The 57,200-nt window shown below is 38.5% G+C and overlaps 2 protein-coding genes across 2 annotated transcripts; one reads left to right on the forward strand and one right to left on the reverse strand.

Annotated features, from left to right (window-relative positions):
* Nucleotides 1-751: 751 nt before the first annotated feature.
* On the forward strand, nucleotides 752-2,149 carry Defensin2 (defensin like protein 2). The gene is made up of 2 exons (XM_028172814.2): nucleotides 752-857; nucleotides 1,917-2,149. Exons 1-2 carry the CDS (start codon nucleotides 773-775, stop codon nucleotides 2,081-2,083), a joined length of 252 nt encoding a protein of 83 aa, XP_028028615.2. The 5' UTR covers nucleotides 752-772; the 3' UTR covers nucleotides 2,084-2,149.
* A 34,353-nt stretch (nucleotides 2,150-36,502) lies between these two features.
* LOC114245295 (uncharacterized) lies at nucleotides 36,503-37,967 on the reverse strand. Its single transcript, XM_089732537.1, has 2 exons — nucleotides 36,801-37,967; nucleotides 36,503-36,507 (listed from the first exon to the last, which is right to left on the reverse strand). The coding sequence occupies exons 1-2, from the start codon at nucleotides 37,828-37,830 to the stop codon at nucleotides 36,503-36,505; spliced, it is 1,035 nt and encodes a 344-aa protein (XP_089588663.1). The 5' UTR covers nucleotides 37,831-37,967.
* Between the last annotated feature and the right edge of the window lie 19,233 nt (nucleotides 37,968-57,200).

Below are 57,200 nucleotides of genomic sequence, written 5' to 3' on the forward strand. Positions count from 1 at the left end.
ACAGCTCTAGAGAAATAAGTTCGAGAACAATAAAACTATGATCTATTTTGAAATAATGCCGTTTTAAATTTATGCCGTTGTAACTATATTGAGACCTTAGAACTTATATCTCAAGGTAAATGGCGCATTTACGTTGTAGATGTCTATGGGCTCCAGTAACCACTTAAAACCAGGTGGGCTGTGAGCTCGTCCACCCATATAAGCAATAAAAAAATATATAGGTCAAATTGTCATAGTCATAGTCATATTTATCTTGATTTACGCAATCTAGCTAGCTCATCTAATCTAGCTAGCAATCTAGGTAGCTAATATCTGAAGAGAAAATCCCCTGTTAGAATTTTAAATACTCTTCTATTTAATTTGAAATAAACCTAATTAAACTTTCGAAATCAAGTTAAGTACTAAAAAAAGTAAATCGTCGTGAAATAAGTCTTAGTTGAAATTAAGTAATTATCTATTATATTACTTTAATAATTTCTTTATCATCCCCCGATACGTATACGTCAGCACACTCAATGTGCCAAAGACCTAACCTTATCGGTCGTACAAACTTCAACATGCGTACAATAATTGATAAGATCGATCTTATTTACTACGAGATAAGGATGAAAATATACTTTTTTCATCTGCGTGTTGTTTGCTGTAGATGATTCAAGCTCCCCGATTGAAATAATTACTAATAACCTAGGGATCTTTTAATATGTACATAAGATATATAAGACGAATTAATCTGTAAGATGTCATTGTTAGTTTGAGCCGTGTACGAGTGAACATGAAGGGGGTTTGCTTAATTTTCGCCCTGATTCTAGTATACGTGGCTTCGACCTGGGCTTCACCAGCAGCTTCTGCAGCTGATGGTAAGTTTATATTTTGTACTCTACGTAGGAAAGTACAGCGTTTTCACTTGTTGTAGGATGGGTTGTAAGTTCGCACGGGTAGGTAGCACCACCCCGCCTATTCCTACCATAATGCGTTTCGGTTTGAAAGATTTTTTTTTTATGATTGAAGGATTACTGGTGGCCCGGAGGCCTTTCCAGTTTCACCAGGACAGGTGGGCGAGCAAAGGCTCAGCCAGGAGGGGTGGGATTTGCTAACAGCTACCTGAGCGCCTCCGAAGGAGACCTAACAGCTCAAGAGCAGCTGCTTCGCGAATGAATCTACTACCGGATCGGAATCGCGACCCGCTGAGAAGATCCGGCGAGAAAAAGACAGCGAGCTGATTCATGGGTTAGGTTGCACAGCGAACTCTTTGTCGAGTTCGACGAGTACGGTTACCGGGGTCCCTAAGCTGAAGGCGTCTAATGCAAAGGTTATTGGATCTGATGGATCCGTAAGGACGTGTCTAGGGCGGTTTGAAAGGTAGGGCAGCCGTTGTACTGTAAAAATTGAGATCTTAGAACTCATGTCTCAAAATGGATAATTGCGTTTACGTTGTTGATGTCTATGGGCTTCGGCAACCATTTAAAACCATGTGGGCCGTGAGCTCGTCCACTCATCTAACCAATAAAAAAAAAGCATCACTTATCTGCCTATTTCTGCCCCGAAGGAATCATAAAAACATAATCGAGACTTTTATCTCATCTGTTAAAGTCGCATTTACATTGTTCAGTCTATGAGGTCTTGTGATCATTAATTTTGAAAAGATAGATACATTAGAATTCGTCAAGCATGTGCGCCTTAAAAAAAATTCAGATATATATTATATATGATGTTCTGCCCTTGAAATCCACCCGAACTAGTTAGACTTTGCATTAGAAATAGGTAAGTTACATGTTACCAAAACACAAAGAAATGCCTGTTTTTTTTGTGGATCTAAATTTCACTATAGTGAAATACTACAGTAGTATACGTTTTTCAACTTGAATTGTATTTTGATAAATTTTGCGGAATCAAAATTCGAGATTATTTTATTTTAGAGGTTCGAGTTATGAACATGGAATCCCAAAGGCTGTTTCGATCCAGGAGGGCCTTACCATGTGCAAAGAAGAGCTGTGACAGCTGGTGCCGGAGATTGGATCATCCAGGCGGAGAATGTGTAACAAAGTGGAAATGCTCCTGTAATTGGATGCAGATTGACAAATAATAATATTTCTCTATCTCTCATCAGAACAATACTGTTGGTTATTACTTAAAATGTTTATCTTTTTAATTTGGGTTTTTTTTTTCCTATATATGCTATGCTGCTTTCTATGCTGATAGCCTTAAAAGGCTATATCAGCATTGCCCAAGGGTGTAGTGAGCTCTCGGGGCTCAAACCGGAGGTATTGCTAACACTGGCCCTAGCAAGAGCAGTGCTTCGCTGAATCTACTACCGGATCGGAAACGCGATCCACTGAGAAGATCCGGCGAGAAACTCAGTGGGTTATAATAATATTTACTGGTGGTAGGACCTCTTTTGAGTCCGCACGAGTAGGTACCACCCCCCTGCCTATTTTTGCCGTGAAGCAGTAATGCGTTTCGGTTTGAAGGGTAGGGCAGCCGTTGTAACTGTACTGAGATCTTAGAGCTTATATCTCAAGGTGGGTGGCGCATTTACATTGTAGATGTCTAGCACCAGGTGGGCTGTGAGCTCGTCCCATCCAAGTAATAAAAAAAATTATTAATCAACGGACACGTGGAATATGAGCATTGAGCGATTTTATCGCTGAAAGTTCCTTTTTGATCAACGAAACCGGTACCTTGACGGCAAATGGTATCAGGATTTCTTATACCGCCATGCTCCCGAAGGACCTCCCCTGTCTATACGTGTGTGTATACTTTTATGTGTGCCTTGTATGTATCTGCGTTTTTTTTTTATTGCCTTTGTAGGCAGACGAGCATACGGCCCACCTGATGGTAAGTGGTCACCGTCGCTCGTGGACGTCAGCAATGCCAGGGGCAGAGCCAAGCCGCTGCGTCCCAAACGCAGCGTGTCTTTCTATTCGACTATACTTGAAGAGTTGTTGGTTTCATTTATTTATTCCAACTCCATATTTATTTTTCGGTTTTTCACGTCTGCCATCTTGCGATGGCCATTTATTCAAAAGTGGAAATTTTACTAGAAAGAAAAGAAACCGGGAATAAGAGTCCGCTGACGGATGGGTACTTTAAAAGAAAATCGTATATCGGCTTATTTCGATGAAGAAAAAACGTCTAATCATTATGTTAAAGACGCGTCCCTAGCGGGCGAATAAAAATGACCGTTAGGTATCTCTAATTATATTTATTCAAATTCACAAGTCTGTTTCTTGTATACATTTAGTTGATATTTTACAGTTCGAAATGATAAAACGTTTAAGGTTAATATTGATAGTTTATTTTTTAAACTATCGGTCCAGAGAGAAATTTATAGTTTTATATCTCAAATATATTAAGTGTATAATCTATGGTTTTATACAGTAGCATTAATGCGACATGTTTTGTAAAATTTACAACTGACATCAGCACATTTTGTTCAAATGGTTTCGTGTCTAACCGATAGATGGCGGTGTATTCATAAATTAAATAAACTGACTAAACTTACTCTAATAAATAATATAATATTATGTACTCAATATATAGGTGTTGTTAGTTTCGTAAGATACATACTTGTTGTTAGTTTCGTAAAATCCTTAAAAAAATTATAAATATCAACGATTGTTTCATTACAAACTTGTTGTTTTTATTCAACTTATCGTTAAAAAATCTGTTAGACTCATTAGTCTGGATATTGTAATAGTGAGGATACTACATTAAATTTAGTATCCTCACTATTGCACGGTTAGCCGTGTATTTTGTTAGTTTTGTTAGAAAATAACAATAGGCATAATAAATTGGCAATGAAATAATAACCACTATTCATTCGTTAAGGCAAAAAAAATCATCGATTTACTTAATGTATATAATTTAAAAAGACCACCACGACTCAACTGATGGTTACGGTGCCTATACCACAACCTAAATGCCGCCACCCACCCGAAACACGAGACCGTAGATATTATTGCGGAAAAAACCACCACGATGGTCGTAAATTTCTTTATTCTTGGATGTATCACCCTTGTCAGAGCACAAACACTACATAAGCGTAACGTGTGAATGTGTTGAACGCGAGCTACATGGTAGGCGTGGTGGGGGTGTAGATTTTATTTTTGTTACGGAATTTCTTGATTCGGTCGCCGCGCTCAAAGCCGCGATAAAAGCTATGCAAGAGCTGAACAACCACCAACTGGTCTTAATTAGCTAAGCTGTGCTGAAATACGACGTACCACCACCACGACCGTCGTTTTCACAAATGCAATAAAATAAAGCCGAAAATTGGTTCAATATCTCACTCATCTCAGGCACCGGCCTATAGGTATACAGAGGCAACGTTGTTAATTCAGTGGAAACATTAAAACAAACTGCCGACATATTCCGCTGAGTGCCTACAAAGTTAGACACTGACTCGTACTGAAGTTACGACCGCAGTTTTGATTTACGTTGCGCGCTAAACAATACGTATGTACAGACGGATATACGTGTTGTTATAATCGTGTTATATTTAAAGTTTTTATTGAATTTGTGTGTAAATTGGGTGAGTAGAAACGTGAATCGTCGAGGTATCTATATATTAATACGTGAAGCAAAAACTTTGTATCCCTTTTGACGAAAATTGCGCGGACGGAGGAGTATGAAATTTCCCACACATATAAAGAATATAGAGAAGAAGTGCACAATGCTAATATTTTTTTTAAATAATGCATGAAAGATACATTAAATCAATAAAGAAAATAATACACACACTACATACCATGTATTTGACGCATTTTTTTTTTTTTTTTTTTTCCCTACCTAAGCTGAGAGCCTTGAGAGGCTATGTCAGCGTAACCCTAACTTTAGTAGGTGAGCTCACGGGGCTCAAACCTGACGATGTTGCTAACACGAACCCTAGCAAGAGTCGTGCTTCGCAGAATCTACCACCGGATCGGAAACGCGACCCACTGAGAAGATCCGGCGAGAAACTCAGTGGGCTGTGTCTGAGAGTTAATTTACTCGTCGAGCCCTTCGTCGCAAGCGACGGGTTCGACGAGAACGGTGACCGGTGCTTGAAGTACCTAGAAGCACCGTTAGTGGATCGGGCGGATCCGAGATGACGTGTTTTGGGCGACGTCGACTGCTTTCCATTCTGTCCGCAGGATCGGGAATGTAGTTACCGGCGGCCACGATGAGAGGGTTCTCGTGTCGTGCCGCTTTATCGAAGTGGCGCATGGACGCCGACTGCAGATACTTACTGATGGACTCTAAGTCCAGGTCGTCATGGAGGTCGACGTTCCTGACGAACCACGGGGCTCCGACGGCTATCCTGCAAAAACGGGATTGAATAATTTGGAATGATTTCAAGTGTATGCGGGCCGCGTGAGCGAACACTACACTTGCATAGGTCATGACGGGGCGTATGCAAGTTTTGTAGAGTGTCACCTTATTTCTAAGGGACATTTTACTTCGCCTACATATCATCGGGTAGAGACGTCCTAGAATGAAGGCGGCACGATCGCGTACCGTCTTGATGTGGGGGCGGAATGTCATCCTACTGTCGAGGGTGACGCCTAAATATTTGACCTTCGGGGCCCACGGTATGGGCTGGTCGAACATCGTGATCGGGCGAACGGCGGGGGCGGGGGTATTGACGCGCCTAGTCGGGAGGGGGATGCTCAGCGTGGTGTTCGGAGGGCGACCCCTTTTGAAGAGCACCGCTGTGCTTTTCGTGGGGTTAATGTCGATGCGCCACTTCCGGAACCACTGTCCCATGGTGGTAGCTGCGGTCTGAAGTCGTCGATGAAGCAACGCCTTCTTCCTACACGAGTAGTAGATGGCGGTGTCATCGGCGAAGAGCGCCAGATGGGTCTCCGGAGACCGGGGTATATCGTTGATATACAAACTGAATAGTAACGGGGAGAGGGCGGAGCCTTGCGGGACTCCGGCTGTGACGCGACGGGGCCGGGAACGCGTTCCCTCAACTCGATATCGGAACGAACGGTTCGACAAGTAGTCTCGTATGATGAGCACGAGTCTGTCTGGCACTCCCATGTTATACAGTTTGAATATCAAACCGTTGTGCCAGACTTTGTCGAACGCCTTCGCTATATCGAAGAAGAGGGCTCCTGTCGGAATGGGTTTCCGCCTGTTCAGCCCTAGTAAGATGTGCTCCGTGAGGCGGTGCACTTGATGGACGCACGAGTGTCTGGCGCGGAATCCAAACTGCTCGTCTATAAGAATTTTATTCGCGGATACGAAATCCCAGAGGCGTTTACGAAGGAGCCGTTCGTATAATTTGCCTATCGCCGGGAGGAGACTGATGGGGCGGTAACTCGCGGTTTCGTTATTCGGTTTGCCCGGCTTGTGTATGCCGATAACGTCCGCTTCTTTCCACGCCGCGGGAAAGATGCAGTTCGTCATAGCAGCATTTAATATCGTGGCCAACATCGTTATCAGTTGGGCTGGTAACAGTTTTAGCGCGCGGTTGCGGATGCCGTCGGAGCCGGGAGCTTTCCGTGGTTGTAGGCTATCGATCGCCTCCTTAACCTCGGAAGTGGTAATGGGGGGTAACGCGTCCGAGGGCGGCAGGGAAGCTCTGCGCTCGACCTCCCTGTCGACGAACTCGGTGTGTTCGGGGTCCGCGTGTTGAGTGCTGGTGGTGCACTGTTCTTGCAGTGCATCGGCCAGCAACTCTGCCTTGTCATCGTCATCGTAAGCCGGTGGTTGGCCTGAGGGGCGTACGAGAGGCGGCATAGTGACGATAGTTTCGGACTTGAGGGTCCTAGCTAGTCGCCAGTATGCTTGGTGAGTGGGCGCGAGTTCTTCTAAATAACTATCCCAGTTTTCGTTTCGGGCGTCGCTTAAGCGGGATTTGACCTCCCGCTGTAAGCGACGCATCCGAGTCCGGTTTGAATCCGTGGGATATCGATCGTAGGCCCGGATTGCCGCGTTTCTGATTCTAACGAGGTCCCTAAGATCGGGGGAAAGTCTGATGCGGTGGAAGCAGTCCTCCACATCGACTTGTTTCGAGGATCTTATGATCGCCGTCGAGACGTGATCAGTGAATTTGACGCACACACGCATGCATACTATTTATTGTCAAACTTTTGTACTTGACGTCTGTGGTCAAATTGAGAATAAATTAAATATTGTTTGTCTTTATTAATATTTTTTTATAGTGTACCCTTGGCGAAATTTGTGACTATAGAAGTATAAAATACAACCATAATAGTGTACAAACTTATTATACAATTCCAATTAATTATAGTCGAATTTCGACTACTGCGGGACCTCTAGTTCTATTAAATTTATATTCTTTTTGCTGCTACATTTCGTAACGCGACTCGCGGTACTGGTTGACTAATAAAAATCGTTACGCAAATAAAAAAAGCGTTATGTTCCGTTCACGTGTCTTTCTCTCGCTGTCTCTTTCTATTATCCAAGTGTCTGTGCGTATCGAGATTCTAACAGACGAGATTTATCCACGGCCGGTCATATCACTTTAATATTTATAATTAATAATATATGATATTAGACGAAATTATTAATAAACCAATTTGTAAATGCAATTTTGACTTAGCTCACATATTTTTTTAGGCAGACGATTCCTTATTACTCGTCCAATATATTTTCTTACCGTCCTACCTTTCCTATGCCCTAATTCTAACTTTGTACATAATAATAAAGCTTTTTATATTCCATATATTCCATACTTTTTATATTAAATAATTAATAGTTAATTACAATATTTTCGCAAGTAGACAAGAATATTACATAATTGATAACTTAATTAGAATGGTACATGCAATAAAGAAACATAATTAGAACATACATTAATTGATTAAAATTATTTTCTTATATTAAATATAAATTATTATTTGAAAAAAACATTATTTTTGTACCTCCGAGGTACACCATTTCTTTCTATCCTCGGCGGTGTTCAGCCAAGGATAGAACCTGCCACTGACACGTACACTTATTCTTGGATAAACAAGCCAACATATTACATATGTAACATCCATTTCAGAAGAAAAAGTCAAAAATTAAAATGAGCATTAAATTTAGTCGTATTATATTCATAAACTAGCGACCCGCCCTCGCTTCGCTTCGGAAACATTAAAACACACATGAAACCAAAAAAAAAAAATTAAAAAAAAATTAAATAAGTAGCCTATGTTCATTAGGGACAATGTCGGCTTCTAATGGAAAAAGAATTTTTCAAATCGGTCCAGTAGTTTCGGAGCCTATTCGAAACAAACAAACAAACAAATCTTTCCTCTTTATAATATTAGTATAGAGTATAGATATACATCTGCAAATTATTATCAAAATTTGATGCAAACGGAACATCTTAATCCCGGCCAGATACGCCCTGTTAAATATAAATATCTATATTCCTTTAAAGTAATTGGCAAAGACGTCGATACAAAGCTTTCTCTCGTTATTGCGCGAAATACCACACTAACCTTGTTAGTTGGGATTCTGATATTGAGTGCTCGGGATAGGCAACCGTTACTAAAACACTGTAAATTCGAAGCTTTCACGGTAGCGGAGTGCTTCGTCTGCGGAATATAAGCGTTTACAAATACGTACTACAATCCTAATTGCGTTTCGGTCTGAAGGGTAGGGCAGCCGTTGTAACTATACTGAGATCTTAGAACTTATATCTCAAGGTGGGTGACGCATTTACGTTGTAGATGTCTATGGGCTCCAGTAACCACTTAACACCAGGTGGGCTGTGAGCTCGTTCGCCCATCTAAGCAATAAAAAAAAATAACAATCGATATAATGTGTGCTAAGTTCTCGTTGGTTAGCCTAGGAACATTATGCTATATTTTGATATTAAGCAATCCGGATCAATAGAGAGTAGGTATACTTAGGTTTTTTGATAGTCGATTTGTGGCTAATTATATTTGTAGACTAGCTGACTCGGCAGACTTCGTAGTGCCTCAATCGATAAATAAAAGACCTAAACTTTTGTATAAAATAAACTTAAAACCAACAAAAGGAATCCGTCTGACGGGGGACACATCAAAGAAAAAACAAAATTTATTTTTATTTAATTCCGAGTATTTTCATATTTATCTACCTTTTTAACCTTCCCTGGACTTCCACAAATAATTCAAGATCAAAATTAGCCAAATCGGTCCAGCCGTTCTCGAGTTTTAGCGAGACTAACGAACAGCAATTCATTTTTATAATTATAGTTATATACATGTATAGATAGTTATAATTCATTCATAGGTTTTTGTAACTTTTATAGTTAATAAAAGTTACAAAAAGTACAAAAAGGATACTTTATTTTACTAAAATATTAGTCAGTCAGTATAACAAGTTGAAACACGTCACACAACTTATACAATACCTTGAAAGATTTAAATAAGAATAATTGCATAGAGTTCGATTTTTAGAGAACGTTGACCCCCAGAATCAGTTTTCGTTTATATCGATTCCTGAGAAATCGATATCGACCGCATTGGGAATCCTCGGAATAAAAAAAGTGTTATTAATTAATCTAACATCAAAATAAACGCATTAATTTAATTTCGTAAAGTTAAAAAATTGGCAACAAATTATCTACCTATTTATCTTTCAGACTACAGAGGTCCAATGCTGGACATAGACCTCCTCCAAGCTTCGCCACAACAAAAACAACGCCACAAAAAATTCTCAATCTTCTTAAATTAAATGAACTGAAGCCGTTGCCCTAATTACCTTTGACTGTCCACATAAAGCCGCCCATAAAGATTGACATCAACATTACACATTGGTATTCATAGCTTCAGCCAGAGCGACCCTGTTTTGCGACTTCAAAGTGAACTTTATTTTGAGCCAAACTATTTCATCACAAAAACCAACCAACCGTTTATATGGCGAGCATCGGATCATACAACAATGTATTTATTATGTGACGTGGTTATAAAAACAATGAAGGTGTTTAGACTGGGCATGTTGTTCAACAATAATGTCTTTTAGATTAATAAATACCTTTAGTTTAACAAAAAAATCGGTCCGGTGTTTATAAGTAGAGCATTCGCTTTTCTTCTTGAAAGAGAAGACGTGCATGCTGAGCCGTAATCGGATTTGCAGTTAAGGACGAACAAATTTGTAATTAACGTTATTGAATGAATGAAAATAATTTATTTTAGAAACTAAACCATATGGTGTACATAGTATCATTGAAATACATTTAAAATTATCAAAACAAATAAAAATTATATGATTAAAATATAAACTATCAAAATATATGTTATTAGCTACTCATTCAATTGTTCCATTTTTATTACTTAAATAGGAGGACGACGGCCCACCTGGTGGTAAATGGTTGCCGGACTCATAGACATGAACTTTCTTATAACAGATAAGTACACCGCGTGTAATTCGTTTCCAAATTATTCTTGTTCACCTGATGGTTGTCTCGAAGAGATTGTTCTTAGCGACAAGACCGCCAATTATACTTTTTTTGTATTTTATGTTTCGCATTATTTATTCATTTTGTGTACAATAAAAACTCTCTCTCTCTCTTATTTTTAAGTTGAAGTTTCGAAAGTTTTTTTTAGTTAGTGCTCATGTGTTAGGACTCACAACTATCCCTCTGTTTACGTTCTACAAACTGATTGGTAAGCATTGACCATTGAATTCCTGAAATAAGTACACAGGGTTGTCGGTTTTATCTAAAGAATTTGCTCATAGACAAACTGATTGAAATTTACCGACGCATGTTTTACGTAACGCGCGTTCGCTGAATCTTTCAATAGATAACAAACTTTGAGTTTTAACAATTCAATTATTAAGCCGGCCCTCGGAGTTTGCGAGTTGAATTAAGTTAGGAGTTCCATATTGGAGGCAGGTGATTGGCAGCCCTTAATTGATAAATAGTCTGATGGATCGCGGGATTTAGATATGATAATTCTTGTACGAGAACTTCGTTTTTAATGCAAGTTACATAATGAGTTCCGGTTTGTTTGTTTGTTTTTTTTTATATCAAACGACGTTGTTTACGAAGAAAAACAATTGAAGAATATTTTTTTTTTAAATATGGCCGCAACAACTCACTCTTGTAATTCCTTTTCGGAGACATTCCCGTGATGTTACTCCCTCAGTGAGTGTCACTCAATTGAGAGTTTAAGGAAAAATGTTTCTTGACAGTTTCTTAATAATTGTAATTCGTATACTGAATAAACATAGCCGGTGGCTCTCAGATGGGTCAATAAGAGAAAAAAATAAAATAAAAAAGGAAATCTTTCACCAGAACTTCCTCCATTATTGATCTATTTATTTAATTATGTGTATGGTGTGGAGTGTGAACGTATTTTAAAACCAGCCTATTTGTTCCCATGGGTATCGTAAAATACGACCAAGGTATTAATCGGAGAATGGGCAGCCGTTCTCTGATTATACCGGCGTACTTAAATCGCCATTAGGCATCTACTTGTGAAAAGGCTTATTATGAGCCCGTACTCTATATATTTATTATATTCTTTGATGGGTAAAAGAGATTACAGCTCATTTGATGCAAAGTACTTACTGAGGCTTACCGAGGCTATATCATCATACCCTACATGAGTTCGAAGATTTTTTTAATTTTTTTATTGCTTAGATGGGTGGACGAGCTCACAGCCCATCTGGTGTTAAGAGGTTACTGGAGCCTATGGACGCAACGCAAATGCGCCACCCACCTTGATATATAAGTTCTAAAGTCTCAAGTATAGTTACAAGCCCCACCCTTCAAACCGAAACGTATTACTGCTTCACGGCAGAAATAGGCAGGGCGGTGGTACCTACCCGTGCGGATTCACAAGAGGTCCTACCACCAGTACAAGTAGATATTAATGTCGGTCGATACTTTGAAAGCAGGGCTGGTTGTGATAAGCAAAGATTTGGCAGTCCATGTGGTTAGCTATAATAATAAAAAAGCGATCAAAGCAGTGAACCAAATAATCCGAAGAAATTTTTGGTCCTAAACTAAATTAAGTTATCTGTAGTAATGGATATGACTCCCGTAACCATTTTAAGTATTTGAAAGGAAGACTTAGGACTCGCAGCTTTAACAAAGTTGGTCATTACTTATTCGTCAATTAAAAATGCATAGACTTGTAAAATCAGCAACAACTTCTTAAGCGCCAGGCAAAGGGCACTGAAAATATACAGATAAGAAAATCTTTTGTATTGATCCATTTTTAATAAGGATAATAACAAAGTAAATGATGCGATCTATGAGAGTCCAACGATACCTTCTAAATTAAGCCGGCCCTCGGAGTTTGCGAGTTGAATTAAGTTAGGAGTTCCATATTGGAGGCAGGTGATTGGCAGCCCTTAATTGATAAATAGTCTGATGGATCGCGGGATTTAGATATGATAATTCTTGTACGAGAACTTCGTTTTTAATGCAAGTTACATAATGAGTTCCGGTTTGTTTGTTTGTTTTTTTTTATATCAAACGACGTTGTTTACGAAGAAAAACAATTGAAGAATATTTTTTTTTTAAATATGGCCGCAACAACTCACTCTTGTAATTCCTTTTCGGAGACATTCCCGTGATGTTACTCCCTCAGTGAGTGTCACTCAATTGAGAGTTTAAGGAAAAATGTTTCTTGACAGTTTCTTAATAATTGTAATTCGTATACTGAATAAACATAGCCGGTGGCTCTCAGATGGGTCAATAAGAGAAAAAAATAAAATAAAAAAGGAAATCTTTCACCAGAACTTCCTCCATTATTGATCTATTTATTTAATTATGTGTATGGTGTGGAGTGTGAACGTATTTTAAAACCAGCCTATTTGTTCCCATGGGTATCGTAAAATACGACCAAGGTATTAATCGGAGAATGGGCAGCCGTTCTCTGATTATACCGGCGTACTTAAATCGCCATTAGGCATCTACTTGTGAAAAGGCTTATTATGAGCCCGTACTCTATATATTTATTATATTCTTTGATGGGTAAAAGAGATTACAGCTCATTTGATGCAAAGTACTTACTGAGGCTTACCGAGGCTATATCATCATACCCTACATGAGTTCGAAGATTTTTTTAATTTTTTTATTGCTTAGATGGGTGGACGAGCTCACAGCCCATCTGGTGTTAAGAGGTTACTGGAGCCTATGGACGCAACGCAAATGCGCCACCCACCTTGATATATAAGTTCTAAAGTCTCAAGTATAGTTACAAGCCCCACCCTTCAAACCGAAACGTATTACTGCTTCACGGCAGAAATAGGCAGGGCGGTGGTACCTACCCGTGCGGATTCACAAGAGGTCCTACCACCAGTACAAGTAGATATTAATGTCGGTCGATACTTTGAAAGCAGGGCTGGTTGTGATAAGCAAAGATTTGGCAGTCCATGTGGTTAGCTATAATAATAAAAAAGCGATCAAAGCAGTGAACCAAATAATCCGAAGAAATTTTTGGTCCTAAACTAAATTAAGTTATCTGTAGTAATGGATATGACTCCCGTAACCATTTTAAGTATTTGAAAGGAAGACTTAGGACTCGCAGCTTTAACAAAGTTGGTCATTACTTATTCGTCAATTAAAAATGCATAGACTTGTAAAATCAGCAACAACTTCTTAAGCGCCAGGCAAAGGGCACTGAAAATATACAGATAAGAAAATCTTTTGTATTGATCCATTTTTAATAAGGATAATAACAAAGTAAATGATGCGATCTATGAGAGTCCAACGATACCTTCTAAATTAGTGAGTAGAGTATAATATAAGCCCTATCCGGCTTCAGTAATAATTTGGTGGAGTGATGTATCGAGTGATTAGACCGTATTTTTTTAACCTTTTTCTGTTCTACGTAACCGTTGGTAGCCTAAAGGGCTATTTAAACTCTTCACGGACCGTTAGGCGAGCTCACGAGGTCAAGCTGACAGAATTTGTTAACACTGGGCCTAGCAAGAGCAATGGTTCGATCAATTTACGATCGGATCGGAATCGCGATCTGCTTAGAAGATTCAGCGAGAAACTCAGTGGGTTTTGCCAATGGCTAGTTCGCACATTCGTTCCACGTTCTTCGACGAGGAAAACAGTTGTCAAATCATCGGTTCACATATTATTATATCAAAATATTGTTACGCCGGTCTTACCATCTCTTAACGTCTTAACGCCATCTATCGCCGAATAGTTGAACGAATATCGAAGAACCTAGAATGCTCGAGAAGTACGACACCATCTATTGTCAGATAGCGGAAACTACTACTAGAGATGTGTGGAATATTCTCGATAATTCTTGGGATGAGGTATCGACTATAAAAGCATTGCAGGGATGGCACGCAGTCAGTCAGTAATCGGAACTACTCGAAGCGAAACAGCGAACGGATCACCTGAAGCGAAGCGGAACAAGCGAATTGAGAGTTTTACAGTGTTTGTTGAGTGTTTAAGTGTTTAAGTGTTTTAAGTGTTGAATACAGGTTTTAGTTGTACTTTGGTGAAATTTTGTTTATCCCGAACCCCAGCGCGTAACAATATTATTTTCGCGAAGGCGGTTAATCTGCTTATTAAAGCCAAGTTCCTTAATCTTCATAGTTATCATCTAGTCTGGATTTTCATCTAATTGATCATGCTTTGTGGCCGATTTTTAAAGAGCATGGCATACATTAAATTCGATGACTATATAAAATCCGTAAAACATTTCATAAGATTGACGGTGGTGAACTTTCCCACGGTAAATGTGCGTATTTCAATCGATAGCTCACAACAACGTATAAAAAAGGTTTCTTTAAGAGTCAATCGAAGTCATTTTTAGGTGTTTCATATTAAAATTTTAAAAAGGCTATTCTGGTATGAGTGTACCAGGCCCACCACAAACTGGGAGGAGTGGCGATTGCTCGTGAGGCGCATAACATCTGCCCACGGCAATGATACTGGGTGACGACCACGACCGCTCATGTCAAGTGATACCAGATACGAAATACTGGTTTTTTTTTATTGCCATTGTAGGCAGACGAGCACACCTGATGGTAAGTGGTCACCGTCGCTCATGGACGTCAGCAATGCCAGGGGCAGAGCCAAGCCGCTGCCTACCATAAAGTACTCTCCGCAAGCCTCGTTTAAAGAAGGACATGTCATAGCGTTGCGACTAATGTTCACTTTAGCAATGTATATTCATGTAATAGAGTAAAATCTCTGTTTTTTATTGCCTTTGTGGGCAAACGGGTATACGATTCAACTGATGGCGAACGGTAACTGTCGCTGTGTCAGAAACATAGCCAAGTCATTGTCTACTTACTACTGGGGACTCTCTTAGACCTCGTTTGAAGAAGGACATGTCATATCGCACTGTGGGAGGGAGGCGTTCATTCCATATTTAAGGCAAATCTAAGTTTAACTTTAATACATCAAAAGCAATTACATTAAATAAACATAGATGAGTAGCCCTTTGATTTCGAGATACATCTTTCGAACTTAAGACGGAGTTCCATCATTCTTAGTATTTTCTCAATTGTTGATTAAAATAACTCTGCCATTGCCGGTCCCAAGCCCGGATGAGAAAAGAGGAGGGTTGAGTAGAGCTGGACATTCCTACCGTAAAACGTCAACGCCGAGCACTGGGCGGCGGGAAATAACCCAGCCCCCGGATACAACCAGAGACCCGGAGCGGGACCAGTTTGCCGTGGAGGACTAAATCCCTTCGAAATACTGATGTGGAAGGACGTGGGAACCCACCACAATTACATCCCAAGAGAGTCATGGACAGAGAAACATTTAAACTGTTTCAAGGCCATGACCGCGACCCTCAGTAATGAGGAAACCGACGCAAGGAGGTGATTAAGACAAATCTATGATAAAATATATTTTAAAAAAAACCTGTGTATAGTTTAGATATTTTACGGTAGCGGGTGCGTAATGCTAAACGAAGCGCTGTAAAATAGGATATTAAGCTTAAAGTACAAGTAAAAATCACTCATCGCACTTGCGAATATAGCCGAATTTTCCTTCACCATTTTTGGTACATCCGATCTTTCGGTTCGGTTTAAAAAAAATTAAATCTAAGTGTAACTTTGTAAGTGAACACGAAATAGATTTTTGTGAGTAATGTTTATCGTCCTTTTATGTGTTCGTTCAGGATCAAGAATCGAACCCGTTTACGATGTCTGACCTATAAAGTCAGTGAAACGAACTAGGTGCCGTTAAAATGTATCATGAAACAACATAAAGCTTATCTTTTTATTTTTTTAAACTTTTTTAAATCAAAAGCTTATTGTTTGTATTTAATCACATACGGATTTTATCTTATGCCTTTGAACGAGCAATTCTTGTATATTAATATATATTTTATGTATATAATCTGAATCTCGGAAACGGCTCCAACGATTTTCATAAAATTTAGTATACAGGGATTTTCGGGGGCGATAAATCGATCTAGCTACGATTTGTTTTCAGAAAATGTTTTTTTATTCGTGTTGTCAATAATCAACTTTTCTCGACATCTATTGGCGAATAATAATACTATTTTTACTGCTTTAAAGACACAACAAGATGGCGTTATATAAAAAAAAAAGCCGAGCAAAGCCCGGTCATCATCTGGTTTTGAATGAATGAAACTTATCTTTTTACTTTTGAAACTTTTTAAAATCGAAAGTTTATTGTTTGTATTTAATCGCATAAGGATTTTATTTAAAAATACCATTGTTATCTAAGACAGATTGTGTTTTATGATTCGATTAAAAGGAAAGGTTACTTAAATAAGTTTTTCACCGGATCTTCTCAGTGGATTGCATTTTCGGTCTTGTTGTTTTTTTTTTTTTTATTGGCCTTTGTTGGCAGACGAGCATACGGCTCGTCTGCTCTTTTGGCCTGAGAAGATCAGTAACAAAGAGCTGTGGAGGATCACTAAGCACTAACCAATGGAGAAGGAGATCCTTACGCGGAAGTGGCATTGGATTGGTCACATTTTGAGAAAGCCCGATACCCACCTATCAAAGAGAGCACTGACCTGGAAAGTGTCTGGCAAGAGGAAGAGTGGCCGCCCCAGATCAACTTGGCGTCGCTCGGTGGAGCAGGAGCTAGGGGTCTTGAGCATGACGTGGGAGGACCTAGAACAGACTGCCCAAGACCGATGTAAATGGAAAAATTTGATTCGAGCCCTACACCCCAGCAGAAGGTAATAGGAAAGAATAATGATGATGACTTTACAAAGTTATCAACTTTATTTTATTCACAATAATTTATAAAAATATATATAATAATAATATACAAAGAAACAGCTATTTATATGAATAATAATAACGTCATTACGTAAACTATACATTAGACACTGTATAGCCATCATACTAAGACTATACATAAATAATAAAAATCTTACGTTACGGACGTTTTTCCCAGTTAGGGTACCCCTCCGCATCGTCAAAAGATTTGAATATTATGTGTAATTCAGAAATTGAGAGTCTGTTCTCTTTCTTATTAAATGAAGTCCGTTTAAAAATTTTGGCATCATGACTTCCGTACGTATTATTAGCACTTTAGCAGTAAATAAATCGTGAAGTGCACAAGTCATATGCAAAAGTTAGCGTACTTATTCACAGCTTGCATCGCTGGAAAACAATTAATGGCAAACAGCCGGCAACTTAGTCTCATTGTCATTTTGTAACTTGAACTAATTAATAGCTGTTGTTGAAAATTGTTTATTTTGCGATAGATTCATTGGGTTACTGAAATGCGACTTTTTAATGGTGGTGGTACCTAACTGAGTATGCTCACAACCCACCCCACGACCGGTAAGCTGGTTTTTTATGTCTTTTATTGCTTAGGTGGTTGGACGAACTCAAGGCCGACCTGGTGTTAAGTGGTTACCGGAGCTCATAGACATTAACAACGTAAACGCTGCCACTTACCTTGAGATAAGAGTTCTTAAGTCTCAGTTTTTACAATAAAACCCTTCAAACCGAAACGCATAACTGCTTCACGGCAGAAATAGGCAGGGTGGTGGTACCCTACCCTTGCGGACTCACAAGGCGTCCTACCACCAGGATGGGTGGTGAGAGGTAATGTCTTAAGATCACAGCAGAACAAACCGGTTAAAGAGGTCTTCACAAATTTTAATTTACTGTAAAATTAATCACTTGAATATTTCAATCATAGCTGATTGACTCGGTAGTTAGCGTGACTGGGGTTAGCACTTTTAGTTGCTAGATCTAGGGTCATAGATTTGATTACAACATTAGACAAAGTCAGGTCTTAATTTTTTTCTGTATTAACAATGCACATATATAATAATATCAAAAACAAAGACAGCAGTACTCTGTAAGTATGAATAGTCGATTTACAATTTGAATTCGGTGACCTGAATAATTTGTGTTTACCCGTAAAACAATGAAGTGCACAGTACCTCGTGCCGGCTAATGTCAGTTCCATTTAGTTCGCAGTTTACGAACCGACATTTAAGTTTCATACATCGACCAGCGAACTTATACATGGTACAAGTTTAAGCTAACCTACAGGGCCGCATTCAGTTAATTGTTCCTTCACAATAGAAATCAATTAATACATAGCGTAACTATACTTGAGACCTTAGAAGTTATATCTCAAGGTGGGTGGCGCATTTACGTTGTAGATGTCTATGGGCTCCAGTAACCACTTAACACCAGGTGAGCTGTGAGCTCGTCTAACAATCTAAGCAATAAAAAAAAATAAAAAAAAGTTGTGATATTTTTACTGCGCCCACGGCTCACGGAATCGGATGTTGTTAATAATATGTAGATATAGCAGCGCAGTCTTTTTCAATCCTTAAATTGGAATGGAATTGCTTTACGGTTGCATTAACAACAGAGGTTTGGACTGCTAACACAGCTAACTGCCTAGGTCATATGGGCGTTGCGATGTGATTTGTATTGTCTGATGCTACGCATTATGAACGATGCTGCGAATATGTGTAGTTTTAAGTTCGAAGCTCTTAAATTATTGTATTCTAGTTGTAATATTAACAGGTTAAGCCGGGTTCGCTTTGATGAACGATCTTTGATTTCACTTGAACACGATCGCCGTACATTTCTTAGAATCACCTTTTAAGCCAATCAGATTATTTCCTGAAAACTCTATCGAAATCGGTCTAGCCGTTTCGGAATATACATCGACGACTCTATTATATTCTTCTTCTTCTTCCTAGAATTTTCCCAGTCTAGTGTCAAGATCCGCTTTCCAATTTAAACTCTTCCACTTTTCCCGATCTTCAGCATCCTTCTGGGTGAGGATATTGTCCTCCATATCCGCCTTTACCACGTCGAGGAACAAATCGACGATTCTATACATAGTATGTATGTATGTATAGAAGATTACTGGGTAAAGTGGATACCGATTAACTGAGAATTAAAATAAATAAAAACAACGTAACGCAAGCTTTTTTTTTTTTTTTGGTCAGGAGGAAATCGCAGGACTTCCGCCCTCCACTGGGGACGGCGGGCGGAGCATGTCGGAGTCGAACCGACTAAAACCTCCTGTCGCTCAACAACCAACGTCCAAACCTCGCATGAGACAGAACTCATGAAGAAGCAAAGGGGGGAAAGTGAAGCGTTTAGTGCGGAGCACATCTCTACCATCACCCTCCCCCTCGGGACGCCGGACCGGCGGTCGTCGGCGCCACGACCACCAGCCCTCTCGGTCGGCAGGCTACCAAATATACATAACACGAATTATAACGCAAGCTTAGAGACAAATTAATGACAAATACCTGAATCCGTCACTGTGAAGTATTAGACTTTGGTGAGGTCTTCGTTGGCCCAAAACTGACACCGGACAAGTTATTAACGGTGTTATTGAGACAAATTTCAGGCGAACACCGAAGCTATGTGAAGTCGGTCCCTTGGCTTTGGATGCAGTTTGAGTTTTAAACTTAAACGCTATAAGAGTTTGCTTGTTTTGTCAATTTTATTCTTGTCGAATATTTGTTCTGAAGATTTTGTTTCTACATTTTGTTTTCTTGATCTTTTACTGCTGTATATGGGTAAAAGAACTACAGGCCCGTTGCATGCTAACTGATTACTTTAGCTCGGAAATTTTGGGAGTCGTGAGGTTGAAGATTCAGCTGTTTTTATTACAATAATGACTGTTCTATCTCTTAAAATGAAACGCATTACCCATTCGTAGCCTGTGGGGATATACAACAAGTACTATTAGTGCCCAAAACACGTCATTACGGATGATTATCCTCCCGATCCATTAACAGCGCTTTTAGGTACCACAAGCACCACTCACCGTCCTCGTCGAACCCGTCGCACCCGAGCGCATTAACCCATAGACACAGCCCACTGAGTTTCTCGCCGGATCTTTTTAGTGGGTCGCATCTCCGATCCGGTGGTAGATTCTGCGAAGCGCTGCTCTTGCTAGGGCCAGTGCTAGCAACACACCCGGTTTGAGCCCCGAGAGCTCACCTACACCCTAGGGCAACGCTGATATAGTCTCTCAAGGCTATCAGCATAGGTAGGAAAAAAAATACACATTAAAAAGAAAAACATTTTAAGTAATAACCTACAGTATTGTTCTAATTAAAGATAGAGAAATGTTATTATTTGTCAATCTGCATCCAATTACAGGAGCATTTCCACTTTGTTACACATTCTCCCCCTGGATAATCCATTCTCCGGCACCAGCTGTCGCAACTCTTCTTCGCACATGGTAAGGCCCTCCTGGATCGAAACAGCGTTTGGGATTCCACGTTCATAACTCAAACCTCTAAAATAAAATACTCTCGAATTTTGATTCCACAAAATTTATCAAAATACAATTCAAGTTGTAAAACGTATAGTGAAATTTTGATTTTGAACGTGAGCTAATCACCTACACGTCAAGGAGAAGCTGATATAGCCTCTCAAGGCTATCAGCATAGGTAGGTAAAAAAATACCGTTAGTGATTAAGAAAATATATTAAAACAAAATCACGTGTGATTTTATTAGACGATGATATTCTTCTAATGCGAAAGTTCGACACGTTTAATTACGAATAGTACATAATATCGTGAAAGGTTATGTCGTTTAAGGGAAATTTTTGCAAGCCTACCTGACGTGGGTAAGCCTCCTACAAGATGAACCGATGACTTATTGCGGTTCGCGGGGATTCGCTGGATGTAGGCAGCGCAGGATCGATCTTTGCGCGAGGCTTGGGAGAGACCTATGTCCAGCAGTGGACGTCTGTGGGCTAATAAAATAGACCGTTAAGCCATATAATGTTTAAAATTTGAAAAAAAAAACATAATAAACAACTTTTTCAGCTATTTCAATGGAGTAAATTTAATTAAAAAAATAAATTGCTGTTCGTTAGTCTCGCTAAAGCACGAGAACGGCTGGCTAAAACGATTTGGCTAATTTTGGTCTTGAATTATTTGTGGAAGTTCAGAGGAGGTTTAGAAGGTTTATGAGGCTTAGAAGAGAATACGAAAATGCTCGGAATTAAATAAAAATAACAATTTTGTTTCCCCTTTGATGTGTCTCCCGTCGGACGGATTGCTTTTGTTTGTTTTAAGATTATTTTATATAAAAGTTTAGGTATTTTATTTCTCGATTGAGGCACTACGAAGTCTGCCGGGTCAGCTAGTACTAAATAAAATGCAGTTTTAATTGCAAACATAAATGTCGGGTACTAAGCAAAATGTCACTTATACCAAATAGTTTTTCACCCTTGATATATAATAGTATACTCGTATTATATATACTATAGTCGCAATCGCCATTCGAGCAGCTGAGGACCGGACGAGATGGAAACAGCTCACGAGACAGGCACCGGTCAAGTTTCAGGGACACGACCTTCAGCAATGAAGAAAGCGACGAAGAAGAAGAAGAAGTCGCAGTATCCAACACAAGTACCTACAATAGTGCATTGACTCACTAAAGCCATTTAAAACTTGTTGTTGTTAAAATTAAAAGATTTTGAGAATACTTTAATAAATAAATTTCAGACGGAGTCGAATTAATTAATTAAATACGACAACAGCCCTTTCGAACGAAGCGTTTATTTATTTAACTATTACAATCATTTGTATCGTTCACAACTACGATTTGTTCGAACAAATCCACAGAGCAGCTGTGACGTAATTCAACGTAGCATTTAAAACAATAAATCAAGCAGATTAATTCTAAATTAGTTCCAACGGAGTACCTGTTACGCATTTAAACCGGGAATCGTATTGCATTATTAATAGCGGCCGGATTTTATTGGATTTTGCTCTTTTTCAGGGCGATTCGATAATGTACCTAATTAACGAAATTCAATGGGCGTTCAATTTAAATGCTTTTCAACGCACAGATTAAAGTGTGTGTTGTATTTGCAAGTAGATCGTTTGAATTAAAACAGTTTCGGGTAATTCGAACCAATAATAAAAAAATTGCCGAAGTATGTATTATTATTGTTTTTTTTTGGAACGAAGTATCTTATGGGTCGATGCGGAGGGGTACCCTAAAAACGTCGAAAAAAACGAGGAAAAAACGTCCGTAACGTAAGATTTTTACTAGTAATGCACACAGTGTACGACTTAACTTTGTAATAACGTACAAAAAATAACATATTTTTTTATCATTCATTGACCACGATCTCAGAGCGTTCGTTTGTGTAATACACTAACTCTTATGCAAACAACCGTGAATGAAGTGTACCACAATAAGTTTGCACGTTACCGAATTAACGTGGGTTGTTGCGAAACCTCCAGTTTTATTTTCTTTATACCTCGAATAGAACTTAAAATTAACATTTTTATAATAAGGAATTTCGTTTCTATCCTGTTTCCCACGACACCACACATCTTTTTTTTTATTCCTTAGATTGGTATACGAGCTCACAGCCCACCTGGTGATAAGTAGTTACTGGAATCCATAGACATCTACAATGTAAATACGCCACCCACTTTGAGATATAAGTTCTAAGCTCTCAGTATAGCTACAACGGCTGCCCCACCCTTCAAACCGAAACGCATTACGGCTTCACGGCAGAAATAGGCGGGGTGGTGGTACCTACCCGTGCGGACTCACAAGAGGTCCTACCACTTGGCTTATTTTAGAAACATGACTTAGATACTTTTTATGTTATGAATAATGAATGTGAATATTATTTTCAGCAGTGGACTAAGCGCTACGTCGTCCGTAGTGATGCACGTGCGCGTCAATATCAATTTGTTCCACTAGTAATTGCAGTTATATGATATTAATAATATTACAAGTATTATATATAATATTACCACTAATATTATTCAAATCTCAAGTATGCGTATGGAGACGATGTTGAATATCTGGTTGCGTGTAAGAGTTTGAATTTATATTTAAATTTTATTTGCGTTTGTCAAAATAATGAGAACTTTTAGTACTAACAAATATCTATGCATTTTTGGGGACACGGCAAAGGTAAGATCTTCCGCCGAGCGAATGAAATTGCTTGAAAGACCGACAGTCCGAATGCTTTAGTCCGGAACTTGTTTAATAGCAAACCTATATTGAAAATGTTGTAGCGAGATTTAGGCATCTGTCAAATACCTTGTGTTCCATGACCGCTAGCCGCTACACATTTTTTTTTACGGGATTTTATGACCTGGTAACTAAGACCTTTAGGTCAAGTCTCAATTTAATATACATATATTCATAATTTTTATGAAAAATGATAATAAATATGAAGTGAAATGAAGTTGATTAATATGAAACATGGCCTGAAATTAGGTGAAATGAATTGAGATAAGATGATATGGTATGAAATATAATCTCAGTAAAATGGTGGTCATTTACTGAGACTTTTTCAGTGGACTTTTTGGAGGATCCCGAGAAGTTACGTTCAGCGGCTTTGTTTGATTTTCCCACATTTGTGCACTTTCACAGATAATAAACAGTTAATAAACCACATTTATTACGCATTCAAACGTGGAGAAACACTAAATAGACAAAATAAAACAAATCACACAACTTCACTCCTCGCGTTCCCGCCAAAAACTCATCCGCTACGCATTTAACATCTGATTAATACAGACATATTATACTTATAATTCAAATATTTTGGCAACATTCAACTATTTAATAGATATATAATATATAGTGGCCCGCTCCGGCTCCGCTCGGGTCTTTAACAAAAATTTCAACGATATTTGACGTTGCTTTATTTTTTTAAATAAAAGAACACTTATTGCGGCATAACTACAATAGTTAAAGACATATCCTGTCACGACACTTTTTGTAATTAATAATGTGTTCTACAAAGTCGTAGTACATTTTTTTATTCTATCATCAATAGTTTTCGCAGGGCACGCGATGTAGAGAATATTTTAGGTCAATTTTTTTACACCTTGGGTTACATTATTGGAGTTTTAGTAAAGATCCCTAATTTTTCTCAAAAAAGATAATAGCCTATGTCACTCGGGAATAGAGTAGCTTCCAAACAGTGAAAGAGTTTTTCAAATCGGTTCAGTAGTTTCGAAGCCTATTCAATACAAACAAACAAACAAATCTTTCCTCTTTATAATATTAGTATAGAGTATAGATATAATAGAGATAGTACGCATTAGCCGGATTTAAGCACTTTATCATGGTAAGCGCCGTTTGGATATTTTGTTGTTGCCCGGACTGCATAATGGGCGGATTTCAATATTTTAATATTTATAAGCAATTCGTTTGTTATTGGACGAGGTGGCTCTTTTTTTTTTAAATATTGTTTGCGTATATTTACCTTCCAATACGGGTTTGAATGTCTGTAACATAAGATATTTTTTGTACATTGTACTCCTATCTCTATTATCTGTACTATTATCTCATAATGCGGTGTATAAAAATCCGGACTTGTTTTCACTAATATTTTACTTAGTTCGTAGAGAAAAATGTCAAAGAATAAATGGAGCATAGGTAATACACTTAATGTTAAGTCATTGGAATTTTAAGAAAAGTTCACAGATTAAACAGGTTCATATTATAGATTACATTTTTTTGAGGCAACGGCTCCGTTTTGATTATGCCACTCATTTCAAAACCTTGAAAAGCGAAGACTTACTCTTGCGGTAGCGGTACTTAATCTTGCGGGCTTAGAACACATTAGGAGTAAATACACAAATATATCAATTTGTTTGATTTGATTTTTATTACGCAATGCTACATACAACCTTCACCGCGGAATCATACGTGAACGCTTGCTACGTACGCATTTCCTTCAAAAAATTGGTAACTGCTTACTGACTTATACTACGACCATAGCGCACAGCATTTCCATAAGAGTTGAAGTGCGAGCTTATCTTCTGATGTAGCCAAAATTAAAAAAAAATACTACATATTCTGAGTCTGAATACCTCACCACCGCTAGGCTAAATAATAATTCATTCCTCGTAAATAAACTGTTACCGAAATTGTTCACACGATATTACCTGTTATCCATTAGATATATTAGGTAGTAATGAGGTTGGTTAATGCTATCAGAAAGTGATGTAGCCGAAACTAGGGCTCATTGTTCATACAAATCATACTCACTGCCGAGTAATCGGCTTAGTTCATTCCTGTAATGTAATTATTGGTTAAACAGTGTGTTCTGTGTTGCTATTCTTATTCAAAATCCCTAATTTTAAGGATAATTCAGTTGAATTGGGCTGGATTTGACGGGTTGATACACAACTGTCCCGTTTTTTCTGAAGCAACACTTCTCCTTTTTCGTTTGAAGAGCGGAAAAGTCATATGACATTATTGCTAAGATGTTTGTTTATGGGTATTCGCTCTTATAATTATGTCCTATAAGAACAGCGAAGGAATAAGTTTTCTATAAACTTATGTGTTACTATGCCACCATGAATCTAATTTGAAAATTTTGTATTATCAATCTTGAAAAATACGGTTTCTTACGGCAGTAAAATGGTATGGTATCAAGTGCTGGTCTTTTTTTACCTATTTTATTGCTAAGATAGGTAGACGAGCGCACGGTCCACCTGGTGCTAAGTACCAGAGTAACCAGAGCATATAGACAACTACAACGTAAATGACGCCACCCACGTTGAGAAATGAAGATCTTAGTTTTAACAGTACAACTGCAGGCTGCCCCACCCTTCAAACCGAAATGCATTACTGCTTCACGGCAGAAATAGGCAGGGCGGTGATACCCACCCGTGTGGACTCACAAGACGTCTTATCATCAGTAGAAGCAGGAATGATGATTAGTAATGGGCATGAATAGTAGGCCAAGCAATTCTTGAAAATTATTATTAGTACTATTAGTAAATCCATCAACTTTGATGGATCCATTAATTAAGTCCTTTAGACTTAATTAATTAAGTCCTTTAGACTTAATTAATACTAAGTACTACTTAACATATAAATATATTAGTTTTATTTGCTATTATTATCACTACGTCATGTCGACAGTTAAGCAAGCAGATGCATCTTTTGGGACCACTAAGGCTATTACGTAAGTGTTCCACGAAAAATTTAGAATAGTACTTTTCGCGGAATGTACTTAAGCGAGCTGGTATCATTGGATATTAAATAGGACCGTTTGATGGAGTAATTGAGATCTAACCCATTCAAACCTAGATTCAGATGTTTGTGTATACTTGAACTACCCTTTTGTTTCGATGTGCTAATTAAGGAGATCCCTTGAAGTTCGAGAGTTATATGATAATTCGATTACGAATCCATTGTAAGCGGAGAATCCGGTTGTGGAGCGGAGTTTTGGAATTCCCTCAAATTTTGATTGATATTTTGTTGTATTAGAGACTGATTCGGTGGTGTAGTACTTATGGTTTGATCACACGTACCGAGTAAACGGGCGAAACAGTAAATTTTTTCTCGGCCGAGATAGTAATGTAAGCGATACGTGTTTTGAAATTAGCAGAGCTCTTAGATGGGTGGACGAGCTCACAGCCCACCTGGTGTTAAGTAGTTGTCGGAGCCCATAGACATCTACAACGTAAATGCGCCACCCACTTTGAGATATAAGTTCCAAGGTCTCAGTATAGTTACAACGGCTGCCCCACTCTTCAAACCGAAACGCATTACTGCCTCACGGCAGAAATAGGCGGGGTGGTGGTACCTACCCGTGCGAACTAGGTACGAAGGTCCTACCACCAGTAATTACGCAAATTATAATGTTTTCGGGTTTGATTTTTATTACACGATATTATTCCTTCACCGTGGAAGTCAATCGTGAACATTCGGCAAGTACGTATTTCATTAGAAACATTGGTACCCGCCTGCGGGATTCGAACACCGGTGCATCGCTACACACGAATGCAACGAACGTCTTATCCTTTAGGCCACGACGACTTCAGAAAGTGCATTAAAGCTTTGTATTAATAATGAATTTATGTAAATTACTGAATCGCTTTTCCTTTGCTTTGACTTACTGGAGTTTTACTGATATTAATATATCATTTGAAATAATACATACGTATTTGACAATACTTTTTATCATCAGGAACAAAAAAAAAACGGAAAAACAAAATAAAAAAAATATAATTCACAGCTACGCGGCGTCATTCGGAAATTCAACATCCTTTGTAACTTGGAGTCATCCGCTTCGAGCCACGTCGAAAAACTAAAAATTCCTTTTGGTTTTAATGAAAAAAATCACGAAAGTGGAAACTGTGGCCGGCTGTCAGTTCCATTCAGGGTTTTAAAACGCAGCCCGCTGAAAACCTGACGGCCCGTCGCTTCCATGACTGCCGCGGCACAAATATTAATAAACAGAGATATTTTTTTTAATCGAGAGGTCAATGCTCTTTTCACACCAAAGTTATTTTGTTTGCAGGTTTTGGTAGAATAAATAATAATTTAAAAAAAATAACAAAATACGCTTTTATAGAAAATCCCATTAAAAACAGAAAATAAATTTTAATAAATTTGAAGTTGAATTTCAATTTTTTCAATTTGTTTAAATATTAAATTATTTATCATCGGTCCTTAATAAGTATATCAAATTTCGAGTTAATCAGATGTTTTGAAGGGGGTCAAAATCGTGTTCAAAGATTTCGTTACAAACATACATACGTCTGAAGCTAAGAAAAGCCGTATTAAAAAAAAAACAACAGGATTCTAAAATTTGCAAACCCCCTCGCGAAGGTCGTGGCCTCGCTGCATAACTTTCTCCTGGACTATCCTGAGTCAACCCTATCTGTCCTCGGCTGCGTGGATGGCGTTGTGGATTGAGCCGTTGATCCGAGTTCAAACTTCATTACACCAGAATATATTAAAAAATCGTCGTAATGCAATAAAATTAAATGGTGGTAGGACGTATTGTGAGTCCGCACGCGTAGGTACCACCACCCTGCCTGTTTCTGAGACTTTACAACTCATATCTCAAGGTGGGTGGCCGCATTGTACACGTTTTTTTTTTAGCCCATGCATTTAGCGCATAGCATGAGCCCATAGAAATCTACAACGTAAATGCGCCACTCAGCTTGAGATATAAGTTCTAAGGTCTCAAGTATTGTTACAACGGCTGTCCCACCCTTTAAACCGAAACGCATTACTGCTTCACGGCAGAAATAAGCAGGGTGCAGACTCACAAGAGGTCCTACCACCAGTAAAAATGTCTATGGTATCCGGTAACCATTTAACTCCAGGTGGGCTATGAGGTCGTCCACCCAACTAAGCAATAAAAAATTTATCTAATTTTATTATTGAACAAGAGAAATTTTTTTATTTTTAGAAATATGACAATATTTTTTTAAATAGGCATTATTTATTTATTAATTTATATCTTCTTATACTAGAAAGTATAAAGGCGGACTTAATGCCCTAGGCATTCTCTAACAGTCTACCTTAGGGGAGTGCAGAGATGAAGCTTGGTAGGTGTAGTGTGAAGGTTTATTATTATTATTATTATAACCTACGAATAAATAATAATATTTAATAATAATAATAATATTTATTCGTAGATTATAACTTTAAAATATACCTTTGTTATGTCGCACAGCGCCTTCCGTGGTGTTTATTGCCCGTGTGTTCACCAAATATTTTGATCAGGCGTCTCTAGATCAGACTGGTGGTTTTTTACTGGTGGTAGGACCTCTTGTGAGTCCGCGTCGGTGGGTACCACCACAATACCTATTTCTGCCGTGAAGCAGTAATGCGTTTCGGTTTGAAGGGTGGGGCAGCCGTTGTAACTATACTTGAGGCCTTAGAACTTTATATCTCAAGGTGGGTGGCACATTTGCATTGTGGATGTCTATGGGCTCCAGTAACCACTTAACACCAGGTGGGCTGTGAGTAAGCAATAAAAAAAAGGACTCAAGCTTTTAACTTTCACTTTGTGACAATTCATTCTTGACTTTAACGTTGTTTATATTAGTCAATTGGCATTAGGCTCCATTACGTACTATTACCATTTTAAATTTTTAATTTTTATCAGCATAAAATCTGTGTTGCACTAAAAAGTTCCACTATTAATTTCGTTTGTCGACCAAAAAAAAGCTTCACAAAGGAAAGATAGCGAAAACTTTTTCGTGGAAGCGAACGAAGTACATTCTCATTAAGTTCACGTAACAACTAAGGTATTAAAAAGTGGTACTTTTTCTTTGAAACTTTAATCACCTTCTGTTCGTTATAATGTAGACTGCTCTATAAGTTTCGTGCTTTGGACTTTGTACTTGAAAAGGCGTCTATGAATTTTGTATGACAATGTTAAGTAATTGGAAGAGAAATTTCATAATGTATATTCTCTTGCTAAAATAGAATGGGATTTGAGGCGATTTCAAGTATTCTACTTTGGTGATTCAAGGATATATTTATTTTATGGGTTGAGTTTTTTTTTAATTTATTTATTTGGTATACTAACAGTACAAAACAAACATAATTAAAAAAATAGGTAAAACAAAAACCGAACAAGTTTTCACCATTAAAATTCCACGTAAGTACAAAGTGAGCAAAGGAAAAAAAAGGGAAATTTATAAATTTAAGTTTACAAAAAAAGTTACACAATACAAACTTAAGTACGTCCACCTCTATTTTATGTTTATACATGTGTATATATACTTTAAAACTTAATAATACACATCGGACTTAATTCACCTTGAAAATACACTTTACAATATTTCAAAATTGCATTTTTATATGCTACTAGCTGACTCGGCAGACTTCGTAGTGCCTAGATCGATAAATAAAAGACCTAAGCTTTTGTATAAAATAAACTTAAAACAAACAAAAGGAATTTTGATATTTATCTACCTTTTAAACCTTCTCTGGACTTCCACAAATAATTTAAGACCAAAATTAGCCAAATCGGTCCAGCCGTTCTCGAGTTTTAGCGAGACTAACGAACAGCAATTCATTTTTATATTTATCGATAAAATGTAGATAAAATGATAAATAAAAGATGTCAGCATTGGAGAACTTAGTATCATAAAACCTACAAGATCTACGGACAAAAGAGTTGAAGCATATTTCGTTCGAGTCGTGGACAGTTGGAAGGTCTGTTTAGAACGCGCGGAAATACGACTACATTTAAATGAAATCTTGGAAAGAAGACATCTCGAATCAATCTTATTATATATTATCTTATATAAAAACATTTGATCCCTCAGTAGTCTACGATCGACCAGAGAGATAATTGCTGTCGGTTCTGGGAGTTGGAGCGACGATAGTGGTATAGAAGATGTTTAAAAAACTTTTTTTTTACTTTTTCTAGTCGCTCAATTTAAGTATTATATTGGGGATTGCAGGCGACGGAGCCATATTCTAATATAGATCCTACATAACTGTTGTATAGTCTTTACCAACTCTAAGTATGAAACCTACCATTCAATAAGCCTTATTTAGTTTTTTCCCTACCTGTGCTGATAGCGTTCAGAGGCAATTTCAGCTTCACGATAACGTGTAGGTGAGCTCACGGGGCTCAAACCTGAAGTGTTGCTAACAATGGCCCTAGCAAGAGCAGTGCTTTGCAGAATCTACCACCGGATCGGAAACGCGACCCACTGACAAGATCCGGCGAGAAACTCAGTGGGCTATGTCTATGGGTTAATTTACTAGGCCAGTCCTTTGTCACAAGCGACGGGTTCAACGAGGACGGTGACCGGAAAAGTGGTAGTAGCAACCACCTTACAATACACCATTTTTTGTTGGCACTATTGTTTGCTTAGTATTTAAATTATCATTAAATTTCACTTTTAAAATATAATTTCCGAAATCATCTTACGATAAGTTATTAAAAAAACCAGATCTTTATTAAAAAAAAAAGCATTCAGTATTTGCATAATTCGAAACTGTCTTTAATGGATAATGTAATTTCCCCTTTTTGTTAAAAGCCCGGAAAACGAAACCAACAAAATTGACTTTTCATTTCTCAGAAGAAAAATAATATAAATAGGATGAAACGATTCTGCCTCCCTCCCGAAGAGGAGGGGGTGTACAAAAAAAATTCAATATTTAATTACCCACTTTTCCAGGCGAATTAATTTACTTTCAAAGTTATTCGAAAGTTGGAAGAAAGAGAATCTCCCTTTGATGTCAGCTTTTAACCTCGTGTTTGGATAAGATAATTAGTATTAATTCAGCTAAAGTGAAAATTGAGGCCTCACTGATGTTAATTAAAATTTTCAATGCGCGTCTCACAAAGAATGTTTTCGTTGTTCTTTTATTAATCTGACGGTGAAATTATCTATATTGGAATTACGAAAATATTATATATTTTAGAACAAATATCCTGGATAACTTTTGTCCAGCGTCAGAAGATCTCCGGGTTCTAAGCAGCTACTTGACTTCAGAGATGCCATAAAATTTATGCTATCATGTACCTTGTGACAAGAGACCGAAGAATTATTTTCGTATCGAAACCTTAAACTAGAACTTAATCTTAGGATTAGTTCGCGGCGGTTAAACAAAACGAAGATATATTTTGGTTAGTAAATGTCATTTCCTCTGCTAATATCATCATTTGGCTTGACTACCAAAATCCATCAATAACAAAGAAAACCAGATGATAAATAACTACGATAATCTATTTTGCTTTAAAAGTGCTGTTTCAATTTATGAATTTTCTGTTATTTTTTTTTGCCTCACACATTTAAAGAAATACAAGATTTTGACGAAAATATCTACAGCTGTTCAAAACTAACATACGCTAGAAAATAAAACCCGCAAAATCCTCTCTCTCAAGTTTCCAGTTTAGTTGCAGTCTCTAAGAACTGAAAAGAATGCGAACAAACAATAGAAAGAAAATTTATTATACGTCAAAATATTTTTAAGGTAACGTTTCAGACTAACACCTGGCATTGAACCATTGGGAACACCTAACCGCTGCTTGTAATCCATTAAGACGACCATTGTGTACTTTTACAATGCGCTCATTGCAGTGTGACGTCACGGCAGGGCGGGCCCGCCGTGGGGTAATGTACCGTGCGTTAATGCGAAACCTCAGGGGATTATCCTTCGAAAAATATTTATTTTAAATTCGATGGGAAAGCTGTGCTTGGCCGCGGATTTGGGCTTTTAATTTTATTGTATAATAATGACGCTTCGTGATTTGTTCTGTTGTATTGAAGTTTGATTTTAAAGCATTCTTTAACATTTATTTTTGTTATTCGCGGTGCTTTATGTGTATGTACATGACTTTATGTTGTTATTTAATATAATGATTGAATAGTGCAATTTTTGTTCAAATAAAGGTTTTGTTTAGGCCAATTTCCCGATGCAAAAATCTGCTATTGCACTATTGAAACTTATATTATAAGCTTTTTAATTATTAATTTAATATTAATTATTAAAATTTAAATCGATAGATACTGGTGGTAGGACCTCTTGTGAGTCCGCACGGGTAGGTACCACCGCCCCGCCTATTTCTGCCGTGAAGCAGTAATGCGTTTCGGTTTGAAGGGTGGGGCAGCCGTTGTGACTATACTGAGACCTTAGAACTATATCTCAAGGTGTGTGGCGCATTTACGTTGTAGATGTCTATGGGCTCCAGTAACCACTTAACATCAGGTGGGCTGTGAGCTCGTCCACACAGCTAAGCAATAAAAAAAAAAAAAAAAAAAAAAAAAAAAAAAAAAAAAAAAAAAAAAAAAAAAAAAAAAAAAAAAAAAAAAATCCTGTTATTCATTTCAGTTGGTTCCATGGAATAACCTTTTTACAAATATATAATATTATAAGTTTTCCACTTTAAGCGTCAAGGATAAGTGAATTCACATCGTAGGTTCTACGGATTCCAGTAACCACTTAACTCAACATTGGCCTTGAGGTCATCAAAAAATTTAATCGAGCAAGTATCCAAATCAAATTATTGCGCATCGGTTTAAATTTTTTAAACTTATCATGAAGACCCAGATACACCGAACAATGTCTCAAGAAACAACGAAAAAAAAAAAAACACGCTAAACCACATACGAAAGACAAGAAATAGGAAATTCCATCCACGAAACGATGGCGCATAACCATTCTGCTGGTGCGCAATATCGTGCACGATTTATGCGACGAATGTGAATATTACCTGAGCATATATCTGATACAGTTAAAGAACGTGTCCACTGTTCAATCAAGAACGTCAAAGTACCAGGTATTTGGTTTGTGTATAATTTGTTTCATAATAGTATAATTTGTGTCATCGAATAGGTGATGCGTTAACCCACAGACACAGCCCACTGAGTTTCTCGCCGGATCTTCTCAGTGGGTCACGTTTCCGATCCGGTGGTAGATTCTGCGAAGCACTGCTCTTTCTAGGGTCGGTTAGCATCACTCCGGTTTGAGCCCCGTGAGCTCACCTACTATCTAAAGTTACGCTGAAATAGCCTCTCAAGGCTATCAGCTTAGGTAGGAAAAAAAAGGTGATGCGTGTTTGTTGTACTTTGATAAAGGGACATTTATTTTTGTTTTTGGACCAAGCACTGATTCACCAGATTGTAATTCAGGAATTTTGGGTTATAACGAATTATTAAAATAATACCAGTTTAAGGTGTATTTTATAATTAAGTATAACGATGTAAAAATATATTTCATTGGTGCTATATCGACTGACAGCTTTCTGAAAAACTATGTGGTTGCCCGGCGACGTCTCTGCCGCTCCGCCCGCATGCATTCCCCTTCAAGACCGACTAGTAGAGTAAATAGGGATGTGTGATGTGTGCGTTATACACTCCCCCTTTTGATCAGGTGAGGACCTATCACCTGGTCAAACAACACAAATAACGCGGACTGACACCTAAGCAATAACTTTACGCGGGCGACCTCTACCACGTTTAGGTACGACCGGCTCAGGACATTCACCCTCTCTAGCATGATAACGCCTTAAATCCGATACGCGGTACTTACCAAAAACCTCACCGGATCTATGAGCCAAAAGGTAAGTAGTAGGACTCACCTTTCTAGAGATGACGTAAGGTCCATCCCGTTTCGGGTTGAACTTGGAGGTAACACCCTTCGCAGCGTTACTAAGAACATGGGTCTTCATTAACACCAAGTCACCTTCTAAATATTCTTCGGGAGAGGAACGACCTTGATCAGCATATGCCTTGCGAGATACGGTGCAATGTTCTATCGATACTACTATGACCGGCAGTAGGCGAGTCATGGCACCCGAACATGACTTTACTCCGCAGACTTTCTGGTATGACGAGTTGAGGCTCTTCGGAATCAGTATCAGGCACATACCTATACAAAACCGCTTGATTCAAAAGATAACCTCTCTCAGTCCAGCGATTAACAGCAAGTTCATCCTTACCTTCGAGGTCCTGGATAATCTTGGCAACCTCTGCATCAGCCAACTGAGCTTCCCGGGTCGAAGTCGCATCCCAGTGTGGTACGTCTATGACAACCGGGCAAATGTCGCATGCCGGTGTTCCCCCATCACTGGTCGCGGGTCGACTAAGAGTATCGGCTAATACATTGGCCTTACCTGGGGTATACTCGATACGCAGATCAAAAGCCTGCAGCTTCATTGCCCAGCGAACCAACCTACCGCTTGGTGACTTCAAGGAAAACAGCCACTTCAGAGGTTGGTGGTCAGTCATCACACGGACTGGATGACCATCAATGTAACCACGGAATCGCTCGACAGCCCAAACTACCGCGAGAGCCTCTCTCTCAGTAGTAGAATAATTTTGCTCGGCTGTGGTAAGCAAACGACTAGCATACTCTATTGGATGCTCATCATGGGGCGACTCCCCCTGCAGTAGAGCAGCACCCAAAGCATAGTTACTAGAGTCTGTCCTCAGTAAAAACGGCTTAGTGTAATCCGCTTGTACTAAAATAGGAGACGTGGTCAACAACTTCTTAAGAGATTCAAACGCCTTACTTTGCTCCAAACTCCATTCCCAAACATACGATTTCTTAGTCAAGCGTGTGAGTGGTTCAGCTACCTTTGCAAAGTCCGGTATAAATTTGCGAAACCAGGAACACGTTTGAAGAAAAGTGCGTAAGTGCTGAAGACACTTAGGCTCCTTCATATCTAATACCGCGCGTACCTTGCCTTCATCCGGAGATATACCCTCCTGAGAGATCACGTGACCCAAATACTTGACCTTTTCTCTAGCAAAGACGCACTTGTCTCGATTAGCTCGAAGCTTAAACAAGCGGAGACGGTCGAATACTGCACGGAGATCTGAAAGGTGGCGTTGGTATGAATCTGAGATTACCAATATATCATCAAAATAGGCTAATACGGTAATGTCCTTAAGCGAGGATCCCGATCGAAATCTATCTATAAGTCTCTGGAACGTAGCTGGCGCATTCTTTAGTCCAAATGGCATACGCTTGAAACGATACATACCGAACGGTGTGACAAAGGCCGTTTTATCCTGATCCTTGATACTGCACTGCCAGTAACCACTTCGAAGGTCACAGGAACTCATCACGAAGCCTTTTTTAGTTGACTGCAGCAGCTCGTCAATGCGTGGCATAGGATACGCATCACCCTTTGTGACAGCATTAAGCCGACGATAGTCTACACAAAACCTATACCCACCATTAGCCTTTGGTACCAGAACGGTTGGTGCAGACCAGGCAGACTCGCACTCTTCGATGATTCCGTCTTTTAACATCTGATCGAGTTCTGCGCGAATAATCTCCTTCTTCGCGGGCGTGACTCGGTAGGGTGGTACAGCAATAGGGGCGTGGTCACCCGTATCGATATGATGTTCAGCAAAGGGCGTTGGCTCTCCGACTTTGTCAAAAATATCAGAATACTCACCAAGAAGATTTTCTAAGCTGGAGCGTTCCTCTTGTGTCAACAAAGTGCCCTCATCCTGCCTCAATAGGTTGACAGAGGCGCACTGAACCATCCCGCGTGTACTTTCTGTTAGCAGAGGGTGAATGACCCGAGGTCGATCAGCTGTCCACCATGTCATAGTAGAAAAATTCAAGACCAGCTCAAATTTTGTAATAAAATCGATGCCTAAGAGTGTCTCGTTATTTGACGCGTTAGGGAATACAACAAATTCTACAGGTATACACCTAGACATACAATTTACATTTACACACGTTAACTTAACAATATCAGTACGTATGCTACCATCAGCAAGCTTCACTGACATTTCTTGTGAATTAAATTTAATACCTAAACGTAACAAAAGTGAGTACAAGGTTGAACCCGCGATACTACGCCGAGCGGCAGTATCAATAAGCGCTGTACCGGGTTACCCACAAATCTCGATATTTAAAATAGGTCTACCCTGAGCAACAATAACATTAGTATCATTACATTGAACATTACAAATGGTATCAAGTGAATGGAATACATTATGTTGTGATTGTGACGTATTTTGATAAATAACATCGCATGTCGAAACACTTTCTTTACATTTTGGACAATTTGCTCGAATATAACCCTTTTCACCACAACCATAGCAAAACAAGCTAGACTTATTACTATCATTTGACTTTCTAGAGTTCTTAGGACACGTATCACGTGTATGCCCACGACACTTACAATAAACACAAAATAACTTTTTATCATTTATCTCACTTTTCACTTTAACCGCGGAATTATTTTTATCGGCACTGATTGGAGTCAAAGACGACGATGAACGCTGCGGAGACTGCACCCATGACCGCTGAACTACCGCGGTACTCTGTGGCTGTAATCCAGGATGCGCCGGAGACGCAGGCCCGATGCTTCCCGCTAAAGTCGCACCATCCGATGTGACGACGCGTGAACTTCGCGAGCCGGCCGCCGGATAGCATGTCGATTGCACACGCGACGACGACGTTGACTTTATGCTCATAGTAGCATTTTCCATGAGCGATTCTTCAATAGCTCGCGCTTTATCTATCAGGGATTCAATACTGGACACCGCATCTCGTGACAAACGTTTTCGAATACGCCTATCCAATAAGCCGTATATCATGTCCAACTTCACTTGTTCGGGTAATACGTATGGTAATGTCGACATCATAGCCCTTATTTTAATAATAAACGAATCCGCGAGCTCTTCGTTTTGCTCGACAGCGAATATGTTACGGAAAATCTTATAGGCTGGACGTGGAATACCATACATACATCGTAGTCTCTTGACAGCTTCGGGCCATGAAGACACTTCGGTCCGGACCCCTCGCCACCATACTGCAGCTTCACCGTGCAGCAGCATAGGCAGTCCTCGCAATGCAAGATCATCGCTGATCGACGCACACTCTTTAAAAATCTCCACTGAGTCGATGAATGCTTCTATAACTTCAGGGTCACGGCTCTGACCATCGAAGCGCGACGTACACTTAGCCATGTTGCCGGACTTACTGGTTAAAGACGTGGGTGTCGGTGAGGATGCTATCGCAGCGTCGGAAACTTCAGGGGGTGCACCTGAGCTACCTCTCGCGTACGATGTCATGAGGGATTCGACGAGTTGCCGATTCACTTCCGCCTGAGTTTTCGCGAAGGCGGCAAGGAATGAGGTCAACTGGTCCCCAGACATAAGTACTGACGAAGGTCTTGCGGCTTCATCTTCCGAGCTGGACTGATTATCACTCACAGCACCTGCACGTACTTTGCGTGGCGGCATCTTCTAGAACATTCTTTCTAGCACACACAATGAACTATGATTTTAATACCTACGGTACGAAATCCAGTTTAAGCTGGGTTCGCGGCCACTAGTTGGGACGCCACTTATAACGAATTATTAAAATAATACCAGTTTAAGGTGTATTTTATAATTAAGTATAACGATGTAAAAATATATTTCATTGGTGCTATATCGACTGACAGCTTTCTGAAAAAACTATGTGGTTGCCCGGCGACGTCTCTGCCGCTCCGCCCGCATGCATTCCCCTTCAAGACCGACTAGTAGAGTAAATAGGGATGTGTGATGTGTGCGTTATAGGGTTACATATTTAGAGCTAAATCTATTAAATAGCCCACCAAGATTTTCCGACTAAGCGCCAGTACTTCCTGAGTCTAAACTCGAAAAAAGCAAGTAGGCAGCGGTAAGTTGTGCTTTAAGACCTTTCCACTATGAAAATATTTGATATTAAGAAGGTGAATTTATGGTCAAAATACTAGCGAATGAGGAATTAGTGGTATCTCAAGGCAAGTCGTCTTTAAGATTAATTTGTTCCGAGTCAAAAGAAAAAACAGTTTCTTTACTTTTAAATAAATGTTCATCAGAGTCTTTGTATGATCACTGCTGTGAATTCTGACTACTCAATTATCTGTTGTTAATAGCAAAAGGTTGCAAATCAATCATCAAAGGTGTGTGATTAAGTCTCTATTTAGCAGTGGATTGGGGTCATTGCCGATGCAGTCTTGATTTTCGTACTTTAGTGTTGGAAGATATTGAAATTTTGCGTTCTCTTGCTACCCCCAAACATACGATATAGGACTTTGGGAGAGGTAAAGTTTTATTAATGTTTCGTAAAATCCGGCCATCGCCATCATGGTCGATTACTCTTGGTAAAGCAGTCGTAGTCATGTGGAATCCTTGTTTATTAAAGCCTTGACAGCTAAGTTGAAGGCCATAGACATCAACAGCGTAAATGCCTCCGCCCACCTTGCGTTCTAAGTCTTAGAAATAGCTGATTGAAAATATTTTTTTCTTGAAACTATTCGCGTGCTGCTCACGTTGATGGTAGTATGACAGAAACTTTCTTTGGGGTACGAATGATTGTACCAAGTTTCATCACAATCGGAGCACATAGAGGACGCACAGATACACTAATATTGATATTTATTTATTAAGATAATTCTTCAGTGAAGAAAAAGTGAGAAACAGACTTTACATTTCAATATTTTTAATTTTATCGTATTCACGATATCTTTGGAAACTCACTAAAAAGAAGTTGAGCGATTCTCACATCATTGTGTAGTTTGACGAAACCAGGAATATAGGACTGAATTCTGGATTTCAAAGGAAGAAATCCAGTGTGCAGGATCGTCAGTATATGAATGCATCAGATACTGTGCAAAACTTTTCGATTATAAAAATTTTGCTATTAATGTTGTTTTTTGATGCAGTACTGAATGAATTGCTGCCAAGTCTATTATTTATAAGTGTAAGATTTTTTTTCTATAGTGGTTTATCAGTTGAAGAATTTATTTTTTAGTTCGATGCAATGCAGCTTTAGTTTAAAAAAAATAGTTAGTTCAGATAATTTGAAAAATTAAATTCATTAGTCTTTGCAAAATATTATATTATCAGTAGAAAAGATTTTTGACGAATCAACCAAAAGCCAATAAAATTTCATAATCTATATTTTCCTGCTAACCACTCACTAATGAAACCATGATGAAACCAGTAAATGGGTGTATCTATTATGATAGATGTTGAAAACGTCACGTATTCTGAAAACTTGCAATATTTAGTCATATATAATCAAATACCTTGGACATATTTCCAATGTAGATACAGCAAACATTCAAAAGCACGTAGAAACAGGAAGCATACCGGATCACCTGCTAGCACCGGACGTCACCATGTCTCGTGCAATATCAAGAATTCTAGAGAAGGCACGTGGAGCGCCCGTGTATTGAATTAAAGTATATTGGAAATAGAATTAGAAAATGAATTTGGAATTATTGCGCGGGGAAAATATTTTTATTAAAAACTTAGTAGAACGTTTGATGTGACTGGCGATAAATGGTACCTACTTTTTGAAAGCTTACCAAATCGTCTTCTCGCATTAAAACTGTATAATCTCAAAACTTACTAATTTTACAGGAGAGTGTTTTAAAGGTTTAACATGAAAATGTGACTTTGCAACATTAATTTTTTAATTTTTTAGCAGTTACATTATGTATTTTAAAGTAAGATAAAATTATGTATTAATTTTGTTAATAGTAGTCAAAACATAGGTAAACTAAAAAAAAAAACTAAAAGTAAACTACGCTCTTTTGACAGTATTTATAAGAAAAATACTGGTGATACCAAATGATTCCGCATATTGGCTCAATTTCGAATATTTTTGGAAATTGTACACTTTTAATGCCAAAAGTGGAAATAATTGGGAAACTGACGGGCCATCTAGTTTTTATTTAGAGTTTGAGATAGGATTTAAAAACCAAAATGAAGCTATGTCCCCATGAAGCATTTCCGATCATTTTCAGAAGCGAAGCAAACAATTGAAATAACTTTTTCAAACGCACGAAACTATAAGTAAACAAACCTTCTGAACAATGTCAACACAGCATGGCCTCTGATTTGGACACGGTTCATGAATATTTCATATTTGTGGCATATGTGAACAGCGAACACTGAATGAATGGCATAGGTCAAACTGACCACCGAGTTAGGTATGCTAGTTGTTTCCTTAAAGTTATGACTTATGGAGGTGTGTGTATTGTTTAAAATTTCAAGTTTCATTTATAGTAAGATCAGTTCCATATTTAATTTCGCATTTTCCGGTAAAATTGCGTTTGATTCTTTTACAGATACGCATCAATATATTTTATCAAGAACTCGTCTTTAGAAGTCTTTAGAAGTCAGAAGAAATGTTTCTTAGCCGAATTGGCACTACCTTTCATAATTATCTTTCCTATTTCAGTACAATTCAATTTATTTGCTTGTGCTTTAGTTTGATTTACTAAAACAAAACTATTTGTTGGGAGATCGACACTCATAGTACAATTTTGTGCGTCTTTTAGTGGTTTCCCAAAATCTTAGATCATAGATCATTATAATTTTGATCATAAATATAATGCTGAAGTGGAATTTGGCACGAGTTTTACGACAACGGCCTAACTTCAGTCCTTAGGAATGCTATATTTGGTCTGAGACGGTACCTAGAATTAAGACCTTAAGTCACCTTTTACGACACCCAAGGGACGTCCAATTTAAGGCCGAAAACCATACGGACATCATTTTAATTTGCATAACCTTGAAAAAAAATTTATTTTTATTGCGTAGATGGGTGGACGAGCTCACAGCCCACCTGGTGTTAAGTAGTTACCGGAGTCCATAGACATCGACAACGTAAATGCGCCACCCACCTTGAGATATAAGTTCTAAGGTCTCAAGTATAGTTACAACGGCTGCCCCCCCTTAAACCGAAACGCATCGCTGCTTCACTGCAGAAATAGGCAGGGTGGTGGTACCTACCCGCGTGGACTCACAAGAGGTCCTACCACCAGTAAAATTCACTATTTGGGCTTCATCATTTCAGACTCTAATCAGTATGTACGCCCCGATGCATGAGTTATGGCTCAGCATCGCCCCTTGCAACTGCCTGCACAGAGTTCATAAATTCACTTCGTACGAACGCCGGTCGATTCGCGAATACCGATGAGTCCTGTTAATATAGTACAGGAGCTAGATACCGGTATCGACTAAATGTTTGTTTTTGTTTTCATTATCACAACAGACGGTTGTTTGGACAAACCGAACCGTATTGATTTCGAGTTTGAGAAAGGCTTTTGTATGAGGCACATCTTTTTTTTTTATTGCTTAGATGGATGGACGAGCTCACAGCCCACCTGGTGTTAAGTGGTTACTGGAGCCCATAGACATCTACAACGTAAATGCGCCACCCACCTCGAAATATAAGTTCTAAGATCTCAGTATAGTTACAACGGCTACCCCTCCCTTCGAACCGAAACGCATTACTGCTTCACGGCGGAAATAGGCGGGGTGGTGGTACCTACCCGTGCGGACTCCCAAGAGGTCCTACCACCAGTGATAACGCAAATTATAATTTTGCGGGTTTGATTTTTACTACACGATGTTATTCCTTCACCGTGGAAGTCAATCGTGAACATTTGTTGAGTACGTATTTCATTAGAAAAATTGGTACCCGCCTGCGGGATTCGAACACCGGTGCATCGCTACACACGAATGCACCGGACGTCTTATCCTTTAGGCCACAACGACTTCAAATCGTTTGTATCACTTATGATTGATAACTGTTTTTTATTATTTTTAGTATGTTGTTTATTCTAATACATCCATACTATAGATGTTATTCCGAAAATTATAAGGAGAATTTATAGAGACTCAAGACAACATTTTGGCAAGATATCTGATTGAATAGTCTGAATAATATCTTTTGTGTATATTAAAATTCTTCATATGTAGTGTATTGAGATAAGACGCACAATGTTGTAGCGTATTCATCTAAGGCGTATTGACACGTGTTCTAAGAACAAATTGCACGTTGAAGGAATAAAGTTTCGTACTAAAAGTCAAATCCGCAAAATTTCGAGATTTGCTTTGTAACTCTTTTATTTTCAATTGTCTTTGTAAATAGATGAGTACACGATCTGTCTTGTACGGTGTGGTCACTGTAGCTCATGGACATCAGCAATGGTAGGAGCACAGTCAAGCTTCTATTCTGTCTATGTCTCGATTGTAGAATGCAGTACCGGCGGCTTCAAACCGAAACGTGTTTCAAGGTGAAATTGTTTCAAAGTCGGGTACCTATGCGAGCTACGACGTCCTACCACTAGCAAAGCGGGTAGTTACTGAAAATTATATCATATGATTAGTTTGAAGAGGCGTTTTCTCAGGTATAAGTGTTGAAGCACTTAAGAAGGTTTAATATTTACTAACATTTTATTATTATTTCTATTGCTCCGTTCATTGAATTGAATAGTTTAATTGCGATAATTAACGAAAAACTTTTCATCGGTGATCATTTTAATTCTTAACGGTAGAGAAAAGAAAAATGAAATTTTGTTTTACATTACCAAGAGGTACCAAGCAATTCCACTGTTTTTTGACAGTAACAGTGGAATTGCTTTGGCTACTCATTGCAAAATCAAAAAGGGATTTACAAAATATCATACAGGTAATCGTGACAATTGCTAGCTCTTGCGTTATGTTATACAGGTCATATTCTGTACAGATGTAGCTCAATTAGTTCCACGGCTCTGCTTCCAATACTTTTGAAACTACACAACCTTTAAATTCAGTGTGGACTTTTATTATTACTTTACACTGACTGAGCATGGCGCCTAAACGGAAAAATTTCAGCTTCGCGATAAAATTTCTGTTTTTAATTTGATTTGAATTTGATTTTTATTTGAAAACATATTTTCATTTAGTATTTTCTTTTATGTTTATATAAAAATGTGATCAAAAAACAAAGAGTCGGTCCTTTTTTATTGTTTAGACCGGTGGATGAGTTTTGCCTGGTGTTAAGCCTCTTTTTTTTTTGGTCAGGAGGAAATCGTTGGACTTCCGCCCTCCTTTGGGGTTGGCGGACGGAGCATGTCGAAGTCGAACCCACTAAAACCTCCTGTCAATCAACAACCAACGTCCAAACCTCGAATGAGACAGAACTCATGAACAGGCAAAGGGGGAAAGTGAAGCGCTTAGTGCGGAGCACATCTCTCCCATCATCCTCCCCCTCGGGACGCCGGACGTCGTCGGCGCCACGACCACCAGCCCTCTCAGTCGGCAGGCTAACCGAAGCCCGCCTAGATGGCGCCGGTTAGAGTGAGTTTTGTTGAGCCTAGCCTGACACAAAATCAACAACGTAAATGCCCACTCAATTTGAGACTTGAGTTCTAAGTCGGTTTTATATTACATCCACTACTCCACCCTTCGAATCGAAACGCATTACTGCTTCGCGGCAGAAATATGTAGGTAAGCGTCTTGTGAACTCGCACGGGTAGGTACCACCACCATTCTGCCCATTTCTGCCGTAAAGCAATCATATTATTAAACTGAGCCAGAACTCAAGAAGGGTAGCGACATTCGTAGGTAGGTAGGGTAGTCAACGTCAATGAATGGGCCCCGGTAACCATTTAATACCAGGTCGGCCGTGAGCTCGTCGAACTATAAATAAATAATAAAAATAGCATACGTAAATAAAAGCATAATGGACGATACTTTATTATTATTTTCATTTTAAATTAATTTAGTTTTGTTTACACAAAGTCAACGGTGAAATTAATTAAAAAAAAATACGCTTTATTATTCCGCAGTCGTCTTCTCATCAAAAAGTTTTTGATCAAAACTTGTTTCTGTTCATTTTGATTTATATTATGAATATGTTTTTATCGACCTAGGTAACAATTATTATTATGTAAATACACATGTCAGATTGTCCGTTGAATCTTTACAAAATATTGGAATCATTAATAACTAATGTCATTACTGAGCTATTAATTAATTATTAATTTAACGGCCGTCTGGTGTAGTGGTAAGTGACATGGTCACTACACAAGGGGGTCGCGGGTTCGAATCCCGCCAAGGGAAGATATTTGTATGATAAATATAAATGTCTTTTCCAGGGTTATGGATGTATATTAAATATATGTATGTGTATAATAAAAATATTACATTTATATCCGTTATCTGGTACCTGTAACACAAGTTCTTTACGAACTTATCACGGGACCAGTTAACGTAGCGTGATTGTTAGTAAATATATAAATATATTAATTGCCACTGCTAGGACTGTTATCTCTCAAAAAGTCGAAGAACCTTAAAAATGGCTCATGACTTTTCGATATCAATTATCGATCAGTACAAGAACATGTAAAATTGTACCGTTAAAAGAAACAATCTTATAGCTTAATTCAATCAACAGAATGTTTGTCCGAAATTTCAGGATCACATTAAAAATTTATAAATTTACGTTGCATTTTACGTTGCCGTAGTCCGTGATAATAACTTCCTATTCTGAGTTATAATGGCGAAGCAGGTCGCGTCCCATTCACCCTTTCAGTCCTCTGTGTGCAGAATAAGCCTTGGTTCGCTTTGAGAACGGCAATGGAGCCTCGAGCGAAAATACGGCAAGTTCGTTCCTTTTGCTAGCGTCCATTTAGTTCCGATCGCTTCGAACTGATCTCGTAAGTTTAGAAGAAACTTTATAATTATACTAGCTTTTGCCTGCGACTCCGTCTGCGTGGAGTTACTTTGGCATAACGCTAAATTTTACCGCCCACTTCATTTACGTAGTACGTTTGAAAATTTATTGTACGTATTGTAAAAACATTGAAAAATTCCCCAGAGTCTGTGATTTGCACAATGTGAACACTAGGAACAAACATAGGCTTGCGTTGCCGGCGGCTCGAATTAAGAAAATAAGCAACTATTTTAGGGGGCTGGGTGTACAGCTTTTCAACAAGATCCCACTAAACGTTCAATTACTACCGGTTCATAGATTTAAGAAAACTGTCAAGGAACGTTTGTGCAACAAGGCATATTATAAGTTAAGGATTATTTACTAGATGGCACTACGTGGGAATGAGGCGCTCCCTCCTGGCCTTTTCATTTTTCATTATTATTATTATTATTTAATTGTATTTTTTGACTTGTTTTTTCCTTTATTGTAAATATTTATATTTATTTAAAAAAAATATATTTGAGAAAAAACAAAAAAAAAGCCCGCTGAGTTTGTTTCGCCGGTTCTTCTCAGGACTGTGGCTTTCTTTGGAACCGGTGGTAGAGTTAACATTGTTATTTGTATTTTGACATTCAACAAGTGTGTCATACTGACATCTAAGTTGAAATACACGATTTTGAATTTGAATTTGAATTTGTAGAAAGTGAAAATATTTTTGAATTATAGAATGTTAAGGAGCCATTAAAACCCCTATTTTGAAACATTCTTTACTTGTGCTCCACTTGTATTGGTCATACCAATACTGATGTTATAGCCTTCCTCAATAAATGGGCTATTTAACACTGAAACATTTTTTTAAATCGGACTAGTAGTTCCTGAGATTAACGCGTTCAAACAAACAAACTCTTCAGCTTTATAATATTAGTATAGATGTAATTGTGTGTTTCTTTCTACGTTTGTCCTCAATGGATTTCTAAACAATCCATTACATTGTGATGTAATAGTCGTATTTCAGAGGTTTTTGTCACAAGATCAATGTTTCTCAAACGGAATGGGCTAGGTTTCAACGAACCTCAGTATGTTTACTAGTGGTAGGACCTCTTGTGAGTCCGCACGGGTAGGTACCACCACCCTGCCTATTTCTGCCGTGAAGCAGTAATGCGTTTCGGTTTGAAGGGTGGGGCAGTCGTTGTAACTATACTTGAGACCTTAGAACTTATATCTCAAGGTGGATGGCGCATTTACGGTGTAGATGTCTATGGGCTCCAGTAACCACTTAACACCAGGTGGGCTGTGAGCTCGTCCACCTATCGAAGCAATAAAAATGTTTTTCTGATAAATAATGCAGTTGAATCGTTTTATTAATCGATATTAGCGAAAGCTAAATTCGCTGTCAATTTATATTCTTGTGACGTAGGCAAATAATTACGAAATGTTTAATCTTTGCCCTGTAATGTATTCTGTATCGAATATTAAATGACGAGCCTACACTTTATCCACTCATTGTATAGAGTCGTATAATAAAATAGGTCACTCTTCTAAATCAAGGCAATTGTAATTTGCATGAAGCGTCTACATTTCTATCGGTTTTTACAATTAATTAACAGAACATTATTTATTTTTCCAAACGATGGAAGCCTTATAAAGCATTCTACACTTTTGTTTACTGTTTCATACGAAAAGGTCAGTAGTACAAAACAAACGCAAACGTACGATAGCATTACTCTAAGCTCTAAGCTCACAAAGCTCGCTTGTCAAGCTGCGACTATCTCGGAGGCCATTTCAGTACAATTACATCTGGCCGACACAAATACTCGACTGGGTACACAGGTAATAGAATTACTAACAACATTATAATATATGCCAATGTTCCAGAAATGGGCTACCAGTTATTTAAGACAACAATTTGCGTGTTCGTAGGCATAATCAAAACGAAAGGGATGGTTAGGTTTCAGCTGTCTTTCCAGGCTGATTGATCAGGTAAAACTGGGTCTGTTTTGGTGTGGTTTTTATAACTTTAGTTTTTATTGTTGAAGACGATCTCACAGCTTACCTGGTTCTAAGCAAAGTGCATAATATCTCGATTTGAGCGCACCTCGAAACATGGGTCAGAAGTGTAAATTATTTTGGAAACTGTTCTCCAACCATTCATAACGTTACAGTGTTGTTTACACGATATTTTGATCACACATTCAATATGCACAAAGAAAAAATAAAGAAGAAAAAATAATATTTCCAAAAGAATGGCCCCATTAAAAATGTTATTAAGTACCAATGAAATGATGCGCCCAAAACGTTTCAACAGAAATCGCAACACTCTTATTCAGATGAAATGAATTGAATATTCACGGTACTTAAGTATTCGATAACTTGAATGTGATGTGTGAAGAAACACATTTTTGTGGTCCAATTTTACATACTACTTATTCGATGTTGGTAAAATCTTCGTAACAGCGGCGTTTACATCAGGAGTAGCTTCCTGCGTTCGTCTATAAGAAGCCCGATTATTTTTGAAACACACTGTCATTTTGTTAGACGAAAAACATTGTGGTAATATTTTTTACGTAAGGTTTTACGCATTATCATATTAAAGTCAAAAATAATTGCCAATGATAAAGTTTTGAAGTACGTTATCTATACTTAGTCTGGCCATAAATACTGTTACAATTAAAAATAAACAAAACATTACATTTGAATTTGGAATCTGTCATTTTTATATGATTGCTCATTGAGTTTTCTCATTTTGGCGCCAATACATTGTACAATATTTTCCGATATTAAAATGGAGTTGGGTGATAAAGAGAACCGAATCGCGGTGATTGAATTACACAAAGTACGTGCCCTTACGAATGGCTTGAAACTTACAGGAGCTATTTGGTATTCAAGGTTTGGGGTATTTTTCTTATCTCGTTTGTGTTTTTGGTATCCATAACACTGGTGGTGTATTATGGATACCACTGGTTACTGGTGGTAGGACCTCTTGTGAGTTCGCACGGGTAGGTACCACCACCCTGCCTATTTCTGCCGTGAAGCAGTAATGCGTTTCGGTTTGAAGGGTGGGGCAGCCGTTGTAACTATACTTGAGACCTTAGAACTTATATCTCAAGGTGGCGCATTTACGTTGCAGATGTTTATGGGCTCCAGTAACCACTTAACACCAGGTGGGCTGTGAGCTCGTCCACCAATCTAAGCAAAAAAAAAAAACATACTCACCCAGTAAACGTATAAAATACTACATTGCGTATTTTTTCTTTGACAACTCAATATTAAAACATTAGATACACAACGCAATTTATAGTTCGACCTAATATCTCAGGGGGAATGGGGCAAATACGTAAAACCGCTGTAATAGCTTCATTGGCTCGTGAGCTCCTTATGCCTAGAGAAATATAAAGCGAAAAATAAATTTATGATTAAATTCGTGTCGACGTTAAAGTCGTCGTGGGCTAAAGGATAAGTCGTCCGGTGCATTCGTTGTTGCTATGCACCGGTGTTCGAATCCCGCAGGCGGGTACCAATTTTTCTAATGAAATACGTACTTAACAAATGTTCACGATTGACTTCCACGGTGAAGGAATAACATCGTGTAATAAAAGTCAAAAACCCGCAAAATTATAATTTGCGTAATCACTGGTGGTAGGACCTCTTGTGAGTCCGCACGGGTAGGTACCACCGCCCTGCCTATTTCTGCCGTGAAGCAGTAATGCGTTTCGGTTTGAAGGGTGGGGTAGCCGCTGTAACTATACTGAGACCTTAGAACTTATATCTCAAGATGGGTGGCGCATTTACGTTGTAGATGTCTATGGGCTCCAGTAACCACTTAACACCAGGTGGGCTGTGAGTTCGTCCACCCATCTAAGCAAAAAAAAAAAACAAATGTTTTTAATTCCAATGAACCGTGTGTAAGATGTGTAAAGGCTTAAATTTCACGCTTTACGACAACATCGGAGCCGTAAGAATGTTATATAAAATTCTTGTAAGGCAAAATTGCCACCAGTACACGTAAATTTTTTACAACAGCACTTTGAGATCTCGCAAATAGGCACTTAATAAAAATTCAACGACGTCTACGGGAAATCGTCGCTTTTATTATTTTGATTACACTCCAGCGTCTGTTCAAAATTTCACTGAAACTAGGCTTTGTATCGTAGAATCATTTCTATCCTTTATTTGGGTAAGTTAGTGTCCAAACGTTTCGCTTTTATTAGCGCTAATTATTATAATAGATTTTGTCCAGCAAAGACTGTCTAATGTAGACTCAGTACCATCTTTTCCCTTGGCGTACTAAAATGTGGTTAAGAGATTAATCGCAGAATATGCTACAGCATTCTGTGAGTACTGAATCAGCTGGTTGTAGGACCTCTTGTGAGTCCGCGTGGATAGGTACCACCACTCTGCCTATTTCTACCGTGAAGCAGTAATGCGTTTCGGTTTGGATCGAAAGCTCGAAGCGAAAGGTTGAAGCGTTCGGTTCCGCAATTATTGGCGGCAGAGCATATAGTAAGCACGTTGAATACGTCGGTTCTTTCGTGAGGCTATTGATAGCGCATATTGCCGGGATTAGTGGTACTTTGTCCTGCTAGATGATCTTAGCCAATAACTATGTTTTACAGGCTATGAGAGCAGACAGTGGTACAACACCAGGTCTACCGTGATCTTGTCTGCCCACATGCAGCGATATAGACGAATATGATTTTTATCTGCAACTCCATTCCTAACACTCTGTGTTCACTTCTGTGTACACTGACTGAATACATGAGAAGACTTTAAGAAAAGGCTAATTTATCTTAGGTCCAACGAGGTTAATCAGAAGACAATGTCGTAATCATTCACGTTAGCCTTCCTTCCGCGCAAAGTAAGATACAGTAAAAGATGAAATAGCCCTTGGTCAAAAACAAGAAAGAATTGTCGTCGCGAGAGGCTCAACTAGCATGCATCAAACCATTTGTGAATATAGAATGGGACTAGTGTTGTGGGCTATGATGTTGTTTATGGTGTCAATTATGAATACTTATAGCAGAAAAGTTTTAATGCGCATAGCAGCAGTATCACAAGATTTGTATGACAAACGATACCAGATACCGCAATTGAAGAGTTTTAACGAAGCAGTATTAAGGTGTTCGTCTTGCCAGATCAAATGAGATCTGCCCGAATTATGCTGGTGTGTTGAGCTATTGCAATATGGTAGCACATGATCTTACCTCTATCCATAAATTTTTTACAAGGAATGAAATTGTTTGGATGGTGACCCTTGGCATAAGTACGCTGACAGGTCTGCCATTTTAAATTAGCTCACTATTATAAATTCTATTTACCTAATTTAAACCAGTAAATAATTTATAAATAAATAAAATTAAGGCCTATGCCCAGCAGCGGACATCTGTGGGCTGATAGAATAGAATAGAAATTTAAACCAAATATCTTTCACCGCTTAAATTAAATCTAGTTTTGGTATCGAAAACTTTCCAACAAGCTCTATCGAACCACTTTCAGAATCTCAACCACAGTTTTCTAATGTAGATTAACGTAATCTACTTGAACATAACACGTACATAATACCTAGACCCGAATTTCTAACATTCAGACAGTTTCGAACTCCTGTATAAAGTTGTTTGAGGGCTGACGTAAGCCGTAATTAATTACAGCAATTCCTTTGACTTATATTCGAGATTAAAGCATATTTTAACAACTTTATAATTAAGTCGCACCTTTGGTAATACTTCGGTTCAGTTAATTTCGTTGAAATATCTCGTTGGGTAAGCTTAAAATTTAATACAATCTGTTGTTTATAGCGTCTCTATTGCGGCCACTAAGACTATAGATTATCAAATCTATCATTAATGTAAACTAGATCATATTCATTGTCCATTTTGAAGGAAGCTATACGTGATGCTAAGGTACTGGTACTTTGCACAGAGAGTGAGTCTGGCTGTCCAATGAGGTAACGCAGCCAGTATCTTGGGAACAGTGCCTCCTTCAGGCGCATTGGAAGATTTGTTCTACTGTATGAATTGATTTATGTTAAATTGGTTCTACTGGTGGTAGGACCTGTTGTGAGTCCGCGCGGGTAGGTACCACCGCCCTGCCTATTTCTGCCGTGAAGCAGTAATGCGTTTCGGTTTGAAGGGTGGGGCAGCCGTTGTAACTATACTGAGACCTTACAACTTATATCTCAAGGAGGGTGGCGCATTTACGTTGTAGATGTCTATAGGCTCCAGTAACCACTTAACACCAGGTGGGCTGTGAGCTCGTCCACCCATATAAGCAATAAGAAAAAAAAATTGTTATAAATGTAAAAAATAAAAAAATCATGAAACAAGTAAAAAAAAAATACACGTACTTATATAACATTATTTAAGCTAAAATACTAACAAGTCATATTTGTTGATTAATGTAAGATTGTAAAACTAGATCATTAATATTATAAAAAGCTATTTATTTATTTGACAGGTCTGATTACTAAGTTATCATTCATTAATATCAAAAATGTTTCGGAGAATTTTGTGGTACATTTTTAACCAACCTACAAAAAAGGAGCGGGTTGTTAATTGGACTGTATCTTTAATAATCTAGAACTTTTTTCTGGGTGAACTGATTTTGATATTTCTTGTTTATTTGAAAGCTTATGGGCTACTTATGGATTCCCATGGAAATTTTACGTAAATCTGACTGGTAACTTTAGAATTACCCTTGATAATACAAATTTAATTGATTTCGTGGACATTTATGACATACTTATTTTATGTTTTTGTAGTTACTTTTCTTTTTTGTTAAATTTCGTATGTTATAAGGCTATTTTGATAAAGACGTGCTTCATCCGCCGTGGCTGTGGTCACGAGACACGGCACTAATTATTTTCTATTACATATTTTTTTATTTCCGTTAAATCAGTTAAGTTCATATAATGTTCAGGAAACTAAGCCCCTACATTTCATGGTATATGTATTTATTTTACGCTAGTGTTTCCTACTATGTTATGAGAACCTAAGAAATACGAGAAACGAAAAGATACACGAGATCCCGAATAAGGAGTACCCAAATGTCAATTATCACCGCTACACGTCCTAACTTCAACGCAGAATTCTTACCCCGTCGGTGTAGTTAGAATAAAAATGGACCAAATAGTGAATACGAGGTTAAACAATTTGATAGCCAATGCTACGAGTATATTTGACATATTGAAGTGATTAGTAACTGGCCATGAATCAAAAAAAAAACCACAACTCATTTATAGTTCCTGGAAAAGGTCGTAATAATCTTCATTAATGGTCCCGCCATTATTTTGCAGATTCCCTATTGCTTGCTGTCTCTATGCTTTGAATATATCAGACCAATTTTAATTAGGTTCATCGGCGAACGAGTCGTGTAATGTTCCGTCTTGAATTTTCCCGTCTACAGACTAGAGATATTTGATGCAATTAAATCTACAGGATCGCAATTGCGAATCTCTGAGAGGATCCGACGAGAAACTCAACAGGATGTTACTTTGAGCTAAACGTCACGTCAAATTCTTGGGCTACATGAAAGCCCTGTATTTGGCCTCTGTTAAAGTTGGGATTAGTAGCGTCCAACTGCATCCAGAAAGTCAGATTAATCAACCTGGACATTTATAGAGTTATGTAAATAGCACCGCTCCAATGCATAGGATACTAACAATAAAAGATATATATTTTTTGTATTTTTTATCTCAATTGTATTTAAAATGGCAGTTCCGTTCTTCAAACGACCGATGACTGCTCGCGGTAGATAGACAGAATCAGAAAAGTTATACCTACCCGCGTGGGCTCAGAATACGTATTGTTACGCCGGTAAGAGTAACGCCATCTATCGCCGACTAGTCGAACGAATATGGAAGGATCCAGAATGCTCGAGAACTATAACGCCATCTATTGTCAGATAGCGGAAACTGCTACTAGAGAGGTGTGGAATATTCTCGATAATTCTAGGGATGAGGTGTCGGCTATAAAAACATTGTAGGGAAGGCACGCAGTCAGTTAGTAATTACGGAACTACTCGAAGCGAAACAGCGAACGGATCACCTGAAGCGAAGGGGAATAAGCGAATTGAGAGTTTTAAAGTGTTTGTTGGGTGCTTTAAAGTGTTTGTGAAGTGTTTTAAGTGTTGAATAGAGTTTTTAAGTTGTACTTTGGTGAAATTTTATTTATCCCGAGCCCCAGCGCGTAACAATTTGGTGTCAGAAGTGGGATGATGTTGCATCTATGAGCCCAACTACGAAGAGTTATTGGGCACAGTGGGACAGCTTGGTCATCCAAGAAGGAGCTTTGTGTCGAAGATGGGAAAATGCCCGGGGAGACAAATGTCATCTGCAAACGATAGTCCCAAAGTCGATGGTACCAGATGTCCTACAGCTGTACCACCCAGACTTTTCGGGTGGGCATTTAGGGGTAAAAAGGACGCTTTTCAAATTGCGAGAATGATTTCACTGGATCCATTGCCGTGATGATGTTGAGGACTGGTGTCGTAAATGTACCAGTTGTGCTGCGTTTAAAGGTCCTCACACACGTAGCAAAGGTGCACTGAAATTGTACAACGTTGGAGCGCCGTGGGAAAGAATTGTATTGGACGTCACCGGCCCGTTTCCGAAAAGTGACAGTAGAAACTAGAACTTCATGGTGGTGATGGATTATTTCACCAAGTGGCCCGAAGTCTTCGCCATTCGTAATCAAGAAACCTCGACGATCGCCGATAAATTAGTACATGAAGTCTTCTGTCGGTCGGTACTCCTAGAAATACACAGCGACCAGGGAAGGAATTTCGAGTTACATGACATAGGCAGGGCTGGGTCCATGATGCTTAATCTTCTTTCAGTGGGCGTCGTTGGGTAATGTCGGAGAAACGAAACAGAGTAGTAGTTTACTCGCTCCGATTATAATGCCTAATGATTCACAGCTTTTCGGTACAACAGCGATGGTTCAATATCGACCGCTCTAGCCTACTGTCCCAGGATAAGTGTTGGTGGTCGTGTGCTCCGCTCGGCCGGTGGATAGTTGACTCCATCGAACGCCGACAGGCGGCGCTTGCGTCCCGTATCACGCATTGGCTGCGGCAATCTCGTGTTGATTGCGACATACATATAATAGAGCGAAATAAATAAATGTTTCAAAATATTGAATACTTTTCATCGAATTCAACAATTTATTTCGAAAATTGGATGAATTTTCCGCCTAATTAGTCATAAAATAAATTATTAGTAAATTACTTTTAATGTCGATCCAATTAAAGGTCCTTTAGTGAAAAAAATATGTGTTAAAATTCTGTGTAAAACAAAAACAAGAAACCAATTTCGTTTTGCTTTTTAAACCAATTAATTAAATTAATTACTTTTCAAAGCTAAGGAAGAAAGGTGAGACAACCATTCAGTCTCCTTCAATGAAAAATATATTACAAAAGAAATTAAAAATAAATACGTTAGAAGTCTTTGAAAATATTTTTGCAAAGAAATATTTGAGGAATTTACATGGCAAAACCGAATTGGCTGTTCTAATAAACTGGAATGTTATGCATAAGGAGTTAATGACTAAGAGGCTTTTCAGGCCACGGTCGGATAGGTAGGTGAGCTCAGAGGCTCAACCTGAGAGAATTTGCTAACACTAGCCCTAGCAAGAGGAGTGCTCCGCAGAATCTACCGCCGTATCGGAATCGCGACCCACTGAAACGGTCCGGCGATCCTGTGTCTTTGGGTTAGTTCGCTCGTCGAACTCTTGACCAGTGACTGGCGGTCTTGCGAACCTGCACGGGTAGGTGGCACCACCCTGCCTATTTTGTACTTTAGTAAAAACTGAGACTTAGAACTCACATCAAGGTAGATTGTGGTATTTACGTTATAGATGTATTTGGGCTCTGATTACCACTTAACACTAGGTGGGCCGTGAACTGGTCCATCCAACTAAGCAATTAAAAATAAATTAAAAGAAAATCATTCTGATATAGACATATCTATTTCAGGATTTTTTATGGTATGCACGGGTAGACAGCCTTGACTTCCTTTAGATGCACTGGGGATACGGAAACTCAGTTGTAGATGATGCGAGCTCCAGTGTGCCCCATAGAGATTTGAGTCGCCAAACCATTGGAAAAATGACAGTCCTATCCGTCAAGCTGATCTCGTGATCGCTGCGTGAATTGAGTGAAGGACGGTTCCGAGCCGTGTGAAATTTCAACATGAGGTTACTATTATAGAAATCAACGTGGCTTTAACGATTAAGACCTCTGGTGGGAAAAACACTAAATCCTTACACATTTTCACCACGGTGATCCGTTGGTTCTAGTACCTAGAAGGTTCCTTCGGGGGGCGAGTATTATCAAAGAGTAATCAGAAAGAGGGGCGGGCCGAGGCTAGGTAATTTTGATATGATTAATAGACGTACCTGTCAACCCGGCGTCTTGTAGATTCTAATTCTGTGGTAAATTCTGCGAAGCACTGCTCTTGTTAGGGGCTAGTATTAGCAAATTCTCTCAGGTTGAGCCCGTGAGCTCCGTACGGGTGCTACCACAATACCCTCTTCTACTTTGAAGCAACAATGTCATCCGGTTTGAAGGGTGGTACAGTAATTATTCTGTACAATTGATATCAAGAACTCATATTGTCTCAAGGTGGGCGGCGGCATTCAAATTGGAATGTCCGTCAATAAAAAAAACTATAACTCGGGAAAATTGAGAAAATGCTAATATCGGAACGAAGTTTCTTATGGGACGATGCGGAGGGGTACCCTAACCGGGAAAAAACGTCCGTAACGTAAGATTTTTATTAGTAAAACACACAGTGTGCGACTTAACTTTGTAATAACGTACAAAAAATAAAATATTTTTTTATCATTCATTGACCACGATCTCAGAGCGTTCGTTTGCGTTAACTAACTCTTACACTAACTCTTATGCAAACAACCGTGAATGAGGTGTACCACAACAAATTCGCACGTTACCGAATGACCGTGGGTTGTTGCGAAACATTCAGTTTTATTTTTTTTATACCTCGAATAGAACTTAAAATTAATATTTTTATAATAAGGAACTTCGTTCCTATCCGGTGTCCCACGACACCACACGTCTTTTTATTAAACAAGACACTGATTCACATCCCTGTGTCATCTTAAATCAAAGTACTCGTTCGCTGCGATCACAGCGCTTACTTACATTAATGAGTATTAATTCTGCGCTGGTACGTCACGTCTCTGAGATGTCATGTTATTTTATCGTGACCTTGTTTCGGAAGATGTATTAGCGTTCTCTGTGACAGCCTCTACGTGTTTCTGTTTTATATGTGATGGATTGTTTCGAGAAATGAACTAGGACCGTAACCGTTCGCTGGGAAATGTCTGTTTGATTGTTGCGTGACGTAATGATTTTCATTGCAAATAAAATAATGTGATAATTATTAAAAAAATATAATTAAGCAGTGTATAGATTTTTTGTACTTGAATTTTTTTTTGTCGTTTGTGCCTCATTGTATGTGAAGCTTACTCGTATAGATATAAAATGTTTTACCATCACAATCTAAAATTAAGTGATCAATCTTCTGGTATGTAACACAGGAGAAAGGACTACACGGGAGCATGATTATGGAATTAGAATTCGGGATTGTTTAAAACATTTGGGGGTAGCCCATAAAAAGAAAACCTCCCTAAAATCAACCCCATTAAATGCAATTGAGATTTCGATTTTATCTCTCAGGACGGGTAAATGTATTCACGTTGTGATGTCTATATACTCTAATAACCACTTAACACTAGATGGGCCGAAAATTAGACCTTCTATCTAGACACAAATAAACTGCGCAAGGTAGCCTTCAGTACAAAACGCTTGGTTTCAATTTAGCCAAGTAAATATTGACATAGTTTCATATAGTCGAGCTTAGTTTGCCATTGGAATGCGAGGGATCCAGGGGGAGTTACATTCCGATAATTATTTGAACAAACTTGTTTCAAAGCTTGCGGATCCTTTAATCTAATTGGAATTTATAACTTCATTTGTATTAAGTGGGTGTTAACTAGAAATTTTGAGTTAAATCTAAAATTTCGTTAGGCGAATCTCGGGATAGAGAAAATTATTGCAAATAAAGTTGGGTTGAATTTTTGTGGTTAAAATAGTTAATGTACAGGAATCAGTCAAAAGGGTAACTTTGGAGTATCAT

Source organism: Bombyx mandarina, chromosome 13 (assembly GCF_030267445.1).
Source record: "Bombyx mandarina strain Sakado chromosome 13, ASM3026744v2".
Taxonomy (NCBI): Eukaryota; Metazoa; Arthropoda; class Insecta; order Lepidoptera; family Bombycidae; genus Bombyx; species Bombyx mandarina.

Excerpts from the sequence above, each read along its gene's own strand:
- Defensin2 (XM_028172814.2), top strand. The coding sequence starts at position 773 with ATGAAGGGGGTTTGCTTAATTTTCGCCCTGATTCTAGTATACGTGGCT. Across the intron at positions 858-1,916 it reads AGCAGCTTCTGCAGCTGATG|AGGTTCGAGTTATGAACATG; the intron begins GTAAGTTTATAT and ends ATTTTATTTTAG.
- LOC114245295 (XM_089732537.1), bottom strand. The coding sequence starts at position 37,830 with ATGCCGCCACGCAAAGTACGTGCAGGTGCTGTGAGTGATAATCAGTCC.